This window comes from Dipteris shenzhenensis, chromosome 31 (assembly GCF_047967505.1).
Source record: "Dipteris shenzhenensis isolate YYH24624 ecotype China chromosome 31, Dip_SZ_1.0, whole genome shotgun sequence".
NCBI classification, from domain to species: Eukaryota; Viridiplantae; Streptophyta; class Polypodiopsida; order Gleicheniales; family Dipteridaceae; genus Dipteris; species Dipteris shenzhenensis.
In genome coordinates, this window is record NC_141626.1 from 29,742,021 (window position 1) to 29,807,536 (window position 65,516).

A 65,516-nucleotide genomic window follows, 5' to 3' on the forward strand; every position below is an offset into this window, starting at 1 on the left:
AATTTTGGCGCTACTACCGTAGCACGTCCATCGATCATCGAGTCCACCCACTCTATATGCCCATGGAACGACATTAGACTTGGGCCGCCTTTCAAACTCTCTAGCAACAGGAACCCAATGTGTTGTACAATTTTCCTAAGTACAACTTTCAAAATACATGACGCAAGAGGCTTTTTGCTTCTGCCTCTAGTCATTCAACGACACCTACGGCTTTGTGCCGGATCCAACCATCGTCGCACCACCATCCATTTCAATCGCCTCATCCTCTTACTCCTCCACGATCTTCCCGCTCACAGTCGCTCCATCAACGACCACGTTCCCAATCTGACCAACCAGATTGTCTTCAACCCCGACGTTGGTCCAACTCAGTTCCAGGACCTCCGCCTCTACCTCCGCGTCCGCAACCTCCACAGGCATCACCTCCGCACTTACGAGGATATGCATGCCATCCATTTTTAGAAGTACCACTCGTATCTCGCCTGCCTCGCATCTAGGCAGCTGGACCGCTACGCCATCCTACAGTCCTCTCCACCAACCTCCTCCAGTGTGGCTGACCCAAGGACGAATCAACAACAGGAGAGGGGGCATGTTAACATCCACAGAGTACAACCGCTAAATCCATGGAGTACAGCCACCAAATGCAAGGTAGTCAATGAGTAAAGGTAACCAAGCCGAATGATCTACTCCAACAAGACAAGCTCAAGGGAGTTTGATACCCAAATACACCAAGGTCAATGATTACAAGCAATGTGCACACGGAAGGAGTCTAGCTCAAACTTAGGGAGTTTGATCCCCAAATACCCAAAGTTCACTCCAAAGTCCAAGGATTCAAAGATTCCAGGCAACGTGCATAGGCTGTATGTTCGAGCTGCCCTTGCTTGGAACAAGAAGGTGCATACCAGGAACAAAGAGATGCACACTTCTGGGCCACGAAGAGTGTGCACCTTGATTGTTCAGCTCCACATCCACAGGAAACAGTGACGCCAACGAAAATATCCACGAAAGGAATACAGCTCAAACTCAAGGAGTTTGATCCCCAAATATTCTGAAGAAAAGGCTTCCCAGCAACATTCAAGGTTGTCATGGGGTGTCTCGCGAAAGCCTAACCTCGTCACTCCAAGTTTTGAGCCTAGTCTACGAGGCTCGAACCCCAAATAGGTAAAGGTGTGAGGGCGCTCAGGGAGTTTGAGCCCCAAATCACCCGAGCCTAGGAGTGGCGAGGCTAACACAAGTGCTATTTGGGAACCGATTAGGATTACCTCCTACTACCAGGCTTGTCCCAAGCGCTTTAATATGGTTAACACAAGCGCTATTTCCACTAGTAGGGAGAGTCTGTAAAAATAGCAATATGCCTTGGCAACGGCCAAGAACCCAAGAGCCCATGGTTGTAAAGTGAGGGAGAGTGCTAAAAAGAAAAAGCCTTGGCCCTCCCTTCAAAAGGTGACATGTATAAAAGACCAAACGTTTGACTTTGGTCTTCATTGTTATTTGCATAAGTTTGAATACAAGCTCCCTCTTCTCTTCCAAGAGAGTGTTTTGGGTGTTCTTTTGTTTTCATTGTAGTGCCTTTGTGGTTGTCACTCTATCCCCCTTCACTACCTTCTCCTTCGTCCCTTCCTCCTTCCTCCCCTCCTTCTCCCTCTCCCCTCCCCTCTTCCCCTTCCCTCTTCCTCGCGTGAAACCACATTACAACAATCCGGAGGCCGCCGCTTGAGTGACACTTGCAGACGGCTTTTGCTATGCATTGCTCCCACAAGCAGTAGCCGAGAGAGTGAAGACTCCATCGACATATCTTCAACTACCCCACGACACGTGAGTCACGCTGAGACCCACTACATTGACCTAGATACTTGAGTTTTTCCTTGTGTACTTTGGCATTGTATAACAAGACTAGGTCACCTTCCTTGATGTCTTTGGCTTTAAGATTTATGTCAAACCATGCCTTTCTTTTGCGTTTTTTTATTGTCATGGCATGGTAGGTGACTAATCTTATCTTTGTATACTTCTCCAATTGATAGAGTCATGATCTCCCATGCATTCCTATACTGCTATGCATAGGCTTGGTATTACAAATTCTAGTGGGACCACAACTTCGAGGTCGTACACCAATTAAAAAAGTGTATTTCTTGTACTGACCTTGAGTGTGGTTCGATATGCCCATAAGGCTGCATTCAGTTTTTGTACCCAATCAGAATGTTGTGGTTCTACTACCTTGGTGAGGATAATGCATAACATTTTGTTGGTGGATTCGGCCTATCCATTCCTTTGGGGGTAGTAGGTTGTGCTTTTTCTATGGATTACCATAAAGTCAAACAAGAGTTCTTGGATTATCTCATTGACAAAATGTGTGCCTCTATCCGACACAATTTCAATGGGACATCCGAATCAAGTGATCACATTCTCATATAAGAATCTTGTTGTGCTTCTCGCATTTGCCTTTCTGACTGCTTTAGCTTCAGCCCATTTATTAAAGTAATCAATGGCCACAATGATGTAGCATGTCTATGTTCCCTTTGCTCTGCTGCTGGATGGATGGGACCCACATAATCAATCCTCCATTTTTCAGATGACTTTTGTGCAACAACTCTTTTAAGGAGATTGAAGTCTTTGTGTTGTGGTTTAGTGGTCCATTAGCATACATCACAATTTTTTACATATTCATAGGCATCTGCCCAAAGTTTTGGCCACCAGTAGCCTGCGAGGAGGATTTTCTTGCTGTGGCTTCCCCTTGGAATTGTCCTGCTGCAATGGTTTCATGGACTTCACTCAGAATTGGCATGATCTCATGAAGCATTACACATCTTCTTAAAACTTGGTCTTTGTCCATCTTGTACAGTTGTCCTGCAATGAGTTGATAGGACGCAGTTTTAAAAGTAGTTTTCTAGCATCCACTGCTTTTATTTCAGGGGGTGGTCTTCCTACCATTAAGTATCCAATAATATCTCCACACCAATCTGGAACAGCATCTATCTGAAATAGTGTGGCATCTGGCAAGTCATCTTCTACTCCAGTGACTTCTTCTCCTGACTTGAAAGGGCTTCTCTTTCTGTGGTGATATAGTTTCATTGAGTTGTCGACTAGTGAAGTAGAATGGGTAGTCTTTCTTATGTTCACCAAAGTTGACAAAGCACACTCCCAATTGCATACTTGGATCCATCAATATGAACAGGAAAATCAATATCCCAATTGGGAGATATAAGGATCGATGCAGTGATTAGAAGCCACTTTAAGAGCTCAAAGGCTTGGTCGCATTCTTCTGTCCATAAGAATTCAACTAATAATTTGTAAAGTAGCCTGGCTATCATGACATACCGCAAGATAAATCTTCTATAATAGCCGACATGTCCCATAAATACCTATACACCTTTGGAATTTATAGAAGAATGCAATTCCATGATAATTTTGATTTTGTCCATGTCAGTAGTTACAATCCCATGTTAAGAAATTATGTTTCCCAAAACAACTCCGTGGGTGATCATGAACTGGCATTTTGTTGGATTTAGGGAGATGCCATACTCCCTGCATTTGATTAGAACTGCTTCAAGACATTTGAAGTGGTCTTTTTTGTTCGAGTGGATAGACAAATCATCCAAGAACACTTGTAAGAACTTATTTGCAAATGACTTGAAAGCTGTAAACATGACTCGTTGGAATGTAGCAGGGCCATTACAAAGGCCGAATGGCATGACTCTATAGGCAAAAATACCCCATTCTATGGCAAATTCTATTTTTGATTGGTCTTTAGAAGCAAGTTGCAATAAGTTGTAGCCAATGAAGCCATCTAAGAAGCTATATATCTTGGAGCCACCTTTTCCAACACTGTTTCTACTAAGGGTAGGGAATATTGGTCCCTAATTGTGGCGACATTCACATTCTTTAAGTTTACGCATATTCTGAGCTTCTTGTTGCGTTTAGACATGATGATGATGATGGGTGAAACACAATCACTGTGCTCAATCTCATAGATGAATCCGGCATCTAAGAGTTTTTCCAGCTCGTCATAAACCATGGTGCCATATTTAGGATTTGTTCAATAAGGTCCACATACCTTAGGGTGGGCACCTTTCCTTATAGGTATTGTGTGTACTGCCACGTCTGATGAAATTTCTTTCATCTCTTTGTATAACCATGCTAGGCAGTCATGGTGTTCCATTAGGAGTGCTTTGAGCGTGGTTTCATCTTCCTGTCAAAGCTGTTTCTCAATGAAAATCAGTTTTTCTTCCTCCCCTTCAAGGGCGAGGTTTATTGTGCGAGTTTTTTTTTATCCCTCATAGATTGGAGTTTCTCCAATGCTATCGGTTTCTTGAACTTCAGATTCTCTTAGTGGTCTTGGCATTGCTATGGGGACACTACCACTTGTGTAATTCTTGAAATATTCCAACACTTCTCAAAGATTAGCCTTTGATGGTGTTGAACTAGCCTGACATGTGCTATGGGTATTGGGTGGCATAGTATCATTAACCAATTTGTTAGGCTCATTGTGACTTTCTTTTTCAAAAGTCTCTTGATCAATTTTCATTCACACATGTGGCTTATACTTTTGAAACTTCTAACGTTAGGAACTATGGGGTAACTTTTCCACTAGTAAGGTGTTCCCAAGTAAGGGTTCATTTGTTGTGCATACTTCTTCCAGTCCCTCAAGGGACCATTCAAGAGGAGGTGGCTCAGAGAAGCTAGCTTTGCAAGATATAATTCGATGATCCTTGTTTGGACTCGTTCGAATTCATTTAAGTATTCGGCCTTGGCTTTTCTGCGATTTCCTCCTTCATCTTTCTTACGAGATCTTCTGCTGTTATTCAACTTTAGAGGTTCAATTTTTGGAAGCTTGACTCCCATTAGAGCATGCAGAATGGCTAAATCATTGTCATAGACTTGATCTTCAATTTAAGCATTCTCAGCCTCAGTTTCGAGATCTCAAGGAAAATATGAGTCATCATTGGTATGGGTACCTTCTTCAAGTTCATTATCCCACTCGAGGTCGATCATAAAGAATGGCACCTCTAGATCGATTGGTTCTTCATGTGTGAGTTAAGGATCTACTTATATCACCTTAGCATATATCTGCTGCGAGAAGATAGAGTCTAATGAATGGTAGTTGTCAATGGTTGCCAATGTTTGTATCCAATTATTGACATTTCTTTGTGTATCACCTGCTATGGCATGCTGGCAAGGGAGCTGATTTGCTTGAGATCGTCGTTGAAGAGGTTTCATCCAATGCTCTAGGCACAATTGGTTTAATCGCTCCTGTCCCCACATTTACTTTGACTGGGGTGTCGTGATTTTAGATTGTTAGTCTATCAGTTCCCCAATCATGGAGGACTGATGCTTTCAGCAACCAAGGACGTCCCAGTAAGATTTGAGAGGATTTCTTGGAGAGATCCAAGATTGTGAATTGAAGGGAAAAGCAGACTCCTATGACTTTTGTTGACACGCCATTCACCATTCCCAAGGATTTTGCCTGTGAATCATCGATAATTCATATGTTGAAATTTACCTTTTGCATTCATCATAAAGCTCCTTTGATAGAACATTTACACCTACTCCACCATCCACTATGGCTTGGACTTCATTATATGCCTTGTAAATCAAAGGCATAGTAATGTTGCGTATGTCATCTCTCTCACCCATCCGCATAGGGATATCTTCGATGTCTTCCATAGGTAGAGGGGAATTTGCTAGTTCAATCCATTTCTGTAAGTGTGCATGATAGGGTCAAGAGTACTATATCTCTCATCACAAGTCTCCCAAGTGTATCCTTCAAGGCTGCCAACATTCTTTTCCGCAATACCATGCCCAAGATTCTACCTACAAATCCGATGGAGAGGTGTGCCGACTCACCTAGCACCATCACAACAAAAATGAAAGCTAATACAATACATTTTTGATGTGGAAGCCAGGCTTCAAGGCTGGCACACAGTTGTTATCCTTGTCACTCAATCTAGATTAGCATTGATAAAATCTTGGCATTTTCAAGGCAGTCGGCATTTGTAAATTTTATCAAGTGCTTATACAAGTAATTCTCATGAAATCTACATCCATACGGGGGATTAAGATGAAGCATGTCTAAAAATATACTGAATTAGATAACATGCTTTTGACTATCCCAAATTAGAGGGTGTTATAAGCAAATGGTAATCAATTTTACAAAGGACTCCCTTCTCAAGTAGTGACGGAAATTTGTGGACAGCCATATTCTTTCGATACATAAGGAATCGCATTATGACTTGAACTGAGAAGTTGCAAATCTATGGACAAGCTATAATTTTCCTTTTGGAAGCATATCGATCAGACATTTGTAACAAAAGTTATACCTTCTACAAAACAGCTAAAAGTTGCTGTGTTTTGCTACAGCCAGTAAATTACTATGCGCTCAGATATTGACGGAAATTTGTGGACAGCCATATTGCAAGCTACATATCTTCTGATACATAAGGAATCGCATTCTACTTTGAACTGAGAAGTTTCAGATCTTTAGACAAGCTATAATTTTTATTTTGGGAGTGTATCAATCAGACATTTGTAGCAGAAGTTATACTCTCTACAAAATAGCTAAAAGTTACCTTTGTTACAGCCAGTAAATTACTGCAATTAGCCAGTTCACAAAAAGTAGAGTGTAAACAATGAAACCGACTAAAGAGAATTCGTGCTTGCTCTAGCATCTTTTCTCTTTCATCTATAGTAAAGCAAAAGATTATGAGAAACATAACCAATACACAGACAAAAAACTCCCTATAGCAAAATGATTTTCCAATAAAACCTTTCTTCCTACATTATTCCAAAGGAATCCTTGGAGTAAATAAAAAAAGAAATCCGTCAATGCCATCTTTATTCATACACTCTTCTTTGCCATCTTTATTTATACACTCTTCTTTCCATCCAAAGGTAGGCAACTACCCGGAATTCCAACCCCTAAATGTAGGCTAGGCACGGAAATTTAAGTAGCAATGATAATGAAATAGCATGTTCCAAATAGCAATGATAATGAATAAGCATGTTCCAAAGAGATCAACAACTTGGACAAGATGAAAAATCTCTCCTCTTATTTTAAGAAATCATACTATGATTGGAAGTAAAACTTTCCTCCCCTTATATATAATGTCCAAAACTAAATGTCCAATCCCTACCAAGGCATAATCTCTCATCTTGGGGGCTCTTTCCCTTATATGGATTAGTAGCTCCAAAGAAAATGAAGTGTTGTTCAAGTAGTGAATTTCCTACAGGGTCCCTCTACAAATTGCGAGAGAAATTTGGGCTTATAGTAGAATAGCATCCAAGATAGGCCGATCCATAAGAAGTGAGAGGGATTAAAAGATGGAGGATGGTAAGACCATAATCATATATCCTCCCCAAACATCTATCATAACACATAATCATACATTCTTTGGTCTTATCATAACTAGAGCAAGCCTTTTAGATTTCAATCGTCTATGTCTTTGCTAAACCAAGTCAGAGAAATGCTTATGAAATACCCGGTCTTAAAGTAAAGCTAGCCTGGGGTAGAACCCGAAGGATCTCTACATGCATACCCTTCTCTACATGGTCCTGTGCGTGCTACCAAATCCTATTGGTCTTTGGTAGGAATTCTTCACATCTGAAGCCTATATGCGCTCTGTAGTCAAAGTAAGGTGAATAAAGAGTTTGCCACATACGGGACAGAGACCCAACCATCACAACTAAATCGCCATCGTGGTAGATCTGGCTACTCTTAGAGCTGTTCACATATATCGAACTCATGCGCAGAAGACTCAGCAAATTATTGCGCTTTCCTTTGAGCATATGAAAATCGTGGGAGTCTTCCATACATATGCAAAGTACGTGATGCTAGAGCTTGCAGACTGCTAGAGAGCTTATCAAAGGCTAACTAATGCCCAGTGGATAAAAAACGGCTAAGAGAAAGCCAAGCAGAAAGGTGAGCTCCAAGGAGAGAAGCTCTTTGTAACAGAATATATAGTATAGAATAGCTCCAAGGAGAGAGCATCCAAGGAGAGAAACTCTTGAGTCTCCGGATTTTGTAGACTAGACCAGAGTATATCCGACAGACATTTCCGTTGATAGGGAAAACAGGGATAGTGGAGACGACGAGCTACTCGCATATACATTCCCGCATCGAACTGCAACTGAAATTGTTATAGGTGGCCCTTTTTAAAAAACTCAGAGCCTCTACAAGGGACGGGAAATCAGGCCCGTATCACTATTCTAATTATCAGTCACAGTAGAATAAGAAGGTTTTTCAAACCTGCGAAGATCTCAGAAAGAGAAGTAGCTTATGCTGAAATTTGCCGAAACAGCGCAGGATCATGGGACTGGCTGGAGCAAGAAAAGATAATCAACGTGAAATCCCAGTTATGAATAGAACAGAGGCGGACCAATATTTATCTGCAGCGAGCATAGTATAGCACTTCTAATGAGCGTCTGCTAGGATCAATTGCTCATCGTTGCTTTTTCCAAGTAAATGTATTTCAGTAAATTGTTAATGCTGGCAAGAGCAAGGGCATCCAAAGTGCATGGAGATGAGCTCCTAAATCTGTGGAATATCTGAAGTTTCATGCTCTCCTTGGAGCTATGTAGAAGCCCTTAGAGTACATTTTTTGAGCCACTACTTCCATATATGCTCCATGGTGGCCCTTCATAATTCTTTTACTTGGCCATACTTGCACCATGCTTCTCCTAAAGTACAAGGACATTTCCCACTTCTCTCCACTTCCCATTTCTCCATCAAATGAACTAAACATTTCGAATAGTCCTTTCTCTTATGTACACTAGTATTATCCTTTTAGGTGTGGCAATGTAGTTCCACTACATATAGTCCCCACACCATCCCATCTCGTGATATCCTTATAGATGTGGCAATACATCTAGTGTCACATCCCGTCTCCATCCCAACAACCATTTCCCGAGAGATGGGGCGAATGGGACAAATACAATGTGAATATGCCTCCTTCGAGAGGCAAATGAAACAATTCAAGTGAACAAATCCCAATGTTTCCAAATACTCTTCCCTGCTCTTCTTGCCTCCATGTAGAGTTCGAAGACCGTAGGTGCCCATACGGTGGCAAATATCAATAATAATACCAAGGGTCATGAGAGTGTTGATCGAGTGCTAAGGCCCCTAAGGAAAGTCTAAATGGATGTCAATTTACACATGCATCTCTAGACTACAAAGATCCCCGAGGGAAGGACACACACACACACACACACACACACACACACACACACACACACACACACACACACACACACACACACACAGAGAGTGTGTGTGTGTGTGTGTATGTGTGTGTGTGTGTGTGTGTGTGTGTGTGTGTGTAAGATTTGATAACACCCCTTTGCATAGTGAAAAGACAAAAGAGTGAAGATAGACTATGGAATAGGACTAATTGCATTAACAGAAAAGTTTGGACAAGTCAATGAATCCCTGTTTATAAAGGAAACCAGCAGTGGGCCATTTTGTAGAAATGACTTTGTGGAAACTGTATAGAAGTTGAGCTTGGATAAGTCCTGGCAAGCATCACTTTTATTGAAGAGGGGAGTCTGCCTACCTACCACCATCCAACAAGAAAAACATGGTGAGAACCAATTAAAACTTAGTTGGGAAGACAAGTGCCATTAACACCCCTCCCTTGTTATCGGGGTCACAATAAAAGTAAACCTTAACCACTGACTTACAAAGCTAGATGAAAAAATTTGAGTGCAAAGTTATATGGAGTAATGGAATGATCAACGGAAGTGTGTAAGATAAAGGAAATGATGTTAAGAGAATTATGCAGGTGATAAAGTGAAGGTACAATGAAGAAAAGGATATAGACATTTCCAAAAAAACCTGAGAAATTAAGCTTAAAGGACAAAAATTATAGTCATGAGCACATAGAAGGTAGGGAGGGAAGGAAAAATATTAGGAGAGACTCTTTAGAAGAAATTAGGCTATATAGGTTTAAAAAGGTTAATAAGGGATATGATAAAATTTAAAAATTTTACAATATTAGGTAAGGAAAAAATGGAAAAGAAGGGAGAAACAGTTATAAGGGGATAAGGTTTAGAAGTAATCTTAAATAAAAACTAAGCCTTATAAAAAGTAAAATTAACTTTTACAAAGTGTAAAGTAATTAGAATCACAAAAAGGAATAAGGCAAAAAAGGTGGAGATCTTTGCCTGAAAGGATAGAGTATAAAAGGAATACAAGGTTTGGCAAAGAGGAAAGGGGGAAAAATGGTAGAAGTAGGAAAAGACAAAGGAAAAATAGATTAAAAGAGAAAATATAAAAAGGAAAGCAATAGGGGTTTAGAAGAGTCTGATAGGGGCAAAAAGCCTGATTAACAATAATTAATGAAAAAGAGGAAGGAAGGTACCTGAGTTTCACGTTTTGAGGGTGTTGATGAAGGGTACTGTTAAGGTCGAGGTCCGAGGAGGGGTATTATGGTGGATCGTGGCAGTCTATAGAGAGCTGGGCTATGGGCTAGTGATGCTAGTCCTCGTTCACAGCAGTAGAGAACTATCACGATGTGGCCAAACTCCACAGGGAAGTTTGGAAGTGGGGCAGCCGAGGCTAAATAGTGAGGCAGTCGAGGCTTGTAAAGGAGAAGAGGTAATGTAGGCTAAGCAAAGGAGGTAACGGTTAACTAGGTAGCCAAGGGGATTAAACAAGGAGGCGGGGTGAAGGGGCCATGGGGGATTAAATAAAGAGGCAACGAGAGTGTTTAGAGGAGGGCACAGTCAATGAGGGCGCCTTGGGGAGGGAGAACCAAAGCACCAGAGGTAGACTGTAGAGGCATGTGGGGATTAAACAAGGAGGCGACGGGTGAGCAAATTGCGAGAGGCGTGTGTGTACCAAAGAGCATAGGGGAGAGTAAATTAGCAGAAGGGGGGGGGGGGGGGGGGGGATGACTTAGAAGGGGTGAGGTAATTTATAGGTAACAGAATTTGTTAATCGAGGATTGTTATACAAAGGTTTAGGAAAAATAGAAAATAAAAAATTAAAATTTAAAGAATAGAAATAAAAGAATTTAGGAATAGAGAACAAAAGGGAAAATTAGGAATTATCTAGGAAAGTTTGCAAAAAAAATCTAGGACACAAGAAATAATTAGGGAAAATATATTAGGAAATAAATAGGGGGAAATATATTAGGAAATAAATAAGGAAAAAATAGGGAAAAGAAAATAAGAAATAATATTAGAAATTAAGAAAGAAGGGAAAAATATATTAGGAAATAATTAGGGGAAGATATGGGAAAGAAAATAAGAAAAAATATTAAAAATTAAGAAAGAAGGAAAAACTATATTAAAAAGGTATAAATTAGTAAAATAGAAACAAATATAAAAGGAAAACTAAGAAATAAAAATAGGAGATAGTGAAGATAAGTAGATCACTAAGTAGAGAATAAGGAAGATAAGAAAATTAAAAAATAGAAAAAATTAAGGAACTAAAGTGGAAAATTTGGAAGAGAGAGAGAGAGAGAGAGAGAGAGAGAGAGAGAGAGAGTAGGGAAAAATAGGGAAATTTTAAGAAAATTTTAGAAAACTATTTAGGAAAAATGTAAAAAGTAAAGAAATTTAGAAACAATGGAAATAATAGGGAGAATTAGGAAATAATTAGCAGAATTAGGAAAACATATAGGAAGAACTAGGGGAAAATAGGGGAGAATAGAAAAAATTAGGAGAAATACATAGAGCCACACGACATGAAGAAGAATGCACAAAGATTTTGTAGCCACGTCATCTTAAGGTCTTTAAACCGTTGAAAAAAAGCCACATCATCCAGTAATATTTACCCCCCTCTTCCCAAGGTTAAAGGCATTATATTCTTCAAATGTCCCAAGGCCCCTCTAAAGCTTCTTTCCTTTCCAAAAGTCCCAATTTTTTTAGGCTTGCATATTTCAAAGTGAAGAAGAGACTTTGGAGATCGAGATCGAGGGAAACAAAAGAGCAAAGGCAAGAATGGAATCAAAGGAAAGTGTATTGATTTTGAAGATAAATCCAAAACCTAGAACAGATTCCAGGAAAGTGGCCCATCACATTTTTCTCTCGATAAAGACTTTTTCTTTATAATATCTGAAAATTTCTCACTTTTAAAATGACAAGTCAAGAAAGAGATGAGATGATAAGGGAGAGAGAGAAAAGGGCTAGAAAAGTAAAAGTGATAAGTGAAGAAGAAACAAACACATAAGGAAGCGCATAACAAAATTCTTGGATTCGATGAATTTGATGCCCAACAACCCAATGCCTATGCCCGAATATATTTTATTAGCTTGGCAATAAATACTTTTCACCATGAAAGCCATTGATATCCAATTAAAGTCTCATAGTGCGAACATACTTTCTTACATTAGTTGATGCCTGAAAAGATACAAAATGTCCTCCTACATTTGTATAGATATTTTGACAATCCTTAATAACTTGGCTAAATTCTTTACATTCACCAACTTGTGAATCAATTCTCTTCTAGGTCACAATAATATGTATTTGTTGGACATCGACTCACATACAAATGTTCTTCTCAACTGTACATGAGTTCCAATCTCCAATCATGAGCGTGAAGCACACCAATATCTATAACATTCAAAATTCTACCTTTCCATGTTTTATAATATGTTGTATCATGCCTAAGGTTGTGGCCACAAGTGGGTTTGTGCATACAAAATATCTACCACAATGACTAAATCTAACCTTGCAATTAAATTCAATGCCAAATTTGAAGAAGGTTTGTCACAAACTAGATAGGAATCATACGCTTGTTGCATACCATCCATCCCAGACATTGGGGTTGTGCATACAAAGTATCACTAGAGTGACTTAATCTAACCTTGCAATTTTTTTCAATGCTGAATTTGAAGTAGGATTTGTTTTGAACTAGTTATAGGGATCATATCCTTGTTGCATATCATCCATCACACTCATGTTAACATTATATTAACAAAAATTGGCAATAGTTCAAATAAAAAATTTCAATTATACTAACAAGGCAACTCATCCACACAGTGATGTTCATATGCTTTTGTAATGTGCTTAGCAATTATAAAAAACAAGCATGAGTTTTTAAACTTTCCTTGTTAAAATATTATCCTTGATGTAGGTGAACCTTGACCTCCTTAAGTTCATTGGGAAGCTCCAGCCTGTTTCCTACACTAGATTGTTAGTTACACAATCGAGTCTATTTTCAAGCTTGCACTCTTTTGGTTAATTGGATAATTGCTACAAAGCAACTATAGTCCACATTCAAGTGTATCTTTTCACCATTAGTTGCCATTTTCATGAGTACTTTTTAATCCTCTGTCCACATTTGACCTTCAATGATCCTTAATGGTAAATCTTGAATCCACCATGGACTTTTAGCAGAAATGTTGACACAATTTTTCCTCTAGTGCAATGCAAAGTGAGGAACAAACTTGTGTAGCATTAACCATAATAGAGTGGCAGTGGCTGCCTTGCATTGAGATGGTCAACATAGCTTGGAGATAACAATGGTATGTCTTCATGCCAATAGCTATATTGAGGATTGAGATGCTCACTATAGCTTGGAGATAACAATGGTGTGTCTTCATGCCAAATGTGTAAGTAAATGCCAAGAGCCAGGATCATGAGACCTAAAGAAGACCATCTACGAGCACACTCTTAGTAACTACTTCACCAACTCTCAATAGCCTACCAACTCCAACACTAACTCTTAGGTATCTACCAACTCTCGCTCTCACATATGCATGCATACACTTAGGTGTTAATTGATGAGGATATCTAATATAATGGTTCTCTATTTAAACCATTGCCTTGATCTCTGTTCTTAGCCATAATCAACCTTTTCTAAAAAGACTTGGATTACAAATGAGTGAGTTGTTCAATTGTGTGTGGCACTACACACAATTAAAGGGCAATGTGTTGTTAGGGTCTGTGGGGTTAAAGGTCACTGTGCCTTAACCCCAATTATGTACAATACTCAAACACATATATAAATGAATGAAAAAGAAGATTAGGGTGCACCAAAACTTGTGTGGCTCTCTGTCTCTCTCTCTCCTTCTTCCGTTCTTGCTTCCGTTGAGAGCACTCTCAACTGGTATCAGAGCTCGGGTGATCTTGCTGAGCGTGCGTGAATACTTGGAAGCTCAGCAACTCTGTGGGAGGAAGGAGAAGCTTTGTGGGAAGCTTTATGGGTGACTTTACTTGCATCCGAGTGTGCAGAGACCTTGGAGGAACCTTTGGAAAAGTCACTTTGGCTTTGCGAAGTGGTTTTGAGAGCCTGTTAAGAGCTTTCAAAGAAAAAGTCGTTTTTTGAGCTTTTCCCTGTTTCGTTCGATGACAGAGACTCCGTATTGACTTGTGGAGGCAACTATTGCTTGCTTTTGGTGTCCACATTACTTCAAGAGCTTGGAAACACCTTCATTCTTGAATCTGAGATCATTTCAGTGGATTTCTGTCTCACTGTGTCAATTCCTGCGTTTTTTGCCCGGGTGTTGGAACTCATGTTTGGAGCAACCATTTGCAGATCTGTCAGTTCCAGTGGACTCAGGAGGTCCTAAAACTTCTATGTTGCTCATCATTCGCACTCCGGTGGAGTTTACCGATAGCTCTGTTTCCAAAAACGTTTTTCAGTCCGTGTGTTGGACCCAGTGATTGAGACCACGGTTTCCAAAACCGTCTGTCCCATTGCGTTCCGGACGCCCAAAAACCCCTACCTGTCAGTTCTTGCGCGATTCGGTGGAGGATTTTCAGAGTTATAAATCTCTGTGTATTCGATTTCGTCTCTCTGTTATGCATTTTTCATTCTAAGGTTTTGAAACCTTAGATTTATGCCACATGGCAGTGGATAAGTTGACTCCCATTTCTCACTCATCGGTTGGGATTTTGGAGTTCTGGCAGAAGAGAGATATTTGCAGATTTTCTTGCTGATTCCGATTATGCAATGGCGCCCATGTTTTGAGGCATCTCAGGTTCTATTTTCAGTAGCGCTCATTACCGTGAGACTATGATTTCTTGAGCATACCTTATGCAGATCACTCTGGTTGCAGTTTGAGCAGTGTGCGCTCATTCGTGGTATGCATTGGGTTGCAGTGGATGATTTATAGGCCATTTGGATGCATTGCGATCCTTGTTGGATGCGCTGATAGGCCCAAATTGCCTTGTGGGATGCTATTTTTTATGGACGCTTTGCACATGGATGCAATTTTATGATGAGGGACAGCTTTGACACATTGCAGGTGATGCACTGATAGTGCTATGCTCTCTTGGATGAGACATTATTGATGCATATGCCAGTGGACAGTGTTTATGCTTGAGTCATTTGGCACTTATTGGCATTTTCTTTTGGGCCAGATTTGCTCATATGGATGCATAGTATATGCACATGACTCAGATGCCTTGAGTTTTGAGTTTTTGGTGATATTTCACTCTATTGTGGCATACACATTTGGGTGCACCTAGTATTTGGTGTGATTCTCTCTTGCAGGTACTAGCATTTGGGATTTTGTTTCATTTGCATCATGGCATCCTCTTCCACGTCTGAAAAGGAGTTTTTCAGCATTAAAAAGTTTGATGGGACAAACTTTTCTTTGTGGAAAGAACAGATAAGGGATGTGCTTATTCAAAAGAAGCAGATTAAACCCTTGGCAGGGATTGAAGCTAAGCCTGCAAATATGTCTGAGGATGATTGGAATGAGTTGGATGCATTAGCAAAGTCTACTATTAGACTTCATCTTGCAGAGTCAGTTTATTTCACAGTAGTAAATGAGCAGACTACGGAAGATTTGTGGAAGAAACTGTGTGCCACTTATGAAAAGGAAACTGCCTCTAATAAAGTTTACCTCATGAAGAGGTTGTTTGAGCTGCAAATGAAGGAAGGGGTCTCCATTGCTTCTCACTTGAATGAATTCAATATTATTTTCAGCCAGCTTCAGGCTCAGAAGATGAATTTTGATGCGGAGACTAAGGAAATATTTCTCTTATGTTCATTGCCATCCTCATGGGATACCTTCCGCGTACAGCTGTCAGTAACTCTGCACCTGGTGGAGTACTGAAATTTGATGATGTTGTGGGTAGCTTGTTGGCCGAGGAGATTAGACGGAAGTCTATGGATGGCAACAAGCAGGATGCAGCCTTAAATGTGCAAAGGGGCAGATCACAGTTCAGGGGGAAGTCCCAAGAAAGAGGAAGTCTCGTAGCAAATCCAGGGCACGGAACATTGAGTGTTACCATTGTGGCAAGAAGGGCCATATGAAAAAGGATTGCTACAAGCTGAAAAGAGAGCAAAAGGATAAGAAAAAGAATGCAAATTGGGGTGCAAATCAAAAGGAAGAGAGTCCAAGGGAGGACAAAGGAAAAGTGAAGATCGAGGAGATCAATGCAGTCACACGTGATAGTGACAATGATGTTCTCTTCATGTCTACTTTATCTGCAGAGTTGCTTACCACTTCAGATGATGCATATTCCCAGGATTGGATTTTGGATTCTGGTGCTTCATTCCATGTTACTCCCCATAGGGAATGGTTCTCCACTTATGATAGTGGAAAGACAGGTTGTGTGCATCTTGGAAATGACTATGCATGTGACATAGTGGGAGCAGGTGACATAAAGTTTTCTTTTGCAAATGGATCTGCATTTGTTTTGAAACATGTGAGACATGTGCCTAAGTTGACCAAGAGTCTTATTTCAGTGGGTCAACTAGATGATGCTGGTTTTCACACCACTTTTGGCTTTCAGAGTTGGAAAATTCAAAAGGGCTCTATGCTTTTGGCCAGGGGTGCCAAGTGTGGGACTTTGTATCCCTTACATGTATCAGGGGTATTTGATCATGTTGTTGCAATAACCGAGCAGCCAAGCACTTCTTTGTGGCATTGCAGGTTGGGGCACATGAGCCAGAATGGAATGAAACTCTTATGCCGTTTGGGTTATGTACCGCATTTGAGTTTCTCTGATTTTGAATTTTGTGAGCATTGTCTCTATGGGAAGCAGACTAAATCAGCCCATAAAAGAAGGGGAAAGAAAGAGTTTGAAATGCTTGATTTGGTGCATTCAGACGTATGTGGTCCCATGCCTACACGGTTATTAGGCGGGGCCGAATACTATGTGACATTCATTGATGATGCAACTAGGAAAGTGTGGGCTTATGCTATAGCTCTCTCTCATGACTTTCAGCATTTCTGTGATACACGTGGGATTAAGAGGGAGCTCACACCCCCTCGTACTCCAGAGCAAAATCCAGTTGCAGAAAAGATGAATCGTACCATTCAAGAAAGGTTGCAATGCATGCTTTCCAATGCAAGTCTTTCTGGTGGTTTTTGGGCTGAGGCAATGAAGACTGCAGTGCATGTGATCAATAGATCACCTAGTAAGAGTTTGGATGGTGGTATTCCTGAAGAGGCATGGAGTGGCAAGAAGCCCTCTTACTCTCATTTGCGTATATTTGGGTGTGAGGCATATGCACATGTGCCAAAAGAGCTTCGAAAGAAGCTAGATCCTAAGTCTAGGAAATGCATCTTTCTAGGTTATGGTGAAAGTGGAGAGATGGGCTATCGTCTCTGGGATCCAGAAGCAAAGAAGATCATACGCAGCCATGATGTGGTCTTCAATGAGAAGAAGATGCATAAGGCACCCATGAGGGATGTGGAAATGAGGAGAATCACTTTCCAGGATGTGAATCCACCTACATATGTTGATAGACAGCAAGCTGTCCATGCACCAAATGTGCAAGAAATGGTGCCACCAAGTACTCCCACAGGTATACAATCAAGGGTAGATGATGGATCATCTATTGGTGGAAATGATGAGCCAAATGTGGCTGATATGCAAGTGGGACAGCAAGCTGAAATGCCATTGAGAAGATCATCTAGAGTGTCTAGACCGCCTGATAGGTTTGTTCCAGGGGTAGACTATGTGATGCTTACTAATTGCGGGGAGCCTTCTTGCTACAAAGAGGCTATGATGCGTGAGGATCAACGCAAGTGGGAGTATGCTATGCAATCAGAGATGAGTTCACTTATGAAGAATAAGACTTGGGACTTGGTTTCTTTGCCACATGGAAAGAAAGCATTGCCATGTAAATGGGTCTACAAAATGAAGGTCACAGGTGATGATGTGCCTAAGTACAAGGCCCGTTTGGTTGCTAAAGGGTTCAAGCAAGAGAAGGGTGTGGACTTTGATGAGATATTCTCTCCGGTTGTGAAGATGACCACACTTAGATGCATGCTTGGACTAGTGGCAGTAGAGGATATGGAGCTTATGCAAATGGATGTCAAGACAGCTTTCTTGCATGGGGATTTGCATGAGGAAATTTACATGGTGCAGCCGGAAGGCTTTGAAGAAAAGGGCAAAGAGCATTTAGTTTGCAAACTGAAGAAGAGTCTCTATGGTCTTAAGCAAGCACCTAGAGAATGGTATCAGAAGTTTGATGCTTTCATTCGGTCCCAGGGTTTTAGAAGGAGTTAAATTGATCACTGCCTCTACACTAAAAGGGCTAAGGATAATAGCCTGATAATCCTGGCACTATATGTGGATGATATGCTATTGGCTAGCAAGAAACTTATGAGCTAGATGCATTAAAGGCCAAGTTGCATGAGGCCTTTGATATGAAGGATTTGGGACTTGCAGGTCATATTCTTGGTATGCGCATCACGCGTGATCGGAGTAGGAAACTCCTTTGGCTTTCACAAAAAGAGAATGTTACAAAAGTATTGCAGCGTTTCAATATGGAGGGGGGGAAGGCAGTGAGTACTCCATTGCCTCCATATGTGAAACTGAGTCATACAGATAGTCCCAAATCAGATGAGGAAAGGGCCATGATGGCCAAGGTTCCTTATGCATCAGCAGTTGGGAGTCTTATGTATGCTATGATAGCTACTAGACCAGACATTGCATTTGCAGTGGGAGTTGTTAGCCGATATATGGCTAATCCAGGAAAGAGGCATTGGGAGGCAGTTAAGTGCATCATGAGGTACATGAAGGGTACCAAGGAGATGTGCATTTGCTTTGGTAAAGGAGACATGCGTGTACTTGGGTACACAGATTCAGACTATGCAGGGCATGTGGATAGTAGGAGATCCACTTCTGGTTATGTGTTCACCTTTGCAGGTGGTGCAGCGTCGTGGATGTCTCGCGCACAGAAGTGCGTTGCTTTGTCTACCACAGAGGCTGAGTATGTTGCAGCCACAGAGGGTTGCAAGGAGGCTATATGGCTTGATCGGCTAGTGGGAGATTTGGGGATTCATACAGGTGTACCGACATTGCATAGTGATTCCATGAGTGCTATTCAGCTAGCACGGAATCCGGTCTTTCATGCAAAGACCAAACACATTGAGGTCAGGTATCATTTCATCAGGGAGGTACTTGAGGACAAGCGCATAGAGCTTGTCAAGGTTCATACAGATGATAACCCTGCAGATATGCTGACGAAGAGTCTACCTAGTCAGCGGTTTGAGTATTGTCGTGTATTGATGGGCATTGGATAGTATGCTCACTGGTTGTTCTCCCTTAAAGGCACATTGTCCTTTAAGTGGGAGGTTGTGGGGTTAAAGGTCACTGTGCCTTAACCCCAATTATGTACAATACTCAAACACATATATAAATGAATGAAAAAGAAGATTAGGGTGGTTCTGCACCCACCAAAACTTGTGTGGCTCTCTGTCTCTCTCTCTCCTTCTTCCGTTCTTGCTTCCGTTGAGAGCACTCTCAGGGTCCAAGAATCTTTAGGGTCAAGGAAGGGTTAAGTAATATAGATGGTTTGAATTCATTTGATCAACGCCCATTGCCTCTACTTCGTGTCCCTCCACTTAGATTCATATCATTCTTTCTTATCATGTTTATTAGGAGAGGGACACATAGAAACAATTTCTCTTATTATTCCACCTCAAAGTGATTAACCACCAAGACTATCACCTTTTCTACAACATATCTGATGCTAAAATAGCTATTATTGTGTGCAGCGTTGCACACAATAGAGGGAGGCCACATTGCTTGGTTCTATCTCCTTTTGCACTAGCTACATGATGTTGCCCTCCCCACCACCACCACGCCATTCTCTAAGTCTACCTTGTTCACCTGCTCGCCTTCTCCAAGATCTCCTTCTTGCTCAATACTCATACATTTTTGCATCCTTATCAGCCCTTTCACCTCCTTTGGATCCTCCCCTTCCACACTCACCACACACTCTTTTAGGGGATTTGAAAATGTGGGCAACGTCTATCCCATTTTCTTGCCACATGCATACAAGACTAGATGAAAGCTTGCAACATGGAAACCACTAGACAAAGTTTAAGGGTAGTCCCATAACTGTGTGCAGTGCCGCACACCGTGGAGGAAGGGGAATAAAGATCACCTATCTCACTACACACTCCACTGTCTCATTCCATAGTAGCAGCCATCGGCTTTCCTACATCTTCTCAGGTGCCCTCATTACCCTCTCCCTCAGTCCCAAGTCCTCCCTTCTCCCCCTCCCACCCCCTCCCCTCTGCATGGAGCTCAAACAACATATCATCATTTCCCTTGGCAAGATCACTTACTATGACACCCAACAGATCATCATTAAGGACTTTGTGAAGATTGTCATTGAGACCATCTCCCCCAATAGCTTGTCCATCTCCTTGTCCCTTTAATTGTGTGTGCACCGCCCCACATAGTCAAAGGGCATCATGGAAACAACTGAAGGTCCAATTCAAGTTTCTCCATGTGGGAAGTGGGTTGCTTCCATTCCACGTAGAGAGAAGGATCTCATTAAGGTTGGCTAGTACAACTGGTATAATCTATAGAGTGTAAACGTCCAAGCTCACCTTCTTCCTACATCTACAGGAAACTACAAATAACAATAGAAGAATTCTCTTGAATTCAAGATTTTTCATGGAGAATGCTTTCAGATCACATAAATTGTGTGCAGGCTTGGTCAATGTGGTAGATGACAAGAGAAGATAGATTCACAATTGGAAAGGAAGACCATCTAGAAGGGATTGGTTCGCAAAGGTCAGTAGTTGTGTGTCTCCTACCTCCTAAATCTTTTTTAGACAGAAGAGGAGTTTTATCTTTTCCAAGATGGGAGAGTGGGCAGGTAGGTTGCAAACACAAAGGGTGTGGTCGGGCAAGGAGAAGACAAAAGAGGGATTCATTGCAAGAGTAATCAAGATGTTTATTTCCATATGACAAATAGAATACCAAATCATATAAATCTTAAAATATGTCCATATGCAAAATTTAAACAAAAAACTAGATGTCTAACTGAACATCAACACAATCTATGCATATCTTATCATCAATGGTAGCAATCTCTCCTTCTTGTACTAGAGTTGAACGTATTCTAGTTTCCTCAATAGCTTAATGCTCCAGCTCATAAATTCACCAGCTTCATCATGAAGGGGAGGTTGAGGTTTTGATGATGATGCCTACACCCGATCGTTATTAACTACAATTTTTATGTGGCTGAGATAAAAAATCAGGCTTGGAAGATCACAAGCGACTCTCTAAGATAGGCTTGGATGATCATAGGCCATTTCTATGTGGCTAAGATTAAAAATCAAGCTTGGAAGATCATATGTGACTCTCTAAGAGAGGCGACTAGGGAAAAATCTTGTAAAAAAGAGAGGCAATTAGAGAAAAACTTGCAAAAAAACTAATTTTGAACGTGGTTTTGCAGGTCGCTTCTCACCCAAAAAGTATCCTAACCCTAACTTTTTTGCAAATTATGACATTATTTGATGATATCATCGAGCGATGTCATAAAGTTAACCCTAAAGTTGATGACAGCATCGAGTCGTTGTGACATTATTTGATGATATCATCGAGCGATGTCATAAAGTTAACCCTAAATTCGATGACAGCATTGAGTTGTAGTGAATGTTATGATGAAAATCGATGATATCATTAAATTTTTGCATGATTGTGATAGAACTCGATAACAGCATCGAGTTTTGTCATAAGTTATGGTAGATTTCGATAACATCATTGAATTTTGTCATAACAAATATAGAAATAGTAAAACGGCTATAACTTTTGAACCACGACTCCATTTTAAGTGCTTTCTGGCTTAAAATTTAGAGCACAAGTGGCTCTACAATTATGCCTTAGCACTTTATTCAAATTTGAAGCTGAATGCACTCCAAATTTGGGTGCAATGTAAGGGGGTCATTATCTATTACAGAATTCCTTATAGAAGGAAATTCCATCTAATCAACACATATACCCTACAAGCACCAAGCAATAATCCTAGCATAAATATAGCTATAATTGACCATGTTTGAATCATATTATGGCTCATTGCTATTTTGTTTCAACTTATGACATAACTTAATAAAATCATCAACTTCTTTTATGAGCTATGAGTCAGAACAGCATCAACTTTCTTGATGACCTATAGATACCTTTGTCATGGGATGGAGATCAAATTTAAATAGGTGAGGATGCAATACATGCTGGCATCATTCAGGCATTACAAAATACACGCTTAATGAGGAGAGGAGAATATGTAGAGAGTATGATAGGTAGCTTCTTCTTTTATTTTGAATTGCAATCATGTTAACTTTCTTCCTTGTGTGTACATCGGTTTAGTGGAGAATGTGTTCAAGTTTATGTTTTCATGCAAATCCAGTCAAATCAAGAATTCCATTCATCTAGTGTTTTTTTTTTGGACGTAGGATAGGAAGCCATTCTTTTAGAAATGAGTAAAAAATGATATTTTTTAATAGTATAAAAAAGAAATAATATTTCATTTACAAAATAGTTCTCACTTCATCCACAATAGTGTTTAGATCATATGGATAGCGTGTACCATGTATGAATGCTACAGCTACTTTGAAATAGATAAAATGTAATAGAATTAATATTGGTGTTTTTTTATGTATTGCTTGTGAAAAATTGAATGTAGAGGCATATTTGAGCTGGAATTGAAGAATACCCTTTATTCCATTAGGAAATTAGGGAAAGCAAATGACTCATTCTTTGTATCTAATTTTCTATAACATACATTGCAGTGCTCACTTGAGTGGTCCCCTTAACCTTAAGTGACTTTGAACATGTATTACTTTCTGAAGAGGAGAGCTGCAAGGGATGCCGAGTTAAAAAGACATGGTGGGTGTTTATTGTACCACCTCACATGATATATGCTAGCATGTGTTTCATTCACTGTATGCTCTTAACAGTCGGTCTTTTACCTTGGACTTTCATTTATTTGATTGGTAATTCTAGAAATGAAACACATTAAAAGATAATTGAAGATTCTTTCTCATTGCAATAAGATCTCTTGTTAGAGAAGGAAAAGGCCTTAGAAAGGGAGATACATGAGAAAATGCATAGCACAATGGCCAAAAATGATTGTTCAACGATGGCACACTAACAGTTGGTGACAACCAAAACTTTGTAGGATAAAGGCTTTAAATGACATTAGAAAAGTTGCATCACCCCTTGAGGGTTGAGCTATCTAATAACTAGAAGTCTAGTTTACTTTCCTTATCTCATGCTAGCATTGCGATGAGAGCCGAGCATGGAATACCATGAGCTAACAAAGATTATAGAGAATGTGAGGGAAAGGAGAGTATGGGTGCGGAAGGAGGTTTTCTTTGCGTACTTGTAAATCGGAGCAAATGAGCTATTGCTAAACATTTGCATGCAAGATACAATAGGTGGGTGGATTACATTTTATGTCACAAAATACTCACACACACACACACACACACACACACACACGCACGCACGCACGCACAGAGAGGAAAGTGAAAGAAAAGTTGGTGAACCTGAGGAGTAATGTGTGGATTCGTCTTCTATCCGAAATTAAAATGGCGCATGGACAATGATGGCAACAAACTCTTAAGAGAGTTTGGAGAAGAGTGAGTTGTTCTTGCAATTCTTCTTCTCCCCATTTTGCAAGGGAGTGGTTTTGGATATGCTTATTGAAGCAAGTGGGTCCATTGAGGTAGGGGCAAAGGCTAATGTGCACGTTATGGGTGCAGTTTCTAACCAATAGATTATTTATTGGAACTAGAGACATAGAAATGACCCAAGATAATTGTATGTAATGCTAGAATTTAAGATTTGTTCATATAATGATAAGAAATGAAATCTATGCTTACTTGAGACTAATAGAAATTCGATATTATTTTATGGTTGGTTTGCCTATCTATGTATAGTTAGGGATAATGAGCCTTGTACATCCATAGCTTAAGGGATTCCAAAGTTTGGCTAGCCCATTGTTCATGTAGACTTTTGGTAAGACAATCATTTTTCAAAATTATAATTCAAATTCTTACGGAAAGAACTAATATATAATGATACTTAAAGATGTGCATTGCCTTATTACACAAACAATATGGCTAGGCACATGGAGACAAACAATGAACAATATGTGAAAAAGAGATCATCAAAGAAGAGAAGACGACCTTGCATTTACATGGACAATATTACTCCAGAGAAGTTGACATTACAAGCAAGGCTAGGTTAGAAGAACTTACCATACACGAAAAGCCACATCAACCCTCATCAGCCTCATCTTTGCCTCCCTTCCTCTACCCATCAATGGCCAATTCAAACAGCTCTTTTGCCTCCACATCAACTCTCCTTTGGTTGTCGAATTCCTCATCATTAAATAAGGGAGGCATCAATCCACACTTATTCTAAATCAAATTAAGGGGTTGTAAGCCTTCACGTTGAGTGGTATTTTACTATTTACAATAGCACTCTATTGCATTGTATTACAAAATCGTTTCGCTAAACCAATGAGCAATTTTTTTCTCCTATCCTCTCATTTTGAGGTGGATGTCAATGTTTTGAGCAATAAGCAAATGTTTTAAAAGTAATGTGTTTGCAAGAAGCCATACCTCCAATTGATTACTAACCATACCTCCTCTCCCTATTGTTGCATTAGAAAAATGGATGAAGTATTAGACGATTATTTGGATATCCTTCACCTAACTTTGATGGGCTCTAAGTTTATGCATCTTATTCAAGCTTATAAACATCTTGAATTCCAAACTAATGGGCTTGCAGAATTGAAGTACTACTATAGTTTCTTTCATGGCTTTAGCTTTCTTTAGGAAAGGCAACCTTCTATTAATATCTTTTGTTCAAAAATGGAGGGTTGGCGGTCCATGTTGAATGGATATCCTTCACGTATCTTAGATGGGTTTATAGGAGTCTTGAACGCAAAACTAATGGGCTCATAGAATTGATGTAATATTGTGGTTGCTTTCAAGGCACTAGCTTTCTTAACCTTCCATTATTATCTTTTACTCAAAAATGTATTTTGTTACTTTTGTATGAAGGATGCATCAATTGTTAAATGCTAGCCACTAGCTATATGTTTTGAGATTGTGACTGGCGAAAAACTCACGTAACTCTCAAGGAAAAAACTATAAAGTGTCAACCCATTTTCTACTATATATCCCTCCAACACTTTGCGTCCCTACTACTACCTTATATGGAACACTTGCGTATAATCAATACACAAAACAATTGCCTCCAAAACCCAATATGAGTGTATAAGGCCTGAAGGCCTTGACCGTATTACTACCTTACATAAGACAGGTAAGTATAATCGATACACGAAACAATTGCCTCCGAAACCCAAATGAGAAAAATCCCAAAATAAGTGAACCCCAAACCCAAAACCTCGTATTCTAAACATGGAACAAGTGAATCCAAAACCCAAAACCTAAGGTAAGCTCAGAGCCTGAAACTCAACATGAACCTAAAACCCATATGAAAATGAGCCCCGAGTTGGAAACAAGTGAGCCTAAAACCCTAACAAGTAAGCCTCAAACTCTAAAGTAATATGGAAGCAAGGATTCTTGACAAAGATTTTCAAAAAGGACACTATCAACCTTATATTTAACTTGAAGCTATATCCGTTATTTAAGAAATCTTGATATTCATGACCAAGAATGCACTACATACAAAAAGGAGCCGACTTTGAAATACTGAAACATGCAAATAGGGGTGGTAAAACCATAGCTAGGAAATAGGAGAGGCAGGCGAGATACCATAACACTATTCTAAACGCTGTACTAGATGCTTTCAACGTTAAGTTTTAATGAAAAATAAGCTAATAGATAAGATCTCCCATCTCTACGTTGCACACCTAATTTCTGAATCAGCAACTCAGTTTGTAAAAAGGTCTACCAGGTTAACATTTTTACCATACAGCCGTACCATAGAGCCGTCTACAACAAGTTCTCTGACTCAAACAGGAGAACTTTCAGATTCCAAATCCAGCTCTTTTACATATACAATCTAAAAAAGATTGCTTGTCGAATTTAGTACAATGTAAAATTGCATACATACAACAGGATGACTCAAATTGTCTTATGCCAAATACTGCTATTTATGTGCATGCATGCATGATAAGATTTTTTTATTTCTTCCTCAATTCTGCTTGGTAAAACAAAGAACGATAATTCGGGGGTAGGGACTTAAATCTAGACACACTAGACAGTCTAGGAAACAATTTCCCTGCCATGGAAAAGTTGTAACAAAACACAGCAACTAACGATCTAACAACATATATACATGGCTAACAGATTGTGTCTTCAAAAATGCACCCTTGGAAACATTTTTGAAAAAACTGAATCTGACTGCCAAATTCAAGTTCAGATACGATTTTTAATTCATTGATATTTCAATAGTGGCTTCCTTTGAATGGTGACAGGTTTTGACACCCAAGAACGAATTCAACCCCCACCCTCCCAGCCCCCCCAAAAAAAGCATCAACTGCATTCTAACACATATGTAGCCTGAAAGAAATGGCTGCCCCAAGACATATTAATATTTTTAGACTTGACAAGCAGTCAGCATATTTTAGGCAGACACTGCTACCATCCACCAAACTCATAATAAAATCCACAGTTACTTGCGTGCTTCTGCCTTCTTAGCATCTTTTGCTGCACCAAAACATGCACAGAAATCAATTCAGTTGGATTAATAATAAGATTGAAAAGTAACAAACATTCAACTAGAAGCGAAACATTACCAGCCTTCTCTTCCTCTCGCTTCTTTGCAGCTTCTAGCCTCTGCTGCCTTATAAGAGCGAGCCTCTCTGCAAGGTTGCCGAAAAAAATCTTCAGCCAGTTAAGAAAAAAATTCAAAGAGACCACATCATTTGGTCTCAGTTGATAGAACATTACACTTCATGTGACAATCTTTTCAATGGGAAGCTCACTGCCTCCTCCCACCCACGCACCCCACCCCCTCTCCCTGCGTGTGCTGTGAATCAGCTTGGAAGGTGGGTAAGGTAGAGGCACCGGCAAGGCCCATGGTCAGATAAATCCACCCTCATGAGCATGAGGGCGACGCTGAAGGGCACCACAATTTTCTCCTACAGCAAGAGCATAGGAGGGAAGGGATGGTGCGTTATGACGAGAGAAATGGGCAGCCTACAGACACGGGAAGGTGATTATCAGAGAGAGGGCAGAAAGAGGAGAGGGGGAAGAAGGAGAGGGGGAGAAGGAAGAAGGGGAATTATGACAGTCACAAAGCAAGCTGAGAATGGCTGTGTGGAATTGTAATGGTACCCTTTGGTCTGACCCGATGGGCTTCTTGGAGACATACAAAGATAGATATATTATCTTCTACAGCGAGACACATGAGAGCCCAAAGAGTGTTGGAAAGGTCACCTCCCCATCTGTAAGCCCCCATATGAGGAGAGCATTGGGGGGGTGAACCTAGGGTTTGAGTGTCTGTCACATGGGCATCTGATTGGATGCCATGTGGGCAAGAATCAAAGAGATGGAGGGTACCTGGAGCTAGGATGGATCTGCAGCAGCAAAAGGCGAAGCAGTAGCCAACACAAGGAACCCGGAATAAAAAGCGAGCACATGGCGCTGACATCTACACGGTGTACGGCTTTGTACGGAACTGGGAGAGGGCCTGGCAGAGGCACAGTTATGGCAGGGGGGTTTCCATTTTCCGAGCAAAGACCCCCGAGCGACGAGCAGACAAAAGGTAGGAGGGGTCAAAATATTTAGGCTCAAGTCATTTTTGGGGAGCAAAAAAATCCAAATTATTTCAAGGAATATGTAAGTAAATATGAAATACTAATAAATAGATACAGATATAAATATACCTTTATATAATATACACATATAATGTCCAAGTGGTGACTTATTTTATCACTTTCAAAAATCCTTTCTCTTCCTTTCACCATTGGTTGGATCATGAAATTTTGAGCAAATATCCTCTTTATAGTTCCTCAGGATGACCTAAGAAAATAATATAATACTTTTTTAATAGACCCTCTAAGTGTATTGTTCCAGAGGAATATGGTTTGAAGAGCTTGCCCCCCAACCCTATTCCGCCAGCGGAATACCCTTGGAGAGCCTACGCAGAAGGGGTCATAACTTTTGCTCCTTATCTCAAATTGAGGAGCTGTAAAAAGAAAAAATGTTCAAAATTTCATGATCTATGCAATGGTAGGCTTAAAATTATACTTTTGATAGTTATAAAAGATAAAAAGTAAAAATTTCAAGATGTATATGAGAGTTACAACTTCTCCCTAATTCATATTATGGTAGGAAGGAGTTCAATAGAGACCACATTTCCTTAAAAGTACTTAGGTTTGGAGAATTGGGAATATTTTGAAAATTCGTTCCTTGCCTTCCCATATTTGATAATGTATTAGAGATTAATTTATGATTGATTATAATAGCCTCAAGTATGAGGTTTCCAATATCTTTTTCCTACTTATATAAGGAATATGGTATACATTATTATATGAGAGCTTCAAATATGGAATTGCTAAAGATTAGGGAAACTCTTTTAAATTGATTTAATTACCATAATCCTCAAAAGAGAGTATGGTAGGGAGGTATTTATAGCAGTTTCTAAAGTGTTCACTATTTGTTCATATATAAATGATGTTCTCTAAAATGAGGGTTATAATGAAAAATAAGTAAGTATATGGTTCCATAAATGAGAAATTAAAAAAGAATTTGTATATTCCTTTGAGAAATATACAAGCATGGTTGGTGTCAAAAATTATCGCTCGGACTTTTCTGCTCGTAGACTTTTGCTCGGAAAGTGTGCACATCCGTTATGGCAAGATGTGCAGGCGCAGATGTGGAGCAGCAAATATGGCTGTCAGTGGACAGAAGGCATGCCTTATATAGGCTGGACCCCTGCCTTGAATGGAGGGCCAAAGGCCCTAAAAGTTTGGGCCATAAAAGCCCCGGGTTGTGAGCCCTTATAGGGCTGGACCAGCCACAGACTGGTCGACCAGTCTGGTCGGCCAGTCTGCTGCAGGCTGGTCGGTATTTTTACCAGCCCTTGGGGCCCTATAAAAGGAGGTCCTGGAGGCCTCACTTCAAATCACTTGCAGCAGCAGGAACCAGCAGATTGGAGCAGCCAAGGAACCCTCTCTGGTGAAGCGGAAACGCGTGGAGGAGAGTAAGACTAACCACAGGAATGGTGGGTGTGAATACAGAGACGAGGGCACACCACAACCCTCAAGAGTATATTAGGATAGGCATTAGGGTGGAACCGGTTCATAGTGAACCGTGTTCACACTGTAACCTGTAATAAAAAAAATGTATATGAGGTGGCACAAGGCCTTAACCCCAACAACCTCCCACCTGAAGGCAATGTGCCTCAAAACCAAAAAAAGGAATTACAGCAAGTACATATAAAATGTACAAGGCCTATCCAACACCCATTAGTGTCCTGCAATGTGCAAACCGCTCTGCTGGCAAGGTCTTAGTGAAAAGATCAGCAGGGTTATCATGAGTATGGATTTTGACAAGTTCTAACAACTTGTCATGCAATACCTCACGAATAAAGTGGTACTTAACATCAATGTGCTTGGTCTTCTGATGAAAGACCGGATTCTTTGCCAACATAATAGCACTCTGGCTATCACAATGCAAAGAAGGAATATCCCCTGAAAAACCCAAGTCTCCCACCAGACGTGAAAGCCATATGGCCTCCTTGCAAGCCTCAGTGGCTGCAATATACTCTGCCTCCGTGGTGGACAATGCTGTGCATCTCTGTAACCTGGATATCCATGAAATAGCACCACCTGTGAAAGTAAACACGTAGCCCGTGGTGGACTTACGATTGTCTACATGCCCTGCATAATCTGAATCTGTGTATCCATGCACTTGTGCATCTTGCTTGCCAAAACATATGCACACATCTTGAGACCCCTTAAGGTATCTCAATATACCCTTAATTGCCTCCCAATGCCTCTTACCGGGGTTAGCCATATATCTACTGACCACTCCCACTGCAAAAGCAATATCTGGTCTAGTAGCAACCATGGCATGCATCAGACTGCCACATGCAGAAGCATAAGAAACCTTGGCCATATTAGCCCTTTCATCATTTGACTGAGGGCTGTCCTTTTGGCTGAGTTTCAAATATGGAGGCAATGGTGTGCTCAAAGCCTTCCCCTTATCCATATTGAACCTCTCCAAAACTTTGCCAATGTACTCTTTTTGAGAAAGATAGAGTAAACCCTTTAACCTGTTCCTCACAATCCGCATACCAAGAATGTGATTTGCATCACCAAGATCTTTCATATCGAAGGTTTTGTGCAGTTTTGCCTTCAAGGCATTCATATCAATAGATGACTTCCCAGCAATAAGCATATCATCCACATAAAGAATGAGTATAAGAAGACTACCATCTCTTGTCTTCTTAGTGTAGAGACAATGATCATGATCAGACCGTCTGAATCCTTGTGCTTTCATGAAAGCATCAAACTTGTGATACCACTCTCTGGGTGCCTGCTTGAGTCCATAGAGACTCTTCTGCAATTTGCATACAAGCCCTTCTTTTCCCTTGACTTGATATCCCTCTGGTTGCTGCATATAAATATCCTCGTGAAGGTCTCCATGAAGGAAGGCCGTCTTCACGTCCATTTGGACAAGATCCATGTCCTGACAAGCAACCAAAGCTAAAACAGTCCTCAATGTAGTCATCTTGACTACAGGAGAAAAAATTTCATCAAAGTCAACTCCCTTTTCCTGCTTGAACCCCTTAGCAACTAATCTTGCTTTGTACTTGGGCTTAGCATCCCCTGGAGTGATCTTCAACCTATAAACCCATTTGCATGGTAGGACTTTCTGGCCTGCAGGCAACTGCACTAGATTCCATGTCTGATTCTTCTCAAGAGATTGCATTTCTGAAGCCATGGCTTTCTGCCAATTCTTTGCGTCTTCCCTCTTCATGGCTTCTTTAAAGCACGAGGGCTCACCACAATCTGTCACCATGATGTAATCATCAAGTGCATTCACCCCTGGAACAAACCTATCAGGCATCCGAGACACCCTGGTGCTCCGCCTAACCCAACCATCTTGATTAGGTGGCTGATTTACTTGCAGTTCCTGCATATTTTGGGGCTGTACAGCCTGCTCTGGAAGCACATCTTGCTGAATCTCAGGCTGCATTTGTGGTTCTTCCTGTGGAGGATAATATGGAGCATTAAAAGCCGGAGGTGGCTGCTGATTTTGACCATTTTGGACAGCATTTTGATTGGCATTTTGTGGTTGTGCTGAAGGTCCTTCCTCCTCAAAAATGACTCTTCTCACTCCAATGGTATTGATAGGCTGTTTTTGCATCCTATCTTCTCAAAAAATCACATCATTGCTCCTCACAATCTTGTGAGATTCAGGGTCCCACAACCTGTAACCCATCTCTCCATTGTCACCATACCCAAGAAAGATACACTTGCGTGACTTTGGGTCTAATTTGCTGCGTATTTCCCTTCTGATATGCATAAAGGCCTGGCAGCCAAACACCCTGAGATGTTTGTAAGAGGGTGGCTTTCCGGACCACACCTCCTCAGGTACTTCAAATCCAAGGCCCGGTTGGGTGACCTATTGATGAGATGTACTGCTGTCTTAACAGCTTCTGCCCAAAAACCATGGGTCAATCCTACTTGTGAGAGCATGCTAAGAGTCCTCTCTTGAATGGTCCTATTTGCCCTTTCAGCCACACCATTTTGTGGAGGATTGTAGGGAGCGGGCAACTCCCTCTTTATCCCCTTCTCATCACAAAATGTAGTAAATTCCCTTGAGAGGTATTCCCCTCCATTATCAGACCTGAGGCATTTGAGCTTCTTTCCTGTCTGATTCTCAACAAGTGCCAACCAAGTCTTGAAGACTTTGAACACGTCACTCTTATGCTTAATGGGATAGACCCATATCTTCCTTGATGCATCATCAATAAAGGTGACAAAATACTTAGCACCGCCCAAAGAAAGATTGGGCATTTCACATACATCTGTATGTAACTAAAGTTAGGACTTCTTGCTTAACATTTCCAGCCTTTTTATGGGCTGACTGCTTATGTTTGCCATAAATACAGTGATCACATGCTGAAAAATCAGAAAAATTAAGTCTCGGCAAGTAACCCAAAGAAGACAATATTTTCATTCCTTTCTGGCTTATATGGCCCAATCGGCTATGCCACAATGAAGTGTGTGGCTGCTCGGTCACATGGATTACATTAGTATCAACACCCTCAACATACGCTGGATACAAGGTGCCTGATTTGCAGCCCTTGGCAATAACCATATTTCCCTTAAGCACCTTCCACATAGAATGACCAAATTGGGTGAGATACCCTGCATCATCAAGTTGCCCAGTGGATATCAAGCTCTTCCTGAGCTGTGGCACGTCTCACATTGTGCAATACAAATTCAGAACCATTTGGGAATTTTAGATGCACGTCCCCAATACCAACAACGTCACAGGCATAATCATTCCCAAGTTTCACGCATCCTTTCTTCCCTGCATCATACGAAGCAAACCACTGCTCATGAGGAGTAACATGATAGGATGCACCTGAGTCTAATAGCCAATCCTGTGCATATGAGCCAACATTGGCCACAAGAAAAGAACTATCACCAGAGGAGGCAACAAGTATGACATCGTCATTATCTTCATCACTGCTAATCATTGCATTGAGCTCCTCAAGTTTAGCCTTGCCCTTGGTGTCTTTGGCATCTCTTTTCGCATCTTTGTCCTCTTCTTTTCTTTCCTTATCCTTGCCTTTGTTTTTCAGCTGAAAACAGTCCCTTTTAATATGCCCCTTCTTATGGCAGTAGTGGCATTCAAGGTCCTTCCCAGGACGGGACTGACTGCGAGATTTCCCTTTATTTTGGTTTTCCCCTCTATTTTACTGCCTACCTCTGCCCACAGCCAATGCACTTGCATTCTTATTTTCACTGCTATTCTTACGCCTCACCTCTTCCTGCAGAAGAGCGCTTTCCACATCTTGGCATGACAGTCCTGTGAAAGCAGGGGCTGAATTGCTTATGGCTGTAGCAAAAGTATCCCAACTGTCAGGGAGGGTACTCAAAAGAAAAATGGCCTTCACCTCATCATCAAAATTCATTTTCTGATTTGTGAGTTGGCTGAATATAGAGTGAAACTCATTTAGGTGAAGTGAGAGGGCTGTCCCCTCTTTCATGCTTAGTTTCATAAGCCTCTTCAACCAAAACACTTTACTAGCTGCACTCTGACTCTCGAAAAGGGACTCAAGTTTTTTCCATATGCTGTAAGCGGTGGCTTCATTCTCTACATTGAAGTAGATCTTCTTTGAGATGGTCAAAAGAATGGTACTCTTGGCCTTCTCATTCATGGTTTCCCACTGAAGGTCACTAACTTCATCGGGCTTGATCCCTTTATACTTGATAGGCATATTTTGATCTTTCTAGACCAACACATTATATATTTGGTTCTTCCAATAAGAGAAATTTGCATTCCCCTCCAACTTCTCGATGTTCCAGTAGTTGCCTTCGTTGCTTGAAGACATAATGATAAGCTGAAGTAGAAGCAAATAAATACACCTAAGGCACAAAGAGCCTTAAAGTCACGTGCTGTGACTTAATGCAATGTTGTCCACTCTCCAAAACTGATTGCAAAATCTCGTCTTTTGTCACTGCATTTGACACATAGACATGTAAATCCCCTTCCAAAACTGTTTACAGCGGCCAATAACACCAATTTGAGCAAAAGTCCTTTGTTTTGGCGTCTATTGAAGAAAATTACGTCAAATAGGCACCCACAAGTGCGTACAAGCACTCTAGCGTCAAAAGCCCCAAATTTCTTGCATGCAATTTCTCCTAAATTCGGAGAATGCACCACGATGTGCACCCAATCCTCAAGTTTCTGCCCAAAATATGCAGTGGTGCTCCCAATTCCAGCTGACCAATGCCGGGCCAAAAGAAAACGCGGGGTTCATCGAACCTTCGTCGAATGGGCCAGCCATGAGATGGTTTGCTCCATAGTTGAAGCGAGAGGAGCAAAGCTGTAGACGTTCTCTTTCGAACGGAGATCCACTCCTGTAGCGTAGAAAGTGAAGACCAGACCGGCTTCGGCGCTCTTTCTCTGTGTGTTGCTCTGCTGCGCAGCAGCACTTGCGACATCCGATCACTTGCCTTACTCCCCTGAAGACCTCGAGCCAGAGAGCAGGCTCTCCGCGCTATTTGACGCCTGGAACGGAAGGCATGGCAAGCACTACGTGGCTGATAGGGCTCCAGAGAAGAAAGACGCTTCGCTATTTGACGCCTGGAACGTGGCTGATAGGGCTCCGCTATTTGACAACTGGAACGGAAGGCATGGCAAGCACTACGTGGCTGATAGGGCTCCGGAGAAGAAAGACGCTTCGAAATCTTCAAAGCGATGGGCCTCACCCGCTTTGCGGACCTCACGAACGAGGAGTTCAAATCATCGAGCTTCTTCGGTCTGAGCCGTTGCAAGGCATCACAGGAAGCGGCAGCAAAGCATGCGCAAAGCTTGCTTCATGGGGGGTGTGTAAAGCCTGCTTCACGAGCTATAGGCGAAGATGAAAGACTCTCTCTGACTTTCTCCAGAATCCGCTTGCTTCATGAGAGTGCGCAAAGCTTGCTTCGCGCTATAGAACGAGAGACTCTCTCAACAACGACCACACTCTCCGAACCTTGCTCTGATACCAGTTGAAGCGGAAACGCGTGGAGGAGAGTAAGACTAACCACAGGAATGGTGGGTGTGAATACAGAGACGAGGGCACACCACAACCCTCAAGAGCATATTAGGATAGGCATTAGGGTGGAACCGGTTCAGAGTGAACCGTGTTCACACTGTAACCTGTAATTAAAAAAATGTATATGAGGTGGCACAAGGCCTTAACCCCAACATCTGGGGCCTAGATATCAGGAGGTGAAGAAGGCGACAAGGAGCTGCAGACTGAGAGCTAGAAGAGCTGCCCACCTAGGCTGGTGCAAAGACAGCAAGGTGGAAGGGATCTGGACGGAAAGTCTACAGAAGCTCGAGGTGGACCACGCGGACTGGAGTCTAGAGATAGCCAGCAGATAGGAGAAGGACCTTGTGGTAAGATCAGAGGACCACATCATTGGTGGGACTCTGGATCTGTCTCTTTTGTATTGTGTCCATAGTTTTGGACGGAAATATATATATTTTGGTGGTTTCTCTATCTGGCCAATTCATTGTCTATTGATGAGTCTGCACATCTACTGAATGTGCATAAGTAAAGAAGTTTGTGATTCCACACCCACACCGCACACTGTGTGAGCTCCTGGGCATTACTATAAGTCTTCCGCTGCATGTACCCTCTGTTGGGTCATTTCTAACATGGTATCAAAGCCCAAGTAGGAGGCTCACAGGTGTGGGAGCCTGAAGGCAGAGACATTGCTGAAGGACGACTCTGATTCAGAAGCTCTAGGAAAATCGACTTCCACGACTGGAGGATTGTGCCCTTGCGAGAAGGAGGCTGACTCATGTTCAGTCAGGTGCGTTCAAAGTTCTGGTTTACTAAAATTGAGTTTGGTTGACTTTGCCGTGTGGTATAAACAGCAGAGATGTCGACCTCTACAGCCTCTTCAGCCCCTGCTTTCCCTTCCTACTCCCCCAATTTTCTCTCTTTCACTATCCCTAACTTTGACTTTCACCACGTGCTGTCGTAGCTATTTCTCCTGCCTCCTCATCAACGGAGTCTCTTTCCCCTTCACCACGAGCTGCCGTAGCTATTTCTCCTGCCTCCTCATCAACGGAGTCTCCTTTTCCTTTGCTCTCTTTGTCTTCTTGCTTTCTCCATCAATCGCTTCTTCCTCCTCCTTGATTACAACCAAGAGTAGGCTGCTCCATTCATCTTGCCTTACGTTGTGGGGGGCATTGCAAAAAATCAAGCAAAGCCATTAGTTAGTCGTGGGAAGTGAGTAGAGCATTGCATAATTGTGAGTGGCTACAGCAAGCACGTTTCAAGATGGGGGAACGGGAACGCCACATCATACAACATGTCATCAAATCACATGGAAATATACCAAATTTGAAAGCAAAAGGGGGCTGGGGGTGGGCTGAGCTGAGAGACTATTAGAGAGTGGAACCACTGGAGTGAGGGATGAGTGGGCAAGAGAACATGTTGTGAGGGATGACCTGGTAGTATAGGCTAGAGCGAGGGCTGAGAGGCAATGAGCACAAAAATGGGCCTGAATGCGCAATTTCAGCTGTTTCACCAGTCGCACGCCGCGCCGAACCCCTAAAGACCATTGACTGCATAGGAATGTGTTCCAGGAATGGGGGAATGTGTTCCCTTGGCGTATTGAACCTGCCCAATGTTTCAGAACATTTTGACCGTCCTCCCTTAACGGAACGGCATTCCCTCGGTTCCAGAAGGGGAAACGATGTTCCTTGGTAACCATGACTGGATGCCACATGGGCTGCAAGCCAGGCCGGTAGTGCCATGCAATGGGCAGCAAAGCAAAAGGGCATTGCAAATGGGACATCCAGAGGACCATTCATAGGCCAAAGAACATGTCGTCTAGCTCTGCTGGTCAGCCATTATGCAGACACACATCGGACCAAAACATGGAGTTGTAACAACAATGCAAGAGGTGTGTTACAAAGACTAGCCAAAAGGAGGAATACATGAAACTAACCCTAATACTAACCATAGGAGGGAAAAGCATTCTACCAAGAGGGAGAAGTAACCCAAGAGGTTGTCCACACCACACTACTCATAATCTAGCATTCCAATTTCCAAACCTTCCATTTGCCCATTTACTCATATCTCAAGACAAGCTATTAGTGGCATGATCCATTGCAGAGGTATTATGAATCTAACCACAAGGGACCCTTGAGCCTCCAAAACAACCTCAAAAAGTGAGAAATCCTGACTTCTACTGAATATGTTCAATCTTTGAAGGCCGCAGTTATTAAAATCTTCGCTCTTTAAAGTCATTGAGAACCAATAATACTTCTCTAGATGCCTTTTGGGGAATAGATAGCTGCATGACACCTAGAGAAGATCTCAAGAGACCCTAGGAATAAATATCACCTTACCGTACAAATCTCTTTAGATTAATTTAATGGCACCAAATCGCATAAGCCCTTACATACCAATTAACATTTAGTTTCTTTTCTAACCTTCTCATTTTTAGTCAGCTCACAATGAAAAATACTCACATTCCCACATGATGAGTAGAAAAGAGAAGGCCCCACACTCACATACAGCAATGAGTACGCATTTTAACTATTTCAGGGGAGGCTTTGAGAGACAGATTCAAACCTAAGTCCTTTCTAGCTTGCTCAGTCTTCCCTTGCTCCTGCAGCTTTAAATAGCGCTCATGAGCCCTTTGCTTTTCAAGCTCCTCTCTGATTACAAGCAGTTGCAAAGACAATTAAAAGCTGGAAAAATGGTCATTACAGAAGATGGCTCCCAACCAGGGTGCACCAAATCACAGCAAGCATACACATGTATTTCATCAACAAAATCGAAAAGGAGGAGGATCCAAAGAATTGGGAAAGCAGGGTTTCACCTTTCACGTCTCGAAAGCTCTGCTGGTCTTTCCAGCTGTTCATACCAAGACAAGAGTCAAGCATGATGCAAAATCATAAAGAGGTTAGACACTTTGGAACAGGCGGCACAAGCATTGAGTGTATGCAAACACGTTTAAAAACTCTCAGTGTTCCAATGACAACCTAATCGTAATTATAGAAATACAGCATCTGCAGCAGCTAAGATCAGTTCAACTCTCACAGGCACTAGCTAGTTCTGGCTTAAAGAAAAAATTACTAGCTCTTTGCTCCCCGTGAGATCTCTTGCTCCAATGAGCAAACACGGTACCTTGGCAAAAAAAAACCCATCCTGCCAGATTCCCAATGCCCCCCCAAACAAAAGGAAGCAAAAAAAGCATAAATCAACGAGCAAGGTAAGTTTTGAAAGACCCACATCTGCATCCTTAGCCTTCACACTCTTAGGCTTGACTAGGTTGGGATTCTCAATTTCGATAAGGCCCTGAGTTCCCTTCTTTTTCTGCAGCAGAAAAAGAACAAGCAGCTTATGAAAGGGCTAACCTTGGACCAATTTTCAAATTCAATCCCACTGGAAAGCACCCACGTATTGACAAATGTAAGCCAAAACAGTAGTCTACCCAAACCAGTAGATGAAGATTTACTGTGGATGGCCCAAAAACAGTGTAGAACCTACCACATCCACACCTTCTTCTGCTTCCTCCTCTGACTCTTCTTCGGACACTTCAGACTCTTCCTCCACTTCCTCAGGCTGTAGCAGTAAGAAGTTAACAAGTAGTGACTTAAGTTTCCATACTTTACAGAGAACCACAAGCAGTACAAGCATTAATCAGAATTCAAGTTATCTGAAGCTGAACAGCAGAAATTTCTATCTCCCAAGACAATTATGTAAACTTCTAGATCAGTAAACCAGGTCGAAGAACCGATACTGCCATATCCCCCAAAAATAAAGTCCATCCAGTAAGGCACAGAATGCTATCTTCTAAGACAATCCTCCTACGTTAACACAAACTTCAAGATCAGCAATCCAGGTCAAAAGACCAACACAGCCATAACTTCCAAAAAAGGAGTCCATCCAGTAACAGAACACTATCCTACTCAGCAACGAGAAAATACATACAAAAAAACTGCCCCCAGACATTAACTATCCCCTAAGAGCACACTTAACCAATGGCCATCAATTGTTCCTTGTCCACTACGTGAAAGCTTTAAAATTTTCAAGAAAACTCAGTTGAAGTATGCCATAGATAAACCAGAAATTTCCAAATAGGAAACATTTATGCATATTTAAACAAAATTAGAACCTACCATAATGCAGGTCAGTTCATTCATCATGAGCAGCTTTTGCCTAAATATTATACAATATATCTAGATGAAACCAGGAACATGCCCAAACTCATCCACTAAAAACACAACACATAGTGCGGTTTCAATCTCATGATAGTCACTCATAAGGTTGAAAACCATAAAATCCATCACGCATAGCACTGACTAGCTACTCTGACATCCCCACCGACGTCATCAGTGCCCTACAATAGTATAAACATATGCTCTCACACAAACAAATCGACACACCCACACATACTTGAGCATCCACTTATAAAAGGGTCTTCCTCCTGAGTTTCTGTTGGCACTCTGGAGGAGAAGGGCAGACTCAGCGGTGACAAAGGCTAGCACTAAATATTATAGAATACCTACTTCAGTCATCCAAACTACTAAATGTGGGCAGACCATGAATATAAATCCCTGTACAATTTTGCTTCAGATGCTGAATCACGCAACGCTGATGAATAAATTCCCCATGAGTGAAAAACACCCCAGCAATGACACAAGAAGCAAACCACAAACCTGTCAATCCCAAAGTGAGCAGCTTCACCAACATATTCTGAAATACCTTTACATGTGGGCACACGATGTACATTTAAAAATGCCTACTTTAGTTTTCAGATGTAGAATCATTGAACAAGGAAAAATACAATTATTATATTGCTTCTTCATGAGTATAAACGAAGTCAGCCAAGATAAAAGCTCGCGAAAAAGACAGATGCTAATCGTATGCAGACTTGCATTTATCACACCCATCAAATGAATAGAAATGCATCATGACCTCCACTGGTCTTCAAAGACTTTTCAAAATGCATACGAGAGATAAGGTGAGAATTGGGCACTCTAGGACAAGCTACTTTGTCACCTAGAGGACAAGGATCTCTTTCTTTTAGAGTATGTTGTTGCTTTGTGGATTCGTAGGCCACTACATGACCATTCTGATGCAATGCAGTCCCGACTCCCAACACACTCCCCACAGGCATCACAATCCACATCAAATGGCTGATACAAATCAGGAACTATCAGAATTGGTTCTGTGGCCAACTTCTCTTTGAGTGTGGTGAATGCTTTTTTCTATGGAATACCCCACCTGAAAGCTGCATTTTTCTTGGTTAGGTCATGAAGTGGTTAGGCTATATCCGCTAAATCTTATGTAGTAAGAACATAGCCCTCGGAAACTACGGACTTCATGCACAGTCTTCAGCTCTAGACATTCCTGAATAGCTTGGATCTTTGCCGGATCCCTCCGTATCCCATCTTTGAATATTATATGCCCCAAGTAGTGGAACAACTATCAATTGAATGTGATGTTCATTTGAAGATCATAAAAGTTTATATCTAGATGAATCCAAGAACATGCCCAAACTCATCCTCTAAATACACAACATAGTGCAGTTTCAATCTCACGATAGTCACTCAAGGTTGAAAACCATAAACTCCATCACGCATAGCGAGGACTCGCTACTATGACATCCCCACTGACGTCATCTGCGCCCCATAGTGGGTGTAGACCATAGCATCAATATATGCTCTCACACATACAAATCCACACACCCACACATACTTGAGCATCCATTCATACAAAGTCTTTGTACTAAGAATCCGTCAATGCTCTGTAGGTGAGCCCCAGAGGTCAAAAAACATAAAATAAGGTAAGAATTGGAACTTTCCCTAGTCTCTATAAGCAAAAATGGCCGCTTTAAAAGTACAAATAACCACAAAACCTATGTTACTTCTTTTTTTTTTCAAAGACAAAACCTATGTTACTTGAAGCAAATACAAGTCCAAAACATAACGGTATCAAGAATGCCAACCGAAACAACACCCAAAATGCCAATCAAACATCAAGTCTCGATCGGAGATAATATACTATCTAGGGATTTCACCCGCAAGAACAAGGAGAATTTACTACTCCCTCTTCGCTTGTCATCACAAATGACATCAAACATGCAACTCTAAAGCTACTCAATGGTCAAGCCAAAGATCATGAGGGACTATGTAATGAATACATTCAATATGGATTAAGTACCTTTGGCCCCAATCATGGCGGAGCTATTTAACAAAATTGTTTGTACCCATTTCACTTACACATGGACCCTTAACACCACCGTCATATCCATAAGGCAAAGGGACCAAAATTTTATGTGATTGGATAGATCATATCCAAGATTTATGCTCCGGTGCTCGAGGCCCAAGTTGCAAGTTTGCGGGGAACTAATCACACAACCACGTCTTCACCTTGAGAGGAGTCACTGAGGAGGCCATGGCACACAAACAGAGGGTTTTTGCTGCTAGATGGATTTTATCGACGCTTTCGACACATTGCCATCGGCTTGACTTTTCAAACGTATGAGGAAGAGTTCGGTGGATGGCCATTAAGTGGACAAAGAAGGTATTGATTGGGAGCAAGCAAGGATGTCCTTTTTCACTGTCAATTGTTTAGACCGTATATTTATGAGCTAAATACATTGATTGAGACATTAGGCAATTCTAGATCACGATTATAATGCTAGATTGCCTGTCCCCATTCTCTTGTATGTAGAGGATGTCACCTTAATCTCCTTTCATGTGGAGAGCCTTCAATGACATCTAGAACACTCCAAGCTTTCTATAAGACACATGATTTGAAGCTCAACATGGAAAAAGTGACAAGCTAATTCTGGAAGACAAGAGAGAGAGGCGCAAACAAGCTACCCATGCACAACCTCCTATCACAAACTTCACCATAGCCAATATCTATGCTGAGATTATTACTTTTTACCTCAACCAATTGATGGCCCTAGTCCCCTAGAAAGGTTACAGAGGATCTGACATTTAGGTAGACAGTGACCAACTAGTTTCTCACTAGTGCTCTTCCATGTCTCTTGCAGACTAACATGAGATGCTATGTACACTCTCCCACAAATACATTGTGGTGTATCTGTTTACATGTTTCTTTTTTTTTTGTTCCAAATATTAGCCTTTGGGTGTCACCCTTTAGGTTTTTTCTATTGTATCCACTTTTCTTCAGACTCGTGGATCCGTTGGTCTTTTGAAGACGACAATAAAAACTCACTCCCTCCCCCCCCCCCTCTCTCTCTCTCTCTCTCTCTCTCTCTCTCTATCTATCTATCTCTATCTCTCTCTCTATATATTTATTTATTTATTTATTTAAATATATATATATATAGAGAGAGAGAGATACACACACACACACACACAAGGCATTTCATGTGCAAAATCAGAACCAGCTCGCATCTACTCGAGGTGGAGAAGGGCCGGTGGGCTCAACCCAAGATCCCAAAAGAGAAAAGGATATACCTAGATGAATCCAGGAACATTCCCAAACTCATCTACCTAGATGAATCCAGGAACATTCCCAGACTCAGCCATGATGAAGGCTAGCACTAAAGGAGAAGGCTAATCAAAAGGTAGTCCAAAATCTCTTCATTCAAGCTACAACTGCTTGTGAAGTCTAAACATTTTCATTTTAGTCTCTCCCCAACAAGCATCTAAATCTAAATCTAGCTGATAGGGCAACGCACCATTTAAGATAGAAAGAATTATCACAATACCAACAGGCCGCAACTTGGACGAAAACTTCACAAGGTGAAATTTGCATGTCCGCTAATACGGCAAAAGCATATACCTAGATGAATCCAGGAACATTCCCAAACTCATCCTCTAAAAACACAACATAGTGCAGTTTCAATCTCATGATAGTCGCTCACAAGGTTGAAAACCATAAACTCCATCATGCATAGCAGGGACTAGCTACTATGACATCCCCACTGACGTCATCAGCGCCCAACGGTGGGTGTAGACCATAGTATAAAAATATGCTCTCACACATACAAATCCACACACCCACACATACTTGAGCATCCATTTATACAAAGTCTTCGTACTGAGTTTCTGTCAGCACTCTGGAGGTGAAGGGCAGACTCAACCATGATGAAGGCTAGCACTAAAGGAGAAGGCTAATCAAAAGGTAGTCCAAAATCTCTTCATTCAAGCTACAACTGCTTGTAAAGTCTAAACATTTTCATTTTAGTCTCTCCCCAACGAGCATCTAAATCCAGGAACATTCCCAAACTCATCCTCTAAAAACACAACGTAGTGCAGTTTCAATCTCACAAGAGTCACTCATAAGATTGAAAACCATAAACTCCATCACGCATAGTAGGGACTAGCTATTATGACATCCCCACTGACGTCATCAGCGCCCAACAGAGAAAAGGATATGTGACAGCAATATAACCTAAAAAAGCTACTAGAACAACCAACCCAAATCTTGGAAGCTACCTAAAAGAACTTTGGGGGCACCATAGCAAAAATCCTCGGGTGGCATACAAACTAGTTCATCAATACACACAGCATAAAAAAGCTTTGTAGAGCTTTCTAATGCTGGATGACCACTTTATACTTTAATAGTGGCCTAAAGAGAATTTTAAAACAATTATACTCTCTCTCTCTCTCTCTCTCTCTCTCTCACACACACACACACACACATACGAATCCGTTTTAAGACCATGTACGAGAACTGCATCGTGCAACCTTTAAAGACATGACAAGCCTTAAAGCATCATCCTTAAACATCGAACAAGCAAAGCAAGCCTTGTTCGTCTCAAAGTTCCAACTTGTTCTATAGGCACATGATATACATAGGTTACATTACCTTTTTACTAAAACCTCGAGCCCTCCCTGATGTGCCCGCAGCTGCAAAAGATTCCCCTTCAAGCAATCAGCATTAAAAGAAAACTGGATGGATTTCAATGAATAAGTCAAAATGCCTATTGGGAGAAAATCAAAGCACTTCAAAAAGAGAAAAAGTACTAAAGTACCTTAATGATTGAAAAAACCTATATTGCACATATATGCTAGACAAATAAGATACACGTAAACGCACACATTGCCTATACAATCATGAAAAGTTTGTGTGTCTTATTGGCCAAGATTTGCCTTATAAGCTTGCTTGAGCATGAATCCATAAGGCCAAGATCATGTCGATACATGCCTTCATAAGAATAGAATATATCCAATCTTACAAATTAAGATGCGCACACCAAAAAAAATGACAGACAAACAAACAAAAAACAAAGGAAGGGAGGGAGTTTGTAAATTGTAAGCGAACTTAGGCAAAATTATGAGATGGTAAAAATAATAAAGAACAAGAACTTAGTTGCAATTTGGGATGATATCTATACGTATAACAAACAGCTTTGTCACACGCTGCATTTAAGGCACGTTCACTTTTACCTTGGATTACACTGTTGCATCTATTTAACCAGTAATATGTATGTGAGTTTGTATATATGTATGTGTGTATGTATGTGTGTGTGTGTACATATGTAGAGAGAGGAGAGACGCGCTCACACAAACATTGCCGAGGTTTTCCTCATGGTGTGTGTGTACATATGTAGAGAGAGGAGAGACGCGCTCACACAAACATTGCCGAGGTTTTCCTCATGATTGAGGTGAATACACGTCATATGTTTCAGCATAAATCACTAATGCTGGGATTGCAGACTGCAGTTACACATGTAGCGGAAGACCAGCAGTGAGTTTGACAAATCCTTATGAAGCTTCCTAATTCTCCTATGCTAAAAAACCCTCATAACCAAAGGTAATTCGTTATCAACCCTCTTACATGCCTTTCAAAGCAAAGAATAGCTCCAGAAACAGACCAGATCAGACAAAGACTTCAATTACAGAAGGCAATAAAATGAAGGCTGAAACGAATACACGAGTAAATTTGTAAGGAAAGGCATAAACACGTACGTCAGTGACAAAGCGTACAGAAGGGATCGTTAATTGAAGCTTTACACACCATCCACACTCGTATGCGTTCTTTGAAATCCACAGGAAATCAACAGCGGGGAAAAGGAAGTCTACAGGAAAACATCTGCCAGGAATTATCGCAGGGTACGAAAAAATCTGCATACCCATCTCTTCAGGAGTGGAGAAATGACGTCGACCGGTGGGCTTCCCCTTGAACTTCCCACGACCGGCACCTTTCCCCATGGCTGACGCTTCACTCGACCAAGATAGAAGAAGCCAAGGCAGTAACCCTACAGTTGGAAACCTAAAAATGTACGGTGAGCCGCAGCTCCAAGGAGCAGCCGGCAACGGAGTCTGCTGCAACACGATCTGAAAGCTATTCCACACTGAATCCGCTCAACGGTGGGCAAAACCTAGCCAATAGGTAAGATCCCCTCTGTGTAAGCAAAGCGCTGAGTCTGTCTGAGGACTAAGCTCTGGCTCTTAAGCTCTTCCTGTCCAAAGTTCCAAATCTTGAAATGTACCGGAAAGATGCGGATGGGCACGGGGGGTGTTGCAATGCTGATCTCCTCCCGTAAGGAGGTGCGCACTGAGGTCCTGATAATGAAAGGCGAGCGAGAGAGCACCACAGAGACGCACACACACAAAAAAAAGAGAAAGAGAGAGAGAAAAAGATGATGATGTTGAACTCTACTCTAAATACCTATCGTTCAGCCATATATATATTTATTTTTATTTTTATTTTTTTAAAATTTTAAAAACCTCCTTGTAATTGGGAATGGGCTGCGGTAGGGCATCCGCCCCTCGCCTCCGTCACCGCAAGCCGGATTCCGGCCACTTTCCTCGCCCGAATGCCTGCCTCCCAACAAGAGCGAGGTGGGTTTTTGCTCACGTGGCACTAGATTGTGATGACATGGCGCACATAATCGCCACGTGGTATAGCTTGACTAGGGCTTCAAATTTCCTGCCCCAGCATATCCTCGCAACGCATCAAAAGGGGAGGCCGAATTCCCATCCCGAAAGAGACCAAATCCGACACTAGCTGAGATTAAGTCTGGATCTTTATGTACAGGGAAATGGTCCTTAACAGGCCATTCCCATCGGGAATGTATCGCATATGCATATACCTCATGTATAGGGGAATAATCCGTTGGGAGGCCATTCCCACCAAGAATGTTGGTAGTTCTCGAGAGCTACATTTCAAGTGCGTGGATGACTCATGATGCATTCCCCCACATGGAGTTTCCTTGGAAGGTGGAGTCATTTTTGGCCTGCCCTTAAAGGTTAGCCTTAGCAATGGTTCTGCTTTGGCAAAGCTAAAATAGGGGAGTTTTTAAATTTCATAAATTCCATATTTTTCTCATTGGCCTTTGTTAAAGCTTTTAGCCTAAAAAATGGGGCAATTATGCACAACTAACTATTTTGGGTCTCTCTCTCTCTCTCTCTCTCTCTCTCTCTCTCTCTCATCGTCCCTAGCCCACCCACCCTTAGCCTCCCCATCCTCTCTCTTAGCTTCCCTCACTCCACGTCCACTAGTCTTTCTCTGTCTCTTAGCTTCCCTCACTCCACCACTCGTCATCCCTAGCCCCCCCCCCTTCGCCTCTCCATTTATTTTGGGCAGGCCTATTGAATGACATGTGTCATTCATCTTTTTTCACTTGTTTGTAATTAAAAGGTTTATAGAGGTTGGGGTCAAGGTAGTGGAGTGGAGCGTTACACAAAGGGACCCCAAATAAAGAGCTACACGACATCTCACCAGTGTAAGCCCCCACGAGCAAGGCAAGCATCTCATTCCTAAGAAATCATAAGGAAACACCCCAAGGGCAACCACATGATTGTGGTGGCCTTACCAAATGCCCAAACTACTTGTTAAAGCCTTGTGAGCCAACTTAGTCAAAGTGATGTAACCACCATGATTGCCTCGATTCCATATGTATTACATTAGCACTACCTTCAAGCTAGGTAATAGCACCAATGTTCTTTCATGAGACAGCAAGCCTCAATTGCCAGCCAACATCCTCCCATGTGGCATGTGCTTGTTTAGGGGCCTTAAGCTTGTTAGAGAATATGGAGGCCTTGAAGGTTACTGGAGAGATACCATGCCTATTACATAAGGTGAATTTGTCCCAAGTTATGTAATAGCTTTGAGGTCATATCATAAGACGACAAGCCTCTCCTACCTTACCAAGTACACACATTACTTGCTTGTATCATAGACACACATCCTCCTCCAATCTAAGTAAATGAATAAGTGTTCCTTATTAGCATTGTCTTGCTTTAGTGAGCATGCTAAATGTGAATTTTATTTGTTGGTCATCCAAAAGGGCAACATAAGGTTTTGAACAAAAGCACACGTTCAATTGGGATTAGAGGAAGTTTGGTTACATTAGTTCTTTTGGATTTCACTTTGTGGTCGGCAATGAGAACTTTACTTTAAGGTAAGATCAAGATCAATTCAAAAGTATGCAACATGGGTATTCATTTGGAAGCTCATTGAAAGACCTAATGGGATCTTCACTTTGAAAAAGTGACCTTGTAAAAGTCAACTATTTTGAAAGGATGCAAAAGTTTTTCTTAGGACCACTTGACATACATAAGGGATGCTTCTAGAAATGGTATCGCTTTATTAGTCAAATGTATTAAAACTAGTTATGTTAGAGTTAACATTCAAGCTAGTTACAACAATAGATGGAAAACCTAAATCATTTTCCCAAAGGTTTACAACTTTTCAAAGCTTGCCTCTCTCTCTCTCTCTCTCTCTCTCTCTCTCTCTCTCTCTCTCTCTCTCTCTCTCTCTCTTCTCTCTCTCTCTCTCTCTCTCCCCCCCCACACACACACACACATGTGCGCACGTGCGTGTGCATACATGCATGTGTGTGTTGTCCTAGTTTAAAGGAAACAAAAACCAACCATGGTTCTTCCATGCCAAAGTAACCCCAACCTTGCCTACATACAATCATGCTTGACCAATAAATTAAACAAGAGTGTAACTAATTATGATATGCAAAAGGGAACCAATGCCATAGGTATAAACATAAGATTATCAAACTTTCTTATAGTAATTAAATCCCTTCATGTACATGGAATGAACAGGGGTATCAATGTATGGGAAAAACAAAACTAATTGATTGTATAAGGAAAAGTCCCAATTAACAAAAAAACCTTAGTACTACACGAACTAAGCTTATACATTTAAGATGACACAAAAAAAATCTAATGTGGAGGCAAATGAAACCAAGCATGGTAGCTAAAAGAGTAACAAAACTACTTAACTTCTATCCTTGTATTGCCAAACATGTGTAAGTACATTTAAGTTAAATAAGTCGAAGGGACACCTTGATCATCACATGACTTCAAGGTGTAAACCTCTTAGAGAAATAAACCAAACATTTCTAGAAGGGTAGGTAGGCTTCAAAATTAATATGAATGTTATTTCTATCACCCTAACAAGCATACAACTAGGTGGGTGTTGGGTGATGGGTGAATATTCATGAAAACAATAATCAGCTAAGACCAAGAAACCAATCAAGTGCAACAATCCAATCCACAATAGAGCCATCCACACTACAAAATAGTAAGCCAAAGCATTATGGGTCATGTAAAACACATTACTGCTAAGGTCCTCCATATCACACATACGTGTCTAGAGAAATAAAAGGTCATAAATAGTGGCCATCGAAGGGTGGTACAACTAAATTACACCCAAGCGAGTAGTGTAAATCATGAGGTTATTAGGCTACTACCCAGAGACATGACATTAGGGGCTAAGTCCATTGTGAGAGAGTCAAGAAAAAGGCTGACACAAAATCATCGAGAGCCAAGTGAGAAGGAACCCAATTGTCTAATGCATGGAAGGTTGATGCCCAAGCCCAAGAGTAGAATAGGATCCAAATGGCGGTGTAGAACTAGTATAGTAGGCTGCTCACAGGAGGTGATGAAGGGACCTAGAACTCACACCTCCAACTGTTGAGAGATCACACTCAACATCCTGTGATTACATGTGCATAGTACTAACACATATAGAGTGCTATAAAGGAAAGGGTTAGATGCCCTAATCCTAATCCTAACCCTAACCCTAAATGGGTTTGTATATATTCTACATTTTCAACTAAATCTAGTGTACAGTTAGTCATTTGTGTGTGCTCTCTAGCTGTGCCCTCTCTCCTCATCTCCACTCTTCTCCTCTCCCCTCTTCATATTCTGTCACGGTATCAGAGCTTCCCTACCTTCCGCTGAGGCATTGTGATCCATACGAGAGAGTGTGAGAGATTGAGCAATTGAGAGTTCTTAAGCGATCTTGTGCTCATTCTTTCACTTCCATTGAGTGATAGAATTTCTGTCCATTTGAAAAGTTTCCATCATTCATTTCCGTTAGTTGACTATCCATTCTTGTGAGAGCTAGATCAATTCCATTTCGAGAGAGAGTGAGAGATCTTTGCCTTGAGAGAGAGAGACATTATATTCTAAGAGCCTTTGTGAGATCCGTTTTATGAGACACGGATTATAATCCTAGCTCTTGAAGCAAAGCTAAGGTGCAAGGGAGGCCAACAAAGGCAACAACCTACCTACTACAAGGGAGCTCAAGCCAAATCAAGCCAAGCTGCATCTACAAGGACAACAACACCTACAACGAACAAAGAATCTTTGCCAACACCACTTGGTCCACTAATGACAATAATCAATGGCTTCGAAAGAGTGAACACTACGATTACCATGTTGGCTCTAGCATGCAATTGCTTATGGCTCAGCTGCTTTTAAAATTCGGAAAGATAATAGCTGTTGAGGGAAGGACGTAACTTAGGAAGCCTTTGACGATCACTGCGATGAAGACTATGACAAAAAGTGAAAACTCTTGCTCAAGAAGCACGAAAGGCGCTACGAAATAGATTATTCGGTCGAGCTCCTCTCTTCCAAAGATTTGCACAAAAGCCGACTCTCTTCATCTTCATAGAGCACCTTTGCTTGCTTGCTGCATCACCCTCCATTGCAAGCATAACTTTTAGCTTGTAATCATCTCCAAGCATAACTCTTGATTGTAATCTTTTAAGCATCTGACGTTGGCTACTGCATTGTGTAGTGCAGAAGTAGCATAGAGCATTTGCAAGCCCCATCTCTTCATCATTGCAAGCTCCTGCTTCAGCAGCAAATCTCCAGAATCGAGACCGATGCTTCGAAAGCTCGCTGCTGGTATCAAACCAAAACATTCACCAATAATTCTTGGGTTAATGCACAATCAAGTGTAGCCAATCGTGAAACTCTTTTTGGGGCCGTGACATGACATGTTGGTGGGTGAGATTTTGAATTTGAGATTGGGATCACGCTCTCATTGAAATTTTTCATGACGTAATGATTGTCATGCTAGCGTAATGATGAGACACAATCTATTAAATTTTGCTATTCTGAATACCATAGAGCTCGACACGCATCACTACTTGAGGAGTTCTGCCCTCCTTTGCACAGTATCTATGTTGCATCTTTGTGCACCAGCCTATTCTATCCTAACTGAATAGTCTAGTGGTTGACATAGGACAGCTCTGTGTCCCCTGTCACCAACCCTATTTTGCATCATATGTCCTTGAGGGGTTGCCTTTCATGTCAATATGGTCCTTGAGGGGGCAAGGGCCATATCGACATGCCATACATGTCAGTGGCATATGGATAGGGGACCCCTCAAAGGCCATATCGATAATTGCATTTTTAAATAGCTTAATACATGTTCTTAGCGTGCCATCGAGCAAGTTTAAAACCAATCTAGTGGTTGGAATAGCATGTTGTTATAGTGTAATGAGAGTGCAATTAATAGTTTAGAACAAGTGGTTAATAGTTTATCCTAAACCAAGGAAAATGCATTTCCTTGTGCAACCACCAAACTGGTTCTTAGAGTTATTTTAGTGTTGGTTGTAGTTAATCCTAAACCATGCAAAATGTATTTCCTTGCATCCACCACCTTTGAGCTATTTTAGTGCTACATGCAGTTAATCCTCAACCAAGAAAATGTATTTTCTTATGCAACAATTGTTTGTGCAATGTCTGCAACCAATAACCATTGCACTGGTTACAGTAAATCCTAAACAAGGGCAAACATATGGCATTTGTGCTTCTTTATTAACATTTTCACGCGGTAAGTAATAATTTTTGCGATAATAGTATTATATTAAGTTGAAACAAAAGAGATTACATCTAGTGAGGATAACAACCCAGCCATTGCTTATAGCCTCATTGAGCAAAACCTGAACAAAAGAGATTACATTCAAAGATAATTCTTGCGAGAATAGTTTTATATTAAAGTTGAAACAAAAGAGATTACATCCAGCGAGGATAACACCTCAATCGTTGAAAGCCTCATTGAGAAGAAGTTAATCAAAAGAGAGTACATCCAAAGAAAATTTTTGCCATAATAGTATAATAATAAAGTTAAAACAAAAGGGATTACATTTGGCGAGGATAACCAATTAGCCATTTCTAAGAGCGTCATTGAGCAAAACTTGAATAAAAAAAGGTTACATCCAAAGAGGATATTGTACAACTCAGTCATTGCTGAGAGCATCATTGGCTTGCTGATATGGACAATAATACTAAAAGTCTCATGTAAGTCTAATTTTTTGGGGAGCCGATGGAGAGTCGGAAGACCATGCACAATTGTAGGCATCAAAATCCGCAGTCGATAACAAGATGAGAAAACTGCCATAAAAATACTTAGCCCTTCATCAACATCGATAGGGTATCCATAAAACACAACAAAATAGAGGCCAACTATGTACACCCCATCCAAGGTGGCAACATGGGGATTTTTTGAGAGCTGATAGAGAATCTGAAGCCTGTGCACATCTCAATTCCTATGGAGTGCAACACAATCACCTTGTAGGAGAAAGAAGGCAACATAGGGATCACGTTATATGAGGGGGGCTACACTTGGGGTCGGTTAATTAATCACATGGCCGAATGCCACAATGATGTATTTTGGAGCCTTCAGAGGCCTTCTTTACCATGCAAAGCTTCATCAAAAGGACTTAAAAAATTTTGGGCTTTGTATAATTTCGCCATTTCTAAAATTTAAAAGTCTGGAGTAAAATTTGGCCTTCTCATTAAATGTGAGAGCACCTGGTAATTAATTGCACTAAAAATCATTGAAAATATCACTTTCAATGGAGACATAAAATCCCATGCAAGCTCATCCAAACAATCATAAAGGAGTTGCCATGCTGGTGATTGGTAATTAACTAGTAACTAATCATATACAAGTTCGGTGGTGCTATCCGTGAGCTGCATCAATTACTCAAAATTCAAGCCGCCAGTAAATCACATGTCACTTGTCCAAATGATCATGAAGGAGTCGCCATGCCTAGCATCGTAGGACACCGTGGTGACTGGTAATTAATTGCACTCTACTTAATCGCACTTTACTTATCGCATACAAGCCTGGTGGTGCCGTACATATAATCATGAGAGCTGCATTCAATTAATCAAAATTCAAGCTGCCAATTTTTTTTGCAAAACAGACTTATGGTTAGCATACAAGGATTAGCTTAATCTTTTGATGCTTGCAACAAAGTTGCTTATCAATATGAAAGAGAGCTATTTGATGCTTTAGCAAATTTCTTTCCCTAAAAAATTCAAGCCAGCAATTAATCACACACTCTTGGCATCAATTAGGCCTCAGCCAACCACCATGGTGGCTGCTAAGTAGGCCTTAGCTAACCACCATAGATAGTGGCCCTCACTTGAGGCAACCGTCACTCATGCTGGCTCTCACTCTACTTAAGCCTCCACTATTCCATTTCCTTTTCCATTTTTAACTCCTTTTGTTGTTCCATCTAGACCTTACTCCTTTGCCATTTTCGACTCCCTTCACCGACTCTTTCTATAAATTCTATGCCCTCTCACAATGAATCCCCCTGGACACACTAAGATCCAAAATGTGTCATCCTACACCTCTGCATAGTCTGAGAGCTTCTCATACAATCTTTGCTCCCCTACATATGAGAGCTTCACACACAATATTCAAAAGCTCAATTTGGTTTTTCTCACCAACTTCACCAACTTGATAGATGAAGTGAATGTCAAGGAGGGATACATTGTCCATCAAAGTCACAGGACTAAATCAGTGAGAGCATGATTAAAAAGGTGCTAGGAATTCCTGGAGGTGATTCACAAGCACAATTCTTGGAGAAGTCATGGAAGAGAAATGATATTTTAGCTTTATACCCCAACACTCAGATTAGTGCATATGGTGGATTCAAGGTTTTGAGCTTGCCAACAGATGTTTAGGATGTGTTGAAATAGACAAGGTAGTATTTTCCTGATACAAGAGGAACCGTGAAGTTCTGGCATGTAGAGCAATTGAGCGGACATACGATCTCTTTCTCAAGGCGGGTCTCCAAAAGTGTGATCACTAACTTGAAGAATTATAGGGATGGCAAATGCAAATTGTCATCCCCTATTAATTGGGGTTGGTATGCACATGATGGGGACTTCCATCAAATTAGTTTTTAAGCAATACGATAAGAAGATGATATTTCCAAATATAAAAGTGATCGATGCAGCAAAGACAGTGCTACATGAAAAAAATGCTTAGGGAGGGTGTAGAAGCCAAGGTAGAGGAGGTAGAAGCAAAGGCCTTGCAGGCATGAGAGCAAGCTCGAGCCTTTGAAAAAATGGCCAAGATGGAAAGGCATAAAACAGAAGAAGCAAATAAGTGCATCAAGTAGCTATATTAGCATCTTGATGAAGTTAGAATGGATGGGGACAACATGGAGCAAGAGCTAGCAAGGATGAGAAAACTTCTTGAAGATCAGATAGCCAAAAAGGAGGGTCTTTACAAACAGCTCTACAACATCCAAAAAGCATTGCACATTGTGCACAAGCTTGCCATGGCTCTTGAAAGTTTTGAAAAGAAGTCCTCCACTATGACTGAAACCCAACATAGATTGGATGACTTGGAAGAGACCTACATAGATGTTGTTAAACAATTTCACTAGATTTAAGGGTAGCTGATGGAATCAAATAGTGCTATTGCAGAGAGTGAGTAGCAAGGTCAAGTGGAGGTTTTGAAGGAGAACGTCCGCACCATCAAGATGAGGTAGGAAGGAATTAAGCAATAGCTTGCTCATGTATAGGTTCCGATTGTGGTATTGATAGCTACACTAATTAAAAATAATGACTATCCTCTTAAGATGTGGTAGGGTCATATGTTAGTGGTCTACTGTAGGCACATCATAGATGAGTGCATGATTTGATAGACCCATGGCAACCACCCTTTGCATGTGTTTTGCTTTGGGATGTTTGTGGATGGGAACCTCAAAATGTAGAGATTATCATTGGTAGATTAATTGGGCCTGCTTGTTCAACTATCCGTGGTGAGAAACTAGATGCTACAAGTGCATTTTCCATTTGGGCTGGACGTGCAAAAAGAAAGAGCCTTGAAGGGAAGATAATTGTGCCTACTTGTTCAACTATCCATGGTGAGAAACTAGATCTTGCAAGTGCATTCACCATTTGCGCTAGACGTGCAAAAAGAGATAACCTTGAAGGGAAGAACCAGCTCCCTGAAAGAAAGGAGCTAGAAGGAAAGAAGCCCAAGCTCGAGCCTTAGGAAGAAGGACTGATCCTCCCATCAGGGAATAAACGTAGCTCAAAGAGCTCAAAGCGACCTGATGAAGGGAGCTCAAAGAAGAAAGTAAAATGTGGAACCAACCCTCTAAAGGAAAGGAGCAAGAAGGGCCAAACATCAGGGAGCTAAAAGACCTCAAAGCAAACGGAAGTAGCTAAAAGACCTTAATGTATGAGATTTATCTGTTCAATTATTGATGAAACCACCCTTCCATTGTTGCTACATTTGTTGAAAGTTTGCAGCCATTTGAAAACAAGTTTTCTTTATACAAGCTATTTTAGGATCACAACTAGCATGGGGCTAGCACAAGAGAAGTGGTCTCACAAGTTTCCTTCATACCAGCTAATTTAGGATTGTAACCAGCACGGTGGTAGTACAGGATAAGTGGTCAACAACGCGGTGGTCGGTTGCACATGATAAATGGGCCCTTAAGGGGTCCTGTTTAGTGTCAAAGGCCATATCAACAAGCCATATATGTCTAATGGCATGTCTATATGGCCCTTTTCCCTAAAGGGGACCCCTCAAGGATCATATCGACAATTGGATTTATACAAGTTGTTTTAGGATCACAACCAGTGGTGTTTGTTTGCATACGATAAGTAATTTATAATGTATTGCCACCAATGACCACCAATGCGGTGGTTTTATTTTATTATTACAAGATAAATGGCATAAGATTCATTCATTTAAGATTTGTGATCACCATCCCAATGGTTGTACAAGATAAGTGGCTTACATTTTCTCTTGTTTAGGAGTACTAAAACAAGAATGGGTTTTTTTGGGGTTTTTGTTTAGGATTTACTAAAACAAGCATGGGGTTATCTAGGGTTTATTGTTTAGGATTTACTAAAACAAGTACTATGGTTGTTTGGGATTTAATAGAAATAAGCGTAGTCATTGTACAAGTTGACTGTAAATACACTTTTATTTTTTTAGGATAAGGGAAAGACATTTTCCTTGGTTTAGGATCAACTACACCCACACAATGAGAGAATATTTTCTTGTACTATCTTAGTCATCCACTACTCCAAGACACCCCATGATGTGCTCTATACCCATGCAATGAGAATACATTTTCTTATACTATCTAAGTCATCCACAACTCGCTCATGTGTGTCTAAATCTATTTTGAATACACTCTTGTTCTTGTTTCATCTAAGCGCAGCTTGCAATTCGAACTTAATAGCTCTTACTAGATTAGAGTATACAAATGTTTGTGGACTCTTATGTAACAAAATGTAATCATGGCCTACTGGAGAGCTCCAAATACTACATCCCACTTCTCATAGGTTGTTTCCCAATGATCCTTAAATGATTCCTCAACCTTGTTCTTGGGATTGGTACATTGCAACACAATGTATAAGTCATATTCCTCATTCTCCCTAGAGTAAGCGACAATTGTAAAGTTATCCTTCTTTTTGAGATAGTCAGTGAGGTCATCAAAATAGTCCTCACACTATGGTAAGTCATTGTTTGTCTCTCCATTGTTTTCCACTCCATCTTCATGCAGGGGGAAAACTTGAGCTGGCTCCCATCTCTTCATAGTTGCAATGTCTTAACAATTGTCATGATCCCCTATGATGCATGCATTATAGAAACAAGAAAATTTTCTTATTTTGAATAGGTGCTTATTTGAAAAGCCCCATATGCTATGCAAACTATGAGTTGCTTTAATGGCCTCACAATCATGTATGCTTCTCGTTTGCACTTCATTCAGTTCACTTCATGGAACCTTTTGCACACTACACTATTCCCGAGGCTTTGTTTACTATATGTTCATTGTGCCCCTGTGGAGAGGTTGGTTGTAAGCCACGTTACAACATCATGGGCATCATTGAGATTTTCTTAAGGGTATGTTAATTGGTGTTTAAACAAAGTTCCCTTAATAACAACACCACATCCATCATGTTTTCCCTTGCCATAGCTTGACCCAAAGAAATTCCACATCATGTTTAGACCGGTCGGGGATTTAAACCTCAAGACAAAGTAGAATCCACTGGCTAGTTTAAATTGAGAGGAAGCACAATTTGACCACATGCAATGTTCTTTTATATTTTCTTGTACATGGGGGTCATCGTTTTTTAGCCATTCCCAATGCAATAGAAAAGCATGCTACACAAATATTAAGGTGTCGTGTTCCCTATCAAATTTCGAAATGGTATGTGCATTGTACTGACCTAGACTTTCGTGAGTTAGCACAAGTAGATTGGCATTACTTGTAGAAAAAATCAAGCAAATGATGGTATACGATATGCACTAGAATTATTATTTGCTTGTTATACAAGTGAGCACTTTGTATCTCATCTTGTTCTTGAAATGAGTAATTTTTGCAAAATCTATGACAAAGACAATAGTGTCATGGGAAAATTTAGAAAGGCACTGCCTTAACAACTTATCTTGCCAGCTGGCCATGAAATTATGAAGCACATATTTTGAGATGGATTAAATCAAGTGATTTGTAATATGCCTGGGTTGAGTGCTCTTATATGATAGTGGCATTCTCTTTTTCTCTGATCCTTTAACATTAACATGTCCATGTTAAAGCAACGGAGTTGTCTTTCCTCATTCCATTTGGATAAACATCAAATTTCCTCTTCTTCAGACTATAATGCGTGTGTGTGCCATGAATACATTCAATGCGATGCCACTCAAAGTCTCCCTTTGGATAGACTGTTGGCTTCTATACAGACTTTAGGCTACCAACTTAGCCTCCCTTGCAACACATGACAAGGATCCAGGTGGCCTAGAGACTAGACATTCATCTACAAGACATGAAAATCTATCTCCATGGAGAAATGCTCCAACACAACCAGATCTCAAGTCATTTAAAGCTTGACGGGACAAGTCAAAGTCTATGTTTCACAATAACACACATTCCTATCTTTGAGTTTTTTGATGTACCAAGGCTTACAATTCTCAAAGCTTCTTTGCCCAATCCAAAGGTTAGGGTTTTGAGCCATAAACTTTAGATACAACTCCGTCTGCTCACTCAACATGCAAGAAATAAAATTTTGAGCATATAAAGAACAATTATTGCACTATAACAAAACTTAGCACTACTTAAGTTCCTGGAATTAGTACTCATAGTATTCACATGTATGGATATAGCATAATGCATATACCATTCAAGTACTAAGAGTACATATGATATTCATAAGTATACTCCTAAAAATACTATAGTGCATGTAGTGTGCACTCTTCAAGGCCTCTCCATCTGAGCATGCAAAGACTAACATGCAATATGTAACATTGTCTTATTCTCCCAATTTTGCACTACTATGAGGAAAAAAAACATAGTATGTGCAAAAACATAATCTAATCAAGCTAATTAAACTAAACAAGCTACTACAAAACAAAATGATTTCAACCATCAAGCTAGTTTAGGATAGTCATAACTAGTGTCTGACATGAACTAGCTTGGTGATATTGCTATTTTGACCACCGGACTAGTTTAGTACAATCACATTAACTCTAAGCCAGCCCGTGCATCACTCTAACTAGTCCAAAAATTAAATAACTAAACTAATTTAACTACTAAAAAACATATCAATTTCAACGACCAGGCTTGTCATCACTTAGGCAATAACAAAACTCAATTTAGGACAATCACGTTAACCAGCTCAATTATATATTATTTTTCAAACAATTGACCTAGTTTTGGATGATCACAGTCCAAGCCAATTTGTGTATGACCTGAGCTAGCCAAAAATTAATCTACACTAATTTAACTGCTAGGAAACATAACAATTTCAACCACCAGGCTAGTCTCATTGATTATTTTTGTACGAAACATATTTTTGTTTATTTCTGTTCAACCACATTGATTTAGAGCAATCGCATAACTACTATTTAAATTGAACTAGCTCAGCGATAGATTGCTTGTTGTTTCAACCATCAAGTTGGTTTGAGATAATCACACTAAGTCCAAGCCAGCTCGGTCTAGATATTAAATGATATATGACTTGAGCTAGCTTAAAAATTAAGCTTAACTAATTAAACTATTAGGAAACACAACAATTTCAACCACAGGGCTGGTCATCAATCATATAATAATAATATATTGTTGTTAAATTTTGTTGCAAAATATAGAGCTGTTAATTTCTATTCAATCATGCTGGTTTAGGACAATCACATAACTTATGTTTGATATATTGCACGATGTTTCAAACATCGGGTTAGTTTAGGACAATCACATAATGTCTAAGCCATCTGGTTCAGAAATTAAACAATTAAACTTTTTCAAATCTCAATCCTAGACAACCACTAACTTGCATTGTATCAAGCATGTGTATGATGTGCTTGTCCCACTTCTTGTGTCCCATTCACTTTTTACAAATGTCCTTCTCATTTGGAGAAACTCACATATTCTTGTTTCAGAATAGTGTCACTCTATAGATGACTTCTAGACTTAGGCTGTCTCTCCTTTTCTTGCATTCTGTTGAAGCCTTTAGACTTCTCAAATTGGGATGATCATGCATTACTTCCGCTCTATGTCCAACCACACTGGAGCCATGTTGGTCCTTCTGATTGACAACATCTTTGACGTTGTGTGGCCAAGCCATTTCTCCTTTGTTTCAAGGGACACCAACATAGCTAATGTCGTCCATTTTGTAGCTAGTTCGTCTAAGATATGCACCCCTTTCACTTTCAGTAGGCTATTTCTTATGTTAGAGAGCATCATCTCTTGGGTGTGCATCTCCCGAGGTGTTGGTAGGGTTGTCACTCTATAAACTGTAGGGTGTAGGATGAAGCTTGTAAGACTCGAGAATGGTATTCACTTGGCTTGATGTTGTTTCCTTGAATGCTCCCACCAATTGTAAGACTACTGCTCATGTTTTTAGCTTCGATGGCAATGATTGAATGCATGCATCTACAACCACTTTTTGCTACTACTCTATCTTAAAACTTAGGAGGTAAGATCCACGAGATTGTGTGCATAAATAGTTTGAAACATGTCATGTATCACCACATTGGACACATAATATACATGCTTGGCTACATCTAGACTTTCTTTAATGTTAATGGCCTAGTGTTCCCTAGTGGGGGAATATGCTTCTAGGGTGGGAAATTCATGCTTTTTTAAGTATTTAATATTCTCACCCTAGATTTAAGTATTTAATATTCTCACCTCTGTTGTTGGCTACATAGTATTTTCCTAGGTGGCTTCCATTTATAAATACACTCAATTCAATTCCATCCATTGTTTTTCGTTTGATTGTTTGATGCAAAATAATGCTAACCCTTTGTATTTGAATTTTCCTTTGTGTTTCCTAGTAGTATACAACAAATCTATTTGTCCTTAGGAATTTTTTTTCTTAATGCAAAAAAAAGTTAATCTTTAAAAGCTTTGGCCTTTAGTTCTAATAGTCCTTGGATCGTGGTCTACCTTCGGAAAGACTGTCTGTGCTATTTACATAAAGGCATCTTTTACACAAATCTCCCTCTTTGATAGATGGTAGTCCACTGACCATGTGTGTTCAAGAAACTACATGAATCTACATCTTTAGTATCTGCAATCTTGCATTCTCTTTGTCTATGGGGTGTACTGCCAACTTGTAAAAAGTGCCCCCTCTCAACCCACGTTCAATGAACAAGAGCACCTTCTTCACTAGAATCTTTTGATAAACATGTTATAGAACTCACAATAGATTCAAGTTCCAAGACATAAAGCACATCACAACAAATGCATTTGATCTCACCATTTGGAAGGATTATTGATATATCACCAATCCCTTTGAATGGAAGGGGATGATTGTCTCTAACATGACTATATGATGCTCCCTTGGCTGGATCAAGTGTCTTGAACCAATCAGGTCTTCAATACGAGCGTTGTGATGCACTTGAGTCCACTATCAAATGCACTATCAATACAAGTGTTGTTATGCACTTGAGGCCAGCTGCCTGCTCGATAGAGATTAAATTCCACCAAGCCAAATAAACATTTCCACATTATTTGATTAGTCCGCAGTGGCATCAGTCCGTCAGTCCCATCGGATCTATCATCGGTGTACACACATTCACACATCTAACACCAGCTCAGTCCCTTGGCATTTGGTAGTTTGGCATGTCAGTTTGACACTTGGTAGTGATCTTCCTTGGATACAGGATTATTGCATTCATCTTGCACACATATGCTGCCCATGTAAAGTCACATATTGTTGACTATTTTTTGGCATTGGTTCCTACATGCATGTCAGCCTTGTATAGCCTCTCAGCTACTCCTGACACACAGTTGTCATCACTTTACTACAGGCTTGATCTTTGGCATAAAAATGTTCACATGACTTGGTTTTGACAGTTTAGCATAAGCCCCTAGTAGTAACTTTTGTACAGTGTTCTCATGGTTCACTCCCATCGGTACACGGGTAATCTTCTTGCACAGAGCACCAGACCGCCCCCAACATGGAGTTCGTCACATCACATAGTTGATGATATACTAGTCATGACTCTGGATGAGGTCCGTGAGTGGAAAGAGAACCTTCTTTGACCATTCATTGCCATAGGATATGTACCAGTTTATGAAACTAACTCGAGCCTCATTGGTCTTGAGAGATTAGATGCGGATGTTAGCATGAATGAGCCCATAGTTTTTGAACATGCACATTTCTCAGTATCCCTCATCATGAGGCACATTTGACTCAGCACGAGGCAATCCCATCTACATCAGCACAGACTGCTTCTTATGATGCACATCCATCATCTTCATGCATGGACCTGACTCTATCTAATGTCACATCAGATGCAAATACTCAGTATGAGTTCACTAGTGATCATGCAGATTTACAACAGGTAAGTCCTTAGTATGAGGCACTCACATCTTTAGCAGCATTACATGCCACATCGTATTCGCTCTTTAGGTGATTCCATTCCGGCATCCATCACCCATGCTCTTACCTGTGTGACATGGAGCATACCTTGGACATAGTTTCCATCAGTAGTACAAATCAACAGATTAGTCGATAGGGCATTTCAATATTGACTCAATCATGCCACATAGCACCACCCTTGGATCCAGTGATCACCACCGCTTTCGATCAGTAGATCATTCCTTAGCATGAGGACATTTATGCATCAGTGCAGTCTTGCCCCAGTGTAGTGGGCATCATTAGGTTTAGCCATAACGCAATCTGGGGAACCTCTACATTTCAACATGCACTTATGGCTGTGATCCAAGACTTTAGACCAGTTAGCATTCGGCATCTCATTCAGCTCAGGGACATCTTATGCATTTTCAGTGATATTTCAGGCTTCTAGGACTTTACACTCTCAGCTCCTTCTTAACGAGTCTATGATAGATGCTACATCCCATGCTGATGGATGTTTAGCCATGCACACATCAGACCACCTTCAGCTTATGACAGTTGAGCATATAGGTTTGACAGGTTACCGTACCTTGTCAGTTTTATGGGCCTCTCCATCAGTAGAGTAGTGTATCACACTCGCACCTTCGACCTCAAATTTTCAGCCCCTGGATCACTCTGTTCACACTCACTATGCAGTCTTCTATGATCCTACATTATATGACAAAGATTACTACAGCATACCTCCGACATTGCTGTCAGTTCTTTTGGGTTGGTGACGCTCTTGTATGTTATAACCTATCAGATCACATCTTCACGGCTACATTGACTAGCTTCACATCTCGATGCCTCTTCTAGAGAGTAGTTGTACAATCCGCAATGCCATATGACATATTCAACCTTGAAATGTTCGGCATGCAACCATACATACCATTCTTCACACAATCATCTTTCAATCCACTAGTCTTTGATCTAGGTGGGCATCTTTACTTTATGCATATTTCCTTCCTCTTTCCTTTGGCCTATTTTTTGGATTTTATTCCCAAAGGTGAAGGATGACCCATAACTTAAGACAAGGAAATGCACGTTATGTACAAGATCTAGTAAGTTGTACTCAGTGTACAGGTGCCCGCTACGTAGTCATCACTATGCTCACACATGCATATGCTACTCTCATTCTTTTTAGTTTTCTTTTTCGATTTTGGATGCAATCATATGCACCAAACGAAATCGACAAAAGAGACTTGACATGCACCCTCTACTTACCTAGTGCAATTTGTAAATTGCACCATACTTATAGGGCATTAGGAGCAAACCTAACCCTAAGGGATACTCATGTATATATTTGTGTTTATGTTAAATACAACATAGTGTACAGGTAGCTATATTGTGTGCTCTCTCTCTCTCTCTCTCTCTCTCTCTCTCTCACTCCCCACTTTATCAAAGGATCCTGCATGAGAGTTCTATTGGTGTTTTGATCTACATGCAATAATAATTTAGTATTTGCAGTTGCATTTCATATTGAACTTGAAATCTTGTATGTTCTCTAAACTTTATAATTGCATGTAGGTATAGGTTGCACTTTAGGTTTCACACTTGGTATTAGAGCAAGAAATGGTGCAATGGAATCCAATATAGAGGCAATCAAGCTGGTGACGTTCACGGGCACTAACTTTCCTGCATGGCAAATAAATGTTCGATTATACTTGATGGAGAAAGGCTTGTGGCCTGTTGTTTTGGGAATATAAAAGAATGAGCAATCCACTCAGTGAAAGAGCCAAAATGAGCAAGCTTTAGGGATCATTGGTAGAGCACTTGGACCAAAGTACACTAGCTCTTAGAACTTAAGGTAAAAGTTGATGACAATGACGATACTAAGACCGTGCTTCTTTCAAGTTTAACACCCGCATATGCTGGAATCATGAAGATCTTGCATGTCAATGGGGACTTTACTTTGCCAGAGATGTTTGCGACTCTTCTTGATGAACGTCGATAGAAGTTGGATGAGAGCTACGAAGATAGAGCCTATGCATGTTGCCACCTTAAGGCCCTGAAAGAATGGGGGGACACTCTTCTTAAGTATCTTTAGTATCTGTTGAAAAAAATATTAGCCATTTCAAAGCCATTCACAATCTGTTTGTCCTCATCTTAGATTTTCCAATTGTATATTAGATTGAGATGTGTGATGAATGCCTTGCGTCATCTCTCATTCTTAGATTTTCCAATCGTATTGAGATGTGTGATGAATGCCTTGCACTCATATATGAGCATCAATTGGGTCCATACATCAATGTTGTTAAATGCATCTCTTAGGCATACATTGTATTCTTTAGATATGTGCTAAAGATGTCTATTTCTTTGGAATCGAACTCATCATAGGAAATTTTCTCTACTTGTGTGGCATTCTATGCTCGATTAGCCACTTTCCCATCAAATAACCCCTTAATTTTCATTGCATGGAGAGATTCCTTATTTGGCATTTTCAGATATGGAAGTTATTTCTACCACTGATGTCATCTCGATGATGACTCAAGCACTTGAATTGCACAAATATGGCTTGTGCATGTTTGATGTTAGTTGGTCTTCAAATGCCACTATCCACTAAGTTGCTTAAAAGTGCCAATTGAGAATTCACAATGTAGACGGAGATGAGCTCTTCAAACTGGTCTAAAAATATTGTGAATTCAAAACTTTGAGCAAAAAGCTATGCCCCTTTGAATATTGATGCCCTCTATTGCAAAGATGAGACAAATATCCTATTTAAACCCTTGATTTTTGAAAAAAAAGGACCAAGATTAAAAATATTTGCCTATAAATGAAGGGTTGTCACCTTTGGGACCCCCTCATTTTGACCTTACAAATCCCAAATTTTGACTATCGCCTAGCATAATGGGAATTTTTGGTGATAGATCTTGAGGGATGGGGCCTTCAAAGTGAAGGAATTTCATCATCACATGCTCAAAATCTCCCACATTGCAAGATTCTTCTCCTAAGATGTATTGTGGACACTTGAACTCAAAACCATCTATTTGTAAGGATGAGGCATTTACCCCCAGGCCACAAAGGCCACTACCTATTTGAAAGGATGAGGCACTTACCACTAGGCCACAAAGGCTGAAGAAGGACTAAAGAAGAAGAAGTATCTTATAAGGCTATAAATTTGTTTCCACTTGGAGATGATATATGTCAAAAGGGAGGGGGCCCCTCATTCAAGCCACAACTTTCGATCAGGGTAGATTTTTTCCTTTTGAGAAAAAACTTTCATGTTCTGTTTGGCTAACACCCTCTTCATTATCATCGACCTTCTTCAATTACATTTTTACCACTATTGCAAGTCGATCTCCCTCACAAGATCTCTCCTGACCATTCACTTCGAGAAGATGTTGCGGCCTTCCAATAGGCTCCCTCTCCTAGAGCCACTTAGGTTCCCTTCAGATTTTGACCTTCTTGAGCTTTTGTCTATGCCAGTCTTTTTCTTGTAGCATTCCAAAGGCTCATGCTCGAGCTACATCCTTACATAAGTGTTGCTTGTGGCCTCTACTAGAGCCTATGCATCGTCGAGTTTCTCCTTCATGGTTTCTACCCAAGCCTATGCATCTTTGCTATTTCACACTATTGCCAAGCTTCTTCAATGCTTGTTCCCATCTACAATCTTATTTTAGCTTCTCCTCCACTATTGCAAGCTCGTTGAACTTCTCCCATACCTTGCCCATGGTTCAATGCTCACAGGTAGTAATTCCTTTTGTGAGCTCTTGAGACTATTGCCACTGACCTCCAAGCTTTAGACTTTGCTACAGAATCATCATAGACATTTTTCTCACAAACTTTGTGAGCCTCTTTCCTTTGGATAGCTAATGTTTTCTTTACTTGCTTCGACAACCTTCTTTCAATAGGATCAATGCTTTAAAATGCAATCAAGAATCCGTATTGTAGTTAAGCTACTCATCAATAACCCCACCTGCATGGGAAAAGATCCTCTTGATTCCACCTATCACTACTGGGTCTTGCCTTGTTGCTGCCAAACTTAGTCACAAGCATCTTCGTCTAATGAGCTTCTTCTTCCTTGTTGGTTCTTGCACTATTGAGGAGGCCAAAGCTCGAACTAATCCCTCAAAACTTCCACTAAAGCTTCTACAATTTGAAGCTCTTCAAGCTCCCTCTGACTAGCAAATGGCCTTTAGATAGTCGCAACTACTCAAGCACTAAAGCTTCTTCCTGAAGTTGGAACTAGACTAGGACACACAATCCTCAACTTCTTAATAGGCTAGAGAAACAAGCACCCAATAACAAAAAAAATCCTCTCAAGAAAAAATTCAAAACCAAAACAGT

General features: G+C 40.7%; 1 protein-coding gene across 1 annotated transcript; it reads right to left on the reverse strand.

Annotated features, from left to right (window-relative positions):
* Window positions 1-26,616: 26,616 nt before the first annotated feature.
* On the reverse strand, window positions 26,617-45,460 carry LOC147881313 (28 kDa heat/acid-stable phosphoprotein-like protein). The gene is made up of 8 exons (XM_087369700.1): window positions 44,942-45,460; window positions 43,675-43,715; window positions 38,368-38,442; window positions 38,110-38,193; window positions 37,697-37,731; window positions 37,447-37,532; window positions 26,915-26,980; window positions 26,617-26,825 (listed from the first exon to the last, which is right to left on the reverse strand). The coding sequence occupies exons 1-8, from the start codon at window positions 45,018-45,020 to the stop codon at window positions 26,791-26,793; spliced, it is 501 nt and encodes a 166-aa protein (XP_087225826.1). The 5' UTR covers window positions 45,021-45,460; the 3' UTR covers window positions 26,617-26,790.
* Window positions 45,461-65,516: the final 20,056 nt, after the last annotated feature.

Coding starts and splice junctions, on each gene's coding strand:
- LOC147881313 (XM_087369700.1), bottom strand. CDS start 45,020: ATGGGGAAAGGTGCCGGTCGTGGGAAGTTCAAGGGGAAGCCCACCGGT. Junction 37,732..38,109: donor TGAAGGCTAAGGATGCAGAT/GTGGGTCTTTCA, acceptor TGGTATGAACAG/CTGGAAAGACCAGCAGAGCT. Junction 26,826..26,914: donor GCGAGAGGAAGAGAAGGCTG/GTAATGTTTCGC, acceptor GTTTTGGTGCAG/CAAAAGATGCTAAGAAGGCA.